The 60,948-nt window shown below is 38.5% G+C and overlaps 1 pseudogene; it reads left to right on the top strand.

Annotated features, from left to right (window-relative positions):
* The first annotated feature begins 49,518 nt into the window (after window positions 1–49,518).
* Window positions 49,519–51,960, top strand: LOC101873970 (60S ribosomal protein L6-like; annotated as a pseudogene).
* The last annotated feature ends 8,988 nt before the right edge of the window (window positions 51,961–60,948 follow it).

Raw genomic sequence — 60,948 nt, forward strand, 5'->3', positions numbered from 1 at the left:
AGAGTGGGTCAGTTAGGGCTTTTGGACTGTTTTCTATAGACCACTGAAGACTAAATGATCACTATATGGGTCCCTATCTCTCTAAGAACAGGAATTCACTCCCACTGACACAGGTTGTCTCATCAAGTCTTACATGCAAACATATGAGGAGGAAGATAAATAGAAAATTTTCAGCACTGACTTGCTCGGAGTAGTATGTGAAATAAAACCACTGAGACAGCCACAAACATCTGCTAGGTACCTTGTCTCTGACTGACTAGCATACACCATGCTTTTCCTTCACTGTTGTCCCTTCTTCCCATTCTTGATTTGACACCCAATTTTCTTACACCCTCTATGTGACACGAAAGTCCCTCTTCATGCTCACAAAATTTTATTATCCCTCAAATTTGCTACTTTTACTTAAATGCTGTTATCAGTGATCTCAGATGGTTTGGGGCTTTATCCTACTTTGTAGTAGTATTTCTAAGATCTAAATTTTAGTATTTCTAAGATCTAAACCCTACAAAACTGTGTTTAACTTTAGTTAAATGTGGGTACAAATCTCCCAGACCAGAGAAAATAGAACCCTGGTGTTCCAGAGTGTTTCTGCTACACTGGTGACAAACCCACTGACTGCTGGAATCGTACCATTGCGAATGAATGGACATTAAGATCACTTTTTGAGATTCTATGAATATTGCAACCATTTTTACAGGTCTTTTTCATACAATTCACATTCTTGAAAACATCAGAGTTCTTCCCCTTAGTACAAGACTGATTATATATAAGAAATAATAATGGGAGAAAAAGAATTGAAATAAATATAATGCTGATGATAATTGACAATATATTATGCTGGAGCATAACTATTTAAAATTAACAGAGCTGCAATTTAAGTACAGTCTTTGAAGAGGAGAGCCTTAGGCATTAAAATATCCTATTTTTTCACTACTGCAGAGTTTTCTGAGAACCACAGAAGGTTCCAGACATCTTTTGCTTCCTGTTTTCCTTTATACTCGAAGGAAAATGGTTGCTTAGAGCTAAATAACTGTATTTTTCTGTACTACTGTATGCTAGTGGATACAGAAGTAGATTTGCTGGGAAGTAGGAGTTGCTCACTAGGTGATTTACTGGAAGATACTGTGCTGTATAAAATAGTTTCAATCTGGTACAACTAATCACTTAGTAGCATTTCTGTTCAGGAAGAAGATCTGAATCTCTTTACTTTCACCCTGCCAGACTCCATGTAGCCACACAGAGTTTGCAAACAAGATAGTTTATTAGCTTGCAACCTTAAGACAACCATTGCAGAGCATGATTGTTTGGTAGCAATCAAGGGACCTAGCCATTCAAATGTATCTTTTGGTAAGGTTAGGATAGACAAGATGTGAAGATAAAGAATAGATTAACCAATCTCAGTTTGCTATAGAGCAAGTGAGGCACAGATCATTGATATGACTTCACATAAGAAAAACCAAGAAAGCGACTACAGAACTCTAAAAAGCCCCTAAGTCTTATTAATTTTCTTTCAACCCACCTTTACAGGTTTCAGACTGTGCTATTCCACCACAGCCAGTGTTTCCTCTCAGCCTGCAAGTTTCACAAGAAAGAAAAATATCCTAATGCACCTCATTTTCCAAAGCACTGCAAAATGTTGCTAGATAGTGGGTTTTTTGGTTGGTGGTGATGTTTTAAAAAGCTGCATTCTCCTTTTGAAATGAATTATTGATGCAAACAGGGTAATTTCTGAAGTACTGCCAGTTAAAGCCTAACTACATCAGATTTTATGCATGCGTTTCTATCATGCTGAACTAAGAGTTTAATAATACAGCTGTCAGAGTAGTTAAAGTTAGCAGAGCTTTAAAAGCTGTCTCTCAACAAAATGGTGTCCTAAATCTTATGAAGAATAAAGGGTGAAAACCAAATTCAATGGAAACTTATTCACAGATCTTTGACCCCAGCTATTTACCACCTTTTCCTCTAAATTGTATCAAATAAATAAACTGATGTATGAATGATGGGAAGAAGTACTTCTGTGGCTGCTACTCAGTTCTTAAAGAAACATTTCAATTCAATTCAATCATTGGCCTAAGATTCCAAGTCCCTTAACTGTGATGTTGTAGAGCTGCAGTTCCCTTGAAGATTTTTCTTTTCCCCTTCTCTTCTTATTTAGAAAAGCTTCCACTTCAAGGGAAGCCTGTCACATGCTTAAGTTTACTTACACAAGGACAGTAAATGATGTAGCATAAGTATTACTGTTGCACTAACTCACCATGATCAGTCAAATTCAAGAGACACAGTGAGAGCAATTATATGAAAATTATATAAAATTATGCAAAATTATATATATATAAAAAGATATAATCATAGAATTATTTAGGTAGGAAAAAACCTTTCAGATCATTGAATCCAAATTTTTCAGCTGCTTTTAAAAATAAAGCACATTCCATGCTTTTCCAGAAGATATTCTATAGGCAGGATAGGAAGATATAGCTTAGTTTATAATCTTGATTTCAATGAAAATGTTAACCTCATTTTGCTTTGTGCTCTGGTGCATCCAGTGGAGTTACCATGCAGACAACTCGTTCGCTGCTGAGGTCTGCAAGGAAACACAGTGATTTCTGGTCTGACTCAGCTCTGCTGTGAATCAAGAAAGTATTATGATTGCTGCTGCTTTACGTAGGCTGTATACACATAGACTTTGGTCTGTATAGCTTAATGACTGTAAAGTGTAATGTTTATTGGGCCTAGACCACAGTCCATCCCATGCAGCCAGAAGAGTTAAGATTCACTCTTGCTATTTGAACACTACTAGAGCTACTTAGAAGCTACATCTTTCCAGGTGGGTTAGTGCAAAGGGATATACAGTATGTGAAATCCTGGAACAGAATTTCTGTGCAGCTTTGTGTAGTATCATCTTTACTGGGACATGTGACATCCACATGGAGTTCACATAGAGTATACAGTCACAGACTGCATCTGCTGCAGCACATCCTGACTTACTTGAGTTCAATTACTTTGTTCATCATTCAATACCATTTCAGTGAGTACAGATGCCTAGAATTAACTAATGAAATAAATAAAACAATAGACTGTTACATCTGTTAGCTCACAGAACTAACCCTTCTGATTATACTAGATGTGCAAAAAGCTAGTATGGCATTTAGTTTTGTACAGGATTCATGCAGATAGGCTTTCTTGTATTGATTAATTATCTTAATAACTGTTAATTCTTTCCTCTTTATATTGTTTTTTGAGGCTGTAGTGTTTCTTAGAAACAGGTTTATTGCAGGAGTAATTTTTCTTTTTTTTACTTGGGTTTTTTTTTCTAAGATTGTATTTTGGTACAAAGAAAAGCATGAAAAAAATAATACTCTAACTGTAGCAAATTCTTAATGTTCAGTTTTAGCAGGTGAAGTCTTCCAGTTAGGTAATTGAAGTCACTATACCCCACTTCCTTATTAAAAGACATTTCTTAAAAAGGTGGAGTCTAGCAGTATTTTACCTGCTTTTTACTTCTCCTCAATCCAGAGGATAATATTCTCATCAAAAGTTATACTGAAATATATAGGACTTTCATTATTTTTTTCTCTCTGCTACTTTTTGCATATCCACTACCTTTGTCATTTACATTTTCTAAGTCTTTATAGAGATTAATTATTTTTTTAATAAAAGAGAATTATATCCCTCCAAAGCACCTCCCGTCAGTGGAGGAGAAATTTCTTCTATCTCCATGCACTGTAAATAAATTGTATGATTAGGACATCAGCTTTTTAAAATAATATCATGTCTATTTTATGTTATGCTTTTTCATCTTTCCAGTATCTATAAGCAAAGTGCTATGAGTCAGACTAGAAAGAGAAAAAGCAGACAAACGGAAATACAGGATTACCTATGTTTTCCAAGTTATTAAGTATTTTAAATTAAGATTGTGGCATTATGATTTTTCAGCTAATATTTAATTTTCCCTTACAAATTGCCACTGTGAGGTACATTTAATAAGGTCCATTTCTGGAGGGAATTTGTTCAAGATTATTTTAGTTCCTTAGTTTTTCTACAGAAAATCTTGCTATCCACATTTACCAGTCCTTAAAGTAGCAATTAATCTTCTGGCCAAGTTGTAAATCGATTCTGATTCTTAAATCACTATTGATTCTTGTATGATCATTTCACAGCAGTAATACTGAAATCACTGATCATAGAATCATAGGATGGTTTAGGTTGGAAGGGAACTTAAAGATCATCTAGCTCTTCAAGCATCCTTGTCCCCCGTAGAGTCTACAAAACTGCAGCCCCCAACCCAGACACAGATCTTAAAATCCCTGTCTACAGTGTCCCATAATCCCTCTCTTATCAGAAGCCCTGCTCCTTGGTCCCCACATCCTCTTCTTTCCACCCCCTATCTCCAAGCTGCTTTATGAGGTCCTTCACTATTCTCTCTTAAAGCAGCAGTCTCTTGGACCAAAGGCAGCAGACATGGAAAGGCAAAGAATACATACATGGAAAGGCAAAGAATACATACATGGAAAGGCAAAGAAGATGAACTTTTATTGCTCAGGAAAGGGAAACAAGAAAGTTAATCCAATTCCACCTGCTGAAGGATGTCTTACTGAACAGCAGACATTAGGCGAACCAGATGTCTCTTTGCTGGGATGTAAACCAATGCACTAGGGATAGATCAGAAAAGCTCTCCCGCAAAAAGAAACTTCTCATACCGTGGGATCCTGCTCTGGCAAAAATTCCATCTTTGAGGCTAGAACTGAGGAGCTGATAACCCAAATGCCTGTATAACACCGAGGAGCTCGAATAGAAGACCAATATGATACCAAAAAACCCAGTAACAAATCCTCATGGTAGCTCCAAGTGACGTTCATTTAATATAGGCCAAAAAGAGCTTTGGCACATAATAAAAGGCTTTGCAAAACCACAGGTAGTGCATCTGTCTCTGCAGAACAGTAAAAGATGAAGAGTAAAAAAGCAACTTCTTAAGGGCTGCTAGTCTACCAGAGTCTATTTGCTAGTTCTTACTTCCTCCCTTCCAGAGGCAAAGAAGTGAACAGATCCTTGACCCCTCTTTCCACAGCTATGTGGTTATTTTACATCCAGAGCTGACTGGCAATGAAGGATCATGCTGTGGTTCTGGTTCTTTGTCAGCAATATGATGTGTTGCTCTAGACCTGAGTCGTATGTGGCCATCCCATTAAAATGTTCTTCAAAAAGTACTGAATTAGAAAAAAAAAATGTTTCCCTCAATAAGACCTCCCAAGATGAGCATGTCAAGGCTACACTGGAGCCTGCCACAGTGTTCACCCTCCATTCCAGTATTTTCCAGTATTTAATTTTATTAGTGTTTTCCAGTTATGCTTCTCACTATTTGGTTTGCAACCATTTTTTTTATTCCCGCTTCCTTTATTTGTGTGTGTTATCCATCTATCAGTATTTTGTTTTATCACAATTAGTCAGTTTTTGCTTTTCTGATATTTGACCCGAGGTACATATTTCATTTTCTCTTCACATAAGCTTAATCTCCTTCCTTTCTAAATCTCTAAATTTCTATGTAGAAAAGAAAATACATCAAATACCTGCTGCTACAGAAGATGAGATAAATAATTTGACACCTGGCAGATGCTGAATTGCAAGTTAGCCCTCCAGATATCTGCAGTCTCGTTGTGAAAATACTACTAACATTCATCCTTTGCTCCCATACACCATAAATTTATAGAAAATAAACAGAAATCACACTAAATAGACAGTCTTGCAGTTTAAGAAGATGAGATGAGAAAATAAAATTCAACAGTAAACTTCTGGAATGATTTTGTGAGACCTTTGAACTTCCTGAATCATTTTCTTCACTGCTAGTGTCATTGAATAAATTCTCACCAGCTCTGCACTAACTCAGGGTAAAATTACCATACTCAATCTTTGCATTTGAATTTCTATACTTTCTCCTCCACCAATTTAAATTCTCTTTTTCAACTGTCCTTTTCTGTATTTCCTTCTTGTAATATGACATTTCTTCTATCTTTTCCATCTCTGTATCCTCTTCCTCTTACAGGTACTGCTATTAGTGGTACTTCTGTGTATTTGTCCTAAAGACAGGTAATCAAAATAATGACTTTAATGATACTTTTCTTAGATTCGTATTTCTGGGATGGTCAGAGGGATTGTACGAAGAATGAGAAAAAAAGATGTATAGAACTGAATAAAAGCACATTGTACTTGACTTCTCTTTCTGCCTCATTTATGGATTTATGCTTAATATTTTGTGTTATCTTTTCCACATCAAAATATGCTTTTCTTTCTGCCTATTCATAAAGAAACTAATAAATATATTTTAACCATTTAAACCCCATTTTGTCAAATTACATACATTCTTATGGCATATATTTGCTGAAATCAGTCCATTTGTGGTTGAAAATACATATCATGTTCCTTACCTGAGGTGAGTGAATATAACATCTGTAGTACAATTAACTAACACTTTTTAACTTCTTTTTAGTTCTCCCGAAGCCTCTTCTCATTTCACTCAGAAATGTATGTTTCAGAAATAACTTTTAACAGCAACACTCAAAAATCTGGGAATATTTCATATCTGAAGTTATTGCAATTTATCACTAAATAGCAGTAGCATTTTATCATTTGCTTTTCCACTAAAACTGTGCAGTCAGGGTGATTGTGACATAAATGGGAATGAGGATAGAGGTCGGAAATATTCAGAAAGCATAGGGAAAGATGTAATAGAAATACTACTGTTAGTCTTGCAAGAACTAGTTGTTTCTATGTTATTGTCTTGGGTAGGACGTGAAATTTGTATTTTACATTTGCTGTTTATCCCAAGCAACACTCTGAAACCTTGACGTCATTTGTCTTGATTGCTTAAATGAATAATGGCATTGATAATTCCTTTGGGGTTTTCCTGGACTGTTTTCTGTATGCATTTGCTTTGGTTTTGTTTGTTTAATTCTTGCTGTTCTTGTTTTATCTTTAATTAGTTCAGTGTTCCTCTTTCCATTCCAAATTGCACAATGCCTTTTGAAGTCGCAAAGAAATAAGTCAGGAGGGAATAATTCCATTCTTCAGGAAATGCTGAAATTTTGATCTTTTTTTCCACTATGAAATGGAATTAAAATGACCTATAAAACACTCTTTAAAAAACATCATTAAAAACATTTGGGGGAATCAGATTGCTTTGTTATAATAAAGTCTAAATATTTTACTATTAAAATGTTTTTAAGACATGGCCTGTATTAAAACAGAAGTTATTTTAAAAGTGAGTTTGGAAACAACTGAATAAAAATTTCCACAAATGTCAAAGCAGGATAATTCTCTATATGAAAAAAAGATGTGCCAAATTTTCCAGTACTTCACAATGCATTATTTTCCTTTTCTTATATAATTTCACAAAATTCAGTACTCTCCACTTTTGGGTAACCTTCAGGCAACACAGAGCATCCATTTAAAAAAGAGAAGCACTACAACTTCCTTCTCTTAGAGAAACTTTTCCCCTTTCCCTCAGCTTCCCACTCACCAACTGGGAGGACATTAAATATCTTTGTTTCTATTCTGTTTCCCTAATGTTTTCTTAACAGCACCATAAAACACTTCTCAGGTTTCCAGCAGCCCATCTCCTGGTATGTCCTGTTCATGTCTGACATCAGCCTTCAGAGCTCTGAATCCAGAGCTCAATAACTTCTCTGATGACTTTACTGCCCACCTTCAACAGGCAACACCTATTATGGCTTCCTCAGAGCCAAACTGCCAAATTGCCCAACACTACTGGCCATACTTTGCACTTCTCTTCTGGCATACATCTTCCCTGGCTCCAGCTGACCTCTTTCTGCCCTCCCTCTCCATAATTTCCATTTGTCCTCCTTCTGTCAGAACTACAATACACCAAAAGGTCTTTGGCACATTTTATTCCCCCCTTAGATCCATTCCTGTGAATACTAATTTAATTGCTATCCTGATAATGATTCACCCTGCATAGAATCCTTCTGTCCAAATAAAAATAAGGACAGGGAAGATAAAGGTGTAATTTATCAATGGGAAAAAACCAAATAATTTGTAACTGATAGCATGCATGCTTTCTGGGGCTTGATATGGAACCAATGATTCCTAATTGTCACTATTTTTTTGGCATTAAATACCAGTTTGTTCTTTTGGTAATAAACTACTATCATTACCAGTAACTTTAACTTCTCAAGTAGCAGAAATGTGTATGAATCTAAAGACTATTCCTCTGCTGATTAAATATGTGATGTTCAGACTTACCATAAAATGATGCTTTTATTTTTACAGTCTGCGTAGAAATCATCAGAAGTGATTTTATCTACACAGAAAATTTAAGCGAAGAGGCATATATCTCTTTATGAAAATAAAAATCCATCTGATTACAGCTGTAATCTCCAATTACAGCTGGATCCACATGTACAAAGACTTTGCAAAGCACCCTTTAAGAAAACAAATTAAAGGAAACCCATATAGCATTCTTTTATTCCATGTATGTGAAATACCTACTCTGGGCTTGAATCGGTGTTTTATAATTAAGGTGTCTGTCACATATCATATCGCAGATGCTGTGAGTGATCTATATATTGTACCTATCAGAAATGGAAAAATTGCACTTGCTCTGAAGTTCTTTTGCCTGGAGTCCGAATTGCAGAAGCAGTTAACATATATGACTTCCCATTCAAGACAATGGAAAACATGAATCATGTTTAAGAAATACGGATACTGCCTGCTTATTTAAAGGAATAATGCTTGAGTCAAGTATTGTTTCAACTTGAGCACACAAGTTAGTTTTGATCTCCATAGTTTATCTATATTCCATCTACATGTAGAACAGCAACAGCATGCTTCATCAGGATCTCGAGAAGATTAATTCACTAATACATATCTGATGGTGCCTAGAGGGAGAGAGGAGAGAGGAAAGGAGGGAATGAGGCCTAGCTGACAGCCTACAAATAAGATCCTATCAACTACTGATGTACTGACTTCAGCTAAAATGAGGGTCTTCAGAGCAGGCTCTAACCCCACAGCTCCCAGCTTTGAGCAACATGATCCCTAAGTTATGTTTTCCCAGGATAAACACAGTCAATTAAGAATTATGTCTTCAAAATTCAATTTTAAAATTAAGTAAGCTCTAGAAATGATGGGGTGAAAATAAAGATATGAAGTAACTGGTCCGTAAATGAGCTTTGCAGATTTTTTGCACTGAAGTAGGCAGATGTTCTATAGAAAAAACAGTCTGTGAAAATGCCCTAATGTATATGAAAAAGGAAATGAATTAGGGGTAATCAGACATCCTTAATTATGACACTTCTTAACTGGCAATTGTTTGGACCCTATAGTTATAGTAGTGTTATTCTAATGAAGGTATGTGTGTGTTATTGAACTAATGGATGTTCTGCGCATATTCTTTCAAACAGTTGCTTTCTGATTGGATCTCAGCTGTTGTCACTGGTTCACAGCATCTGATAATATTTTCTTCTGCAGTCATGTTGGTTGCTCAGCCTGGTTCTTAGTGAATAAAGCCTTATCATGGTTTAAGCCCAGCCTGTAATTCAGTACCATGCAGTCGTTCTCTCACTTCCTCCCCCTCCCCCCCCCCCTCCTCTTCCAGCTCCTGGAGGGATGGGGAGGAGAATGGAAAGAATGTAACTCCCACAGGTTGAGATAAGAACAGTCCAGTAATTAAGGTATAACACAAACCGTCACTGCTACCACCAATAATAATAATAATGATAAGGCAAAGAGCAAGGGAAGAGAATACAACTGCTCACCACCTGCCGACCGATACCCAGCCCAACCGAGCAGTGACCTAGCCCTTCCAGGTAGCTGTCCCCAGTTTATATAGTGTGCATGACATGCTGTGGTATGGAATACCTCTTTGGTTAGTTTGAGTCAAGTGACCTGTCTCTGCTTCCTCCTGGCTTCCCCTCCTCCCTGGCACAGCATGAGACTCAGAAAGTCCTTGATCAGAGTAAACTTTACTGGGCAGCAACTGAAAACATCGGTGTTATCAGCACTATTCCCGGGCTGAAAGTCAAAACCACAGCACTGCACCAGCTACTAAGAAGGAGAAAAATGACTGCTACTGCTGAACCCAGGACAAGCCTGTAATATAATCAGTGCAGAGGAAGTAGTGCACCTTGCAAGAAGTCAGCACAGTCTACTTAGATCAATTCTTCTGCGTTAGAAACAAACATTAAGCTCAAGAGCTGTGTTGCACCTCAGTTTCTGTGAGGCATGACACACCTTTCTCAGTGCTTTCTAGTGACACCTTTTGGTAATAAGTTCATGGTCTACCATCTGACTGAACTCACTGACTTGTTCCTCTCTCTTTTCTGGTGGCATGTTTTCCCAGTAATGTGTCTATTTATCTTTGATAGCTGCAGAAGAAAGTAGAACAGAAACTAGAAAAATCAATGTATACTTTAAATAAGAGTTGAAGAGAGTATGTGTAGCAATGCAAAGTGTAAATAATCTAGATAAACTCTGAAAGTAAACCCTGTTTGCAGATTAGGGTCAATGATCTTATATTCTAACTTTGCTTACTTGGTGCAGTCATGTTACTGGATATTACCAGAACTGTACACACCAGCACTGTGACTGGAGCACAGCTCCAGCAAGTATAATGGAGCCCTGAAAGATCAGAGAAAGAGAATGGTTGATCCCATCATCTTTTCATTTCCACTTTCTTTCTAAATAAAGCACCTATGGTAAAGGTCATTTTACTAACCTTTATAACCAGATCAATATAAAACACTAAGGAAAACAAAACTCCTTAATTGGCCACCTTAAGCACAGTATCCCTGTGCTGTTGTAAACAACATGGAGAAAGGAACACTCACATTTTCTTCCTCCTAACCTCTGGAATTTTTCTGCTCCTCTTCTCTTTTGATGGAAATAATTTCAAACAAGGCCCACAGTCTGCCTTTTTTCACCAAGGAAAAATTTATAGCACACATTAATGTATCACTTTCTCTTCTGTTACAGCCACCCAGCATCAGGCCAGTTCCATGGTGCAAGAATCTCTGAGCCCAGGGTAAAAACTGTGCTGCAGGACATACTCCCTACTTAGCATATGAACTATTTCTCATATTTTCCCAACATTTATGTTCTAGAGGAATGCTTGCAGCTATGGTTTCAATTTCTTTTGTATGCAAAATTGCTTCCAAAATGCAGCAGTATGTATGGTTAAACAGAAAGAGAGATCAGATAATGAATAGGCAAGTAGCATAAGGTTGAAAGCATAATGTGCTATTTACAACTGAAAAGGTAGAACAAGGAAAGTTATCTGTAATTTTCAAAGACTGGAAATTTCAAAAAATTTTGGCTCATGGTCTGCCAAAGTTCCACTGAAATATATGGCCCCAGGCGGTACACTGTGACAGTGATTATATCGAAAAGTGAGGTTTGAAGTTAAGTGGTCCAAAGTCAGTTTTCAAGAAAAATACTCAGTATAGGAATATTGCAGTAAAATCACTGCTGTGACAGATATCAATAAGTCTTATATATAACTTATAAGACATAGACTCATCTTTCCATTGTACTTTGATTGTGGTGTTTTAATTCTCTTAACTTTAGCAGATGAGACATAGTGATTTGGAAGAAGGAGCACTGGGTGAATGTTTTAGGATATATTATGCATTTTACCTATTTCTTATTTTTATGACATTTAATTCATTGTTTTTTAAACCTAGGAGGGACTATTGTGATTATTTAGGTGGATTTCTTGAAAAACATTGACTATGAAACCAGTAATTCATGTCTCAAATTAGTAAATTCTGCTGGAGCTGCAAGACATCTACCTTGCCTTATTCTTTCTTCTTCTCACTTTTACCTTATCCCTTTGCTTTCCTTTCTCTTTCTTCTGGAAAAAAAAAAAAAAAGTCAGTCTATTTTCATCCTGCAGCTCCTAGCAACACATTTCTTAAATCACATATAAAAGTCAAATACAGCTTATTGGATGCTGGATATGAAAGTCAAAGATACATTTCTTTTCTGAACCCCTGCTCTGTACCAACTCTGACCACTTACTGACATGACAGTGATAATCTTGTTCCTCTGTTAAACATAAAGACATTGACACAATTTGTCATTTGTACAGGAATAAAGCAGGCAGGAAAGCAGGTTTAGAGTTATCATGACCTGACTTGAATAGTTCTATGTACTCCTGTTACTGTCATAGCCACAGCAGTCTTGCTATAGGAGGGGACCCTGAGGAGATAAAGTTACAGATGATTTTATCCACTTTTCTGACTGAAACAGATGAACAGTCTTCATTTTTGTGTGCAGACATGCAGGGCTATGACCACAGAAGCAGGAAATGTGGCTGAGATAAGATCAGAACTTGATCAGAATAAAAAATGGACCTACCCCCACCTTTCCTTGTGTGTGAGCACCTACTAAGACATCAGCAGCACCCAACCTCTAAAGAGAGGTTTCATCAGGACACAGAAATAAAGATCTAGAAATGCATTTAACTTTAAATATAGAAGAATCATTTCTGGAGTTCTTTATCACCTTTTTAAATTTCTGAACTGTCCCCTGAAGTCTGCTGTTTCTCAAGGGACTGAAATCTTAATATTGCTTTTAATCGAGCAATACGACTTCATTATTCCACAGAATTATAATTGTTTTAACTAAGAAAGATTCTTTGCAGAATATTAAAATTCCATCTCCACAGTTTAAACCCTCAGCTTACTAACCATCAGGCAAAAAATTCTAAATGTGTTTCTATGGAGACCTGGTAGGAAGAAGACATAGTTTACAGTCTTGGTAGATGTAGACTTTTAGTTTTCAGGTCTACACAGAAATGTCAGTTTCGATAAGCATTTTCATTATTATATGTTCTTTTATTCTTATGTGACACACGAATTTTCATAGTCAAAGGAATTTTATGTTTGAAAAACTGCAGAGAAGAAGAGGACGACCCAGCCGAAGAGATAGTGTGTTTTTCAAAGTTACGTATTTAGAAAGAAGTGTAGAAACTGTCTAGGCTGTTCTGACTGCAGACAAAAAAAAAATAATAATTATAGTTTAACTTACATCATTTGTTCTGGCTATGCTGAACCAGTAATTCTTTTTCATTAACTTTTAAATCACCCTGAACTTACACAACTTATATTTATTTTTTATTTTATTTTTTTTTCCAAAGAGCTCTTCAAGTCATTTACATGGAAACAAGATCTGTCAGTAGCCAGTAGCATGATCTCTACTCAGCAGTTTTGCAAGAGAATCTGGCCTGTATGCATGAGCACCATCAGTGATAAAATTGTTTATACTACAGACCTTTTTGTCTTGAGTCTTCCATTAAAGTACATCCATTCTTTAGTGTCTATTTGAGTGGAAGAAACAGAAAAAAAAACCCCAAGCTCAAAATTTAATGTTCTCCATAAAAAAAAAAAAAACAACAACGTAAGGGCCTCTACCCTATCATTTGGTCCACTGCCAACCCCCTTGATTTCCTTTCTCTCTTGAGCTGATCCACCCAATCAATTCTATTTGGGACACAGCTCAACAAGCCCAAGTGGGGTTTGTTTCACTTCTACTTGAAGAGCTAACTATACCCTCAGATTGATTAAGCAAATGCTATACAGAGTACGCACTTACCAGTCTGCCTGTACCCGTATGTGAAATATTTTACTGGCTTATAGGCTAAAACATACATTTTTTTATTGTGGTATACAGCTGCTATAGATGTGAGATTTATGATTCAAGGTGCCTAGCATGTTGCAAAAGGGAAATTCCCACTGCAGGGCTGGATGACTGCATGTCCAAGTGTCTGACTCTCAGCCCTCCAGCTCTGCCCTGAGTCAAACCAGCAGATGTTTTATAAATGTTGTACTCCAATATGCATCAGAAGTGAAAAATATTTCTCTTTCTTTGTATTGGGCTAGTATGTATTTGCTGGCTGGAGGCTTGCTTGGGGAATTACAGCCTACAGGATCCCATCAGTTGTACTGCTACTGTGGACTGCAAAATGAGCTCTATAGGCTATCGAACTACAGTTCTCTCTTCATTTTCTTTTAAGTTCCTGAAATGACTTTCAGATGTGTTGGCAATCACAGGGCTTGTTGAAGGCAGTTGGAATTGTAAGTGTTCAGCTCAAAGCTGATTAAAGATTGGCTTTGTGTAAAATATAAATATTTCACAACGTAGCTTTCAGCCCATTTTGAAGCAAAATCAAATGTAAGTTCTGTCTAAAAGCTTCAGTTTGGTGTTTAGAAGAGAACAATTCCTACACTTTGATTAACATTTTTTATTTAACATATATTATTTTAACTATGTCTATTTGATAAATCTGTATGACATAATCAATACAAGTGCAGAACCAATTATTTGAGTGTTAGGTCAGGTGGAGTTCTTTTGCCACATTAGCAAGAGCTCCAAAGTAGACATCCTTCAGTTAGGAACTGTAATCAGCCTGATGAAGCAGCACTTTGCTAATGTGTTCTCATTAGCTTACCTGAGAAGCCACACAGGAATAGAACTGCTGTCTCCTCTCAGATGAAAATAAATTTGCTAGTATCTATCTCTGTAGCTGAAACTAGCCATTGAGTTACCCCTTGCCCACAGGTGAGGTAGGATAGTAATCCTACATATTGCTGCCAAATGGGTTTTTTTTTTAATCCTTTGCCACAGCAAAGGATGGTTGAGGCCCTCTTTGGCTGCTTTGAATAATGCCTTCCTAGGGAACCCCTATTATTCCAGATATGCTTCTTTCCAGATAGTTTCTTTCTTTTTAGATATCTACTTTGCTAGGCTTTTAAGTTCAACTAGTCAAAGCAGTTCAACCTTGACTAGTCTCTTTAGCCATTCCTAATGAGCATAAGTTACTTCGGTTTCTAGTAATGAGGTGAGTTCTGCTCTTCTATATTATCCCTTGAATTTCTAGAACCTAGATTTTAGTATCTAAAGAACCACTAAGGTTACTTATATACAGCATTTACTATCAAGTATACTTTTTATTTATATGAAGTAGACCACACATATAGTAAAATTTCCTGAAATATATGACTGAAAAAATTCAATGATTTCATAGCATCTAAAATTAGATTCACATTTGGAGGTTTCATCCTACCTTCATTTAATTAATTTCTGGTTTCTATTAAAGATATCTCCCCCTCAATCTTTTGCACTTTAAAGCTAAAGCAGATTGTTTCTTATCACTTATTGCTTATGTCTTTTTGCAATAAGTATTTCCAGGATTAAATGGTTCTCTAAATAGCATGTAATAAAAAGAAAACAATAAGATCAGAATTTATTAGCTTCTAGAAAATACATAATTTAATTTAATTTCAACTACTTATCCCTAGAAATTAATTGTACAAGTTTTATGGTATTTTCCATGGCATTTTTGCTTTTGTTCTGACTGAACGTGGCTGTGATGTAAATGGTCTCCCTCTGAATTTAAAAAAAACTAAAATGTTCTGCAAAGGAGCTAGATTAAGTGAGGGAGAGGACATATTTTACTGTCTCAGATAAGTATTTCAGGTGACTTAGAACTCCTTCAGCAAAACACCAAGCAAGTGGCAGGTAAGGGGAGTTTTACACACCATATTTAAGTAAAAGAAACCTTCAAATATAATATTTTATAAGGAAGATAGGCTCAAAAACAGGATTAGGAGGTCTTGAATTTAGTTAATTCTTGCTCCAAATATGGTTGTTTGTGTAATCTTAGGTAGTTTAGTTGCTCAGCTTCCTTTTACATCTGAGTGATTGTACTGGCTGATATAATCAGTACAAGAACCTTAAAATAGGCCAAAATATCTCTATTTTAGGCTGCTTTACCTATTGGACACCATGAGAAGGGGCTTAATACAAATGAAAATCAGATATCTCTGCTTCTATTTTCCCATGTCTAGATGAAATGGGGTGGGAAACAAGTAGAGATGGAGGTTTGGAAAATTAATTGCTTGGATCATCTCAGTAAAAATTTGATTGTCCTTCATAGTGCAGTCCTCAGAATATTACTTGTGCTATTTCTAGTTTCTTCACTCAAATCTGACTTTATTTTTTTGTTTTGGGCTTTTTGACAGGAAGGGACTGGAGGAGTTTTTAAGCCATGAAGTCAAAGATAATGATTCCTTAGCATTTCTGAGATTGCTGCTGCCCATTGGTTCATTTTCCTACCAGCAGCAAAAGTATTTATTTTTACAAAATCAATCTTTCACATTTGCTTTATTTATTTCCAGTTCAATAGCATACATAAAATGAAATGGTGTTTTTTTTTTTTGTGTAGGTTTCTTTTTTTTTTTGGCAGTGGAGATAGGGTGTGAGGAGGTGTTTCTTTTTCTGGTTGGTTGGTTTGGGGCTTTCTGTTGTTGGTCTTGGTTGGTTGGTTTGGTTTTTTTTTTTTTTGTCTTGGATCGGAACACTCCACTATTTTCTAGTGCTGTTCTCTTTCATTTAGCTCATAGAAATCACTGCCTTTTTTAGATGGCTAGAGTTCTCTTTCCTCATACTAAAATTCTCAGTTGCCTCAAACTCAACAGTAAATGCTCTGTATGTAAATGGACAGGAGATTCAAGAGAGCATGCAAGAAACCATGTCTTGTTTTAGTTTGCATCCATTTTTCCATAGCCAGGAATATCTAACTTTTGGAGAAGCTGAGCTGCAACCCATTGGTTAGGAAAAATCACAGCAAAAGGAGTAGATGTAAGAAAAACATGACAGACAGCCTTGACCATGGTCTTGCCTGCTTGGATATTAAAAGTAGAATAGTAGTAACCATTAAAATCTTTATGGGCTTGTATTTTCTAAACATAAGTTATTTAAAAATAATACAACTTTAAATAAAAGTGTTAGTTTTTAATTTTAACATGAATGCCCATCTTCTTTCAGACATTTATTGTAACTTTCAAGGAATACAATGTCAACTATATTCTTCAATTAGTAGTAACAGATTTCTGGACAAGAAAATTCTTGGTGTTTAAAATATCTGCCAAACATCTTTGCCTTACACTGACTATTTCTCATATTCTGCTATTGTGTATATGCATGTAAGCATCTCTGCCCATCCAGACACAGAGTACAATATATACCTTGGTATTTAAAATTTTATCAATCCATGTGTTTCATGTAAAATCCAAGAAATAGCATGCCTCAGGAAACTTCATGAAGAGGGATTTGACCTAAAGCTGTTGTTGAGTATGCTGAAAAAGTCACAGTTGATTACACTGCTTAACTTTTTCTGAGGTATTAATATTATATTTTATCTATTCCACATTATACCCATCCCTTTGATATCAGTAGACATTATACCTGTAAGTTTAGTGAGAGCAGAAGTAAGTCTATGGTACTTACAGATAAAGGCATAACTTGGCAACAGAATTTCCAACATGAAAACTAAGTAGCTTGTATCATTTATCACATGGAGCCTGTCATTTCCCTACACTACTGAGCCAAATGAGTTCTTTTTTGTTAGTTACAAGATCAATCTTCCTTTCTACAATATTTACAAGTTTATTCTCCTTCAAACTGTATACAGATTGTACTTTTCCTTCTGCCATTGGTAACTTACACCTTACATTCTAATATTCTAAACTAATGTATTTTAATACTATTTAGGATTTAGAGTTACTATAAAGATTATATACTTAATATACTTCATTATATGAGTATTATTTAGCATTATTAGCAGCCTTACAGTATATCTGAAGGGGGCCTATAGGGATGCTGGGGAGGGACTCTTCATTAGGGACTGTAGGGGCAGGGGGGTTGGAACTAGATGATCTTAAGGTCCTTTCCAACCCTAACTGTTCTATGATTCTCTTTTCCATTAGAATAATGTCCCATAGTCAGCTGAAGCTGGAGAATTTTCTTCTGTTGATTCAAATGGATTCTGGATCAAGACCTTAACTCTCGGATAAGAAGTAAGATAAGCAAGACTGCTGGCAAAACTGCATCATTAATTTATACCCGGAGCTCATAACATCCTGGCAAAGTCAAATTGAAAGGTCATAATTTGAAAGACCATTTTTATTGATGGTTACTTCACTGTGAGGTATGTGACAGAAGTTATTTCCTATTCCAGCATCTGCAAATGCTGTTTTTTTTCAGGCAAAGGGCAATAGTTAGTAAACATTGAAAGTTTAAAGGGAAACTGTGTGTCTGGTATCCTTTATGAAAATCAATTATGCTCAAGCAAGATCTTTCTTGTCCAAGCAAGGCTATTTATAGACACATCTACAAGGTTTTCTGCATACATTTAACTGCTTGAGCAGTGCCTCTCTCCAGTTAAAGTGGCAGAATTACACAGTATTGTTAAAATAAAGCATGTATGTATATCTTCTGCAGAATTCAGGTAAATGTGAATTCCTGTAATTCAGGAAATCTAAATTCAGATATGATGCTTAAGAAAGAAAAAGAACAGATTTCCAGTTGACTTGCTGGATTTCTTCTATTCTTCTTGTGCCTACTAACCCTCCGATGTAAAAAAAAAAAAAAAAGGATAAAACTCATTCTTTCCATTCAGTTTGTTTCGAATTCAGCTCTTTGTTCATATATTTGTAAATGAAAACATGGTAGTTGTCAGCATTAGCTAAATTCAACAACAACATTTTATTTCAATTTTGTAAGTTTTTTTAATGACCTGACTCTCCACTGGGGGAAGATTTCCCAAAGCCTAGCAGAAGCATACACAAGAGGTAAAAGATTTGAACACTGTAGTGAGACTCCAGTGAAAAACTCTCTCTGCAAGAATGGCTAATGAAATGCTTGTTCTGGTTTTCACACATCCATCTCATTTCTGCAGCTTATCCCATAAATGGATCAGCTGTCCCTGTTTCAGTCCCCTGGTAACTAGAAAGTTTAATGAACACAGAAGACACACAAGGAATTTAGAACATGGGTTGTGCATCCCAATTATGTTCTGTAAAAAGACACAAGTCAACTGAGCAGCTGAAAAATGTATTTTCCTTAAGCACACTTTCTCATGACATGTAGTCAGTGATTCTGAGGTAGCATATGCTTTGCCACAGTATGCGTTTTTTATAGATGTGCAGAACAGGATAAAACAAATACAGAAGAGACAGTTAACATAAGTAATGTTAATATGCCAATAGTCCCTCTATAGGAAGGACCATACAATCTGCATGAAGCTCAGGAGTTCATTCAAGTTAGTGAGTACTTAAGGACAAAGTTAATGAATTTCAGGGAAATCAATGTATTTCAAACTAAGACCATAAAACCTGCTGAATTCTGGGTTTTAGGTGCTGAGACCAAAATGGATGTCTCTGAAAAATAGGAGGTTTTTAATATGAAGGTGATAGAACTTAGGATAAATTTGGGAGGCTCTTTCATTCCCAGAGAGTAATGTAAATGACTGTCCTGGGTTCAGCAGTAGCAGACATTTTTCTTCTTTTTAGTAGCTGGTGCAGTGTTGTGGTTTTGACTTTCAGCCTAGGAACAGCTCTGATAACACTGATGTTTTAAGTTGCTGCTCAGTAATGTTTACTCTGACCTAGGACTTTCTCAGTCTCATGCTCTGCCAGGGAGGAGGGAAAGCCGGGAGGAAACAGAGACAGGACACCTGACCCAAACTAAGCAAAGATTCGAAAATCATATTGAAAGAGCATGGTAAAGAACGGAGGGAGCAATGGAATAACATCTCTCTTGACACTGTAAGCATCAAAGCAGCCAGATATCTTCCTGAATGGGGAATAAAAGTTTGAAGGTCACAAAATGGTTGGTATTAAATGTAACACAATTTATCCCCAGTATTTCTTTTTAGTACATTTTTATGCCTTTCCTTTAATGTGAGATTAAGAATTAGGGGGAAAGGAAGATATGTAGGACAAGAAAGGCACATACTGCTCACATACTGTTTTGGGTTTTGTGAAGTCTGCAGAATACTGTGAATTGAACATATCAAACTGTTACAGAGTAAACAGTTTCCTGCCACTTTTGCACAGACTGTATTGTTGACTCTTAAAAAAAAAAAAAACAGATTAAAAATAAACAGCAATATGATGAGGAATGTGCATCATCCTGGTCAAGCTTTACACTGTGAGAAAACTTATTCAGGCAAATCTCTGTTTAACAAAATGTTGGATTTAAAATAAGGCAAGTTTTTCCTTTTTTAAAAGAAGGGGGAAATAACAGTTCCTCTGAACTGATTCTTTCATTAGAAGTTCTGGTTCTTTCTGCTTCTGACAGATATATTTTCAACTTTCTGTTAAAGAAATTGGCACTTTGAACAAAACATACAACTGTATACTTGAATCAAAAATTTCAGAGATTTGTATGTACATAAAAGCTTTAAAAACAGGGAGAACATAGCAAAAGAAAAAGTCAATTCTCTTTTCCAAACAGATTTTAGCATACAGGGTAATTTAAAAGATCCATCACTTCTTTTAATAGTAAATTTCTTTTTCTAATAGCACTAATGGTCAGAAGTTTCATTCTGTATGGGAAATGGGGAATTGCTCACTTCTTCCTTGCTTGCTTAGGGTTGCACAGAATTTCTTGAAATATAAATATTGAAATCTCTAAGGTCATAACAAAAGTTGTCTGTAACTTCTCAAAAGGTGTGTTACTAGAGACCGCTATCCTTTTCCACACAGATAGCGCATAGATGAAGGACAGCAGCAGTCTTATCCTTTAAAATATCCTGGAACACTTCATGCTTGTAACAAGTGACATTAATCCTCTGTTAGTATAAGAAATACCACAACCTTGTGGGAAACATTTACTGGTCCAAGCAGCAAAGATTTTGAAAACAGCATACCCAGTGTGTCTGTGATGAGATTTATGTTAGCGGTAGGAAACACGGGTGTTAGATCAAGAGATATTTAGGCAAACTTCATTTTACTGTATATTTAGCCTTGTTATAAAGTTATTTATAGGTATAATTTACTTAATCAGTATTTCTGTGTCTGGCTTCTGTTTCAAAAATTCATCAAAAATTTACCATATCTGTTCAATAATATATACTTTGAAATGGAAAACAACAAACTATACATTATATAGAAGGGAAAAACCCACATGCTGCTATATATTCACTTTTGATTGATAAGAAGCATGAAAGTGAGTGCATGTAAACTAAAATGAGCACTGGCTTGCAAGAAAATGAACAGAAAGAGTTAAAAGATGTTTCTCTTTCACAATTTCCAAATTCACAATTACTGAAATTCAATAGAAGAGGATATTTCTATGACAGTCAACATTAGGAATCATAACAGAGGATCTGCTATGCTGCAAATTGTACTTGTTTGATCCTTGTTTGATGTAAAGAGACAAAGTCCAAAGAAATTACATAGAGCATCTGTGGAGGATCAGACCTTTGGATATCATTGCTTCTGTACTGGTAGATAAAGCTTTGCTGCAGAGGACCTTCCTTCATTTCCAACCTGGCCTAAGGCAGCAGCACAGAAATCGTGAATGGATTTGAATACACTATTTTTGTAGACCCTCACTACCTGAAAGAAAAGTATGCACTGAAATCAGCTCAAATACTGCTATGAGCAGTGGATGTGGTGGACTTTCAGACTTACAGTTTTGGGGTTTATATCTAGCAAGTCTCGGGTAAGAGGGGCCAGCACTGAGCAAATGGAGAAATAGGATTTTGAAAAAGCCTTCTTAGATAACCTCTGATTCATCTTTAATATAAAACTGTGTTCATGTCATTGTTCGTGACAGGAAGATGAATGTAATCCTTGTGGGATTTATCTGTTGGTGAGTCTTAATCACTTTTCCTGCAGGCTAGTGAAAGGTTCATGTCAGCAGCCAGAGTGCCGACAGTGATGCTGAAACAAAAACTTCTTTAAAGTATCCCTGGCAGGAGTCCTTATTTTTATTCCAGTTACTGTCAAAAGCACCAGTGAAAAATGAAAAAGTGCCCAGGCATTTTTTTAAAGTAATCAGGTGAGGTTTTCTCCCAGAGTAAGCTGGATGAAATTAGAGACACACATTACCTTCCACTAGGAGTGCCATGGTCTCAGGAGAGCCCTAGCAGAGCTTTCCAACCAGCCAACTGCAGCAAGTAACTCAGTGTCAGAGAGCCTTATAAAATGGTGAAATTCACAGAAAGGATCTTTGTGAAAGCAACCAACATTTGTGAACCTGGAGGAAATTAGGTTATTCTACTTTATCGATCCAGGTTCAAGACAACTGCAAAGGCAGCACATAAACCTTTCCCAAAACATTCAAGCCCAGCTGCAATGTAGAATTGAAAGCCACATATTTTGTAAACTAGTTGTCAAAGCTATGAAATAAGAAACTTAAACTTGAGCTGGGACATCTCTTGGTAAAATTCCAGGGTGCTTGTTAACCTTGTTGTTACATACCAGTGTGAAGCTGTGAGCTCTGTGGTCTGAAGAAGCTCTGAGCTAACATGTGAGCTTGGATTTCTCTTTGGTTTCTTTCTTGTTTCCAGAATCCAAGTCAAGATTTCTGCTGTTTCAAAGCCACGTCTTACATTTGTTCCAAATGAAAGAACTATAACCCTTCTCTCTTTTGTCTTTCCTCACAAATCTTTCTGAGGTGGTCACAGGCTCTGAGGAGCTGTGAAACCACACTTTAGCCAATTGGACAAATAGGTCTGATAGTTTTAGCAGCATTTCTAAGTCAGAAATCTGATAAAGGGATATGTATCCTAATCTCTGGACAATTTTGAGGGTTTATCATGGTCTTTTGACTCAGAAGGCTGGCATTTGCTGATTTAGAGAACAGAGGTGAAAATGGTCAGAAATGTCATCCTGTCATGGCTCAGTACAAAAGTTCAGTATGTTTTTTTTTACGGTCCCTTTGGTTATGTATGTGCATATAAAACTAGTTAACTAAAGATAAAGTAGGGGAAGTTACATGTCTTAGATAATGAAATATACCCAAGCGACATATACTGCTTGGTGAAAAATCAGTTCTGAAAGAGTTGTTTCTTCCCAGCATTATTTAGACTGACCTTCAGGAAAAGTTATGAATAAAGTACTAAACAAGACTTACTGGGAGCTTAAGAAAAAAGGAGTTTAAGATACCAGGAGTTAGTTATTGGGCTCAGGACTATGTTCCTTATCATCTGTAGTATTTCTGGGCAGCTGTTTTTGTTTTCTTTCTTTTCCTGGACCTTCTCTTGATGTTACTGGGGGAGCATGTGCAGCAGTTTCAAAGTTCAGGAAAAGAACTGTTCTTCAAGATTGAACCTTTTTGTTATGGAATAAAAAATGTAAAGCTGCTTCCCCAGCACTTTGACACTTCACACTTCCATGTATTTACCAATGTGGATATTGATAAGCAGCAATAGTAATGAGAGTCCATCAAATTCTTGGTTCCTGCATGAATCAGTCCTTTTCTCTGCTAAAAAGGGAAGAATCCTCTATCTTCTCTGGACCCCTGACAGTGATAGTCTTTGTGGTTCTAATCATTATAGCTATCTTATCATAGAATCATAGAATAGTTAGGATTGGAAAGGACCTCAAGATCATCTAGTTCCAACCCCCCTGCCACAGGCAGGGACACCTCACACTAAACCATATATTGTTCCTTATTGCTATTTAATATTCCTTTTCACCAATGGTTTTATTTTTAGTGGCTGTCCACAATGTAATATTTGCAATTAAATGCTGAATGTGTCAGTGTCTTAAGCAGCATGCAGTCAGGCATGTTTTCTTCTGATTTGAGTGATAGGTATTTTTATTAGAATTAAATTGAGACTCCTTCTCTCCCCATTTCCTTTAACATGCCAGAATAATTATGGGTGAAGAGAAGACAAATTATTTTTTATCTTCCCTCGTAAGCTAATTGTTCACAATGATAAAAAGATGATTTATGTATTCCTGTAATGGTGGACTTGCTAGGCTAAGTCAGAAAGAAATGCAAATATTAGAAAACCAGTGAGAGGTTTCTGCCTGCAGCCCCCATGAGTCAAACTCCAGCTCTGTTTCTATGAGTGATTATGTTTACAGTTTTAGATGCATTTATTGGAGTATAAAAATGTAAATACCTGCAGACTGGCTGTACACAATTCATTGTAGGGGGGGACAAAAATCCCTTTGCTTGGCTTTGTGTGTTTAATAGGAATAATTAATGAGCCTGACAATTTAATTCTGCATAATCATATTCCTATAAGCAGCTCTACAACTCCTCATCTATCAAATTCTGCAGGACAAGCAGAAATGGTACAAAATAGGCATGAAACAAACCCTGGGCTCCTCTGAGTGCTGCCTACACACAAACTTTCAAGAAAAAGCATGAAAATTAGACTCTTCCATCATAAAGCTAAAGATTTTGTGCTGCACATATTAAAGACTAGGTAGTAGATTGGACCCTTCACACGTTTCAAATTAGTGGTGAATGAAAGTGAAGAAGAGTAACAGGAGTTAGGGGATGTAAATGGATAATATAGCCAGTACCAGCCCTTAGGATAAGTGTTATCTCTTTAATGACACCATTCGCTTTCCTGCTGACATTTTTCCTGTTGAGATAGACCAAACATTGCTCAGTCACAAAGTCTGGAGATTCTCTCTTACCATCAGCCGGATGCAGTTTTCTAATTATTGTTGTTAGATTTTTACAAGTAAGTCACTTAAGCACTTTGAAGGTTAATTGTGAATGGAAGACTCTGGGATATGTAGCCTAATAGGAACTGATGAATGAGTATTTATTATATCAGGGTTTAAGAGAAAGTTGCTTTATATTGTATTTAAAAATCCATAAAAACAAATGCTGCATCACATGGTATACAAGCTGTTTATATAGTACAAATTCTGATGCTATGCATTTTCTGCCAAGGCACAATATTAAAACTCAAACCCCAAATTTGTCAATTACATATAAATAATTTTCATTCTTACCAAAATTATCTACAGTATTTGGTTATCTTCTGAGGGACTATGTATTAAGCATGCAGAGTTTATGAAAGATACTTGGTCTGCTGTTTTTTTCCACCTATTTCTACTCAGGTCTGGTGTCTCTGCCTGTTATTAGCAGTGACTCTCTTGAGCAAAGTGACAGACTCTATTCACTTTATGGTGTGTCAGATTTGAGGAATATGTCACCTATTTCTGGTAGCATTGTTTGTTTGAAGTGACAACCCTACAGACCCTGGGGCAACCTATTCCAGCTCACTCCTGTTCACAGTTGTGGGGTTTGGGTTTTTTGTTTGGTTTGGTTTGTTTTCCAAAAGAAGCATAGCAGTTTCATGATTCTAGGACATCAGATCATATCAAATGGTCTTTGTCTTGCCTTTTCTGTATTTTTATTCTCTTTTATCCATACTAACCAGGATCACAAGTATTTTAACAGTCCAGGGGTTCTTGTTGCAGATTTCTTTTAAACAGAAACAGTAAGTGCTGTTTTGTGATAAAATCATACTCAATACAGATCAGACTCTGACTCTGCATTCTATATAAGATTCTTTTTAGAATTAGGTATGATTTAGAATTATGTATGATTAAAGAATCTTAAGATTCTAGTCTTCTGTTATTTTAATTTCTTACCAGAACACTGCACACACATTATAGAGAGTTGCTTATCCAAGCTTCTATGCATGTTTTGCACTGAGATTCTAGGACCCAGGTTGTCCACTCAACAGATATTAATGCATACCTACACTTCACGTAACGATGAGCTAAGTAGCTCCTTTTCTGAAGAAGCCTGGACAGCAAGTCCAGCAGTCCTTCTTGATACTGTAGCAGTATTGAACTTTACAGGTTTGTATGCACCTCAGTGATTGCAGTCCTCCCTCCTTTATAATGTAAGTTATCCTCTCCACAGATCCATACATCACTGCACAAATTGTTGTAGTCTTGGAAGGACAGTGCTCAAACTGATATATTCCTGCACCAGGCTTGTACTTACATCTATTGTTGAAGGAAGATTTATTGCTGGAATTTGAGGAGAGAGTTAACAAGGTGGGTACAGGGTGGTTTATAGGAACCAGCATGTCATGCTGGATCAAATTTAAAAAACTGATAAGGATGAATGTCTGATGTTTCGGACAAAAGCTTTTATTCAGACACAAGTGCATATCACTTCCAGAATCTGAGACAATAAACACCAAGTGTCTGGCTTTATTTTTCCACCTTCCTCAAATAAACACATAAGACTTGCTCCATCATTGTGTCACTAATGTCAGAGCACCAAGTGCATCTGCCTTCCCCTGGGGTTTGGCTGCCTGGGCTCAGTATGCACATAGATAATGGTGCCTGGTGTCCAGCCTTGAACTCTTTGAAAGTGGTCTGCCAAGGAGCCTCCATAAGCATTTTTCCTCCCTGCTTTCATTCTGCTCAGGAATTGCTTTTAAGCTGTATTGCAGCTTTATCTGTGGTTGTTTTCTTATCTCACTTGCTCTGACCTGATTCACTGACTTGACTTTCTGGTTTGACCTCACACCTGCCATATCATTGTGGGCTTGCTGGATGACAACTGGACTCTTGATGACCTTTGTTAACATCTCAAGCCAGTTCTCTGCGCTCAGGCACTGCGGGGCCATTCCTTGATCACTGCTTCCTCCACTCATGGAGCAGCACCTGCCCTTGATGCTCCTTGGCAATTAGAAAGAAAGACTGTCTGTGTGTACCCGTGTGGACAGCTGGGTTGTGAACATTCAGGCATAATTTATTGGTCTTTGTTGCTCATCATACTTAATCATCTCCAGCAACTGGCTGTGACCTGTAGGATCAGGTTTTCTCATTCATGTAACTGAGGATTTGATGTAGCATGTAGCATATGGGGAAGGATATTACACAGTAGTAAAATGCCTGTGAAGCAGACTCTGAAAGCCACATGGATGTTAGTAATAAATAGCATGAAAACATGGACAGTCTGTAAGATAGCATCATCTGCCTTCTCTATGAGAAATCCAGCAGCAGATTTGTAACTCTGCTGGTTCCATAGAGTTAGGGGAGCCAGTGTTCATGCTCCTGTCCTGGAGGACGAAACTGTAAGCACATTGTGGGAGAGCTCATGCTATAGCACAGATACCAGGATCTCTAATGCAGCCTTTTTTTTTTTTTTTTAATCTTGAAATAATTATGCTTCCTGCTAAATATTCTGTCTGCTGTGAGCAGTATCCAGACTGGAAGAGCTTCAGTCTTGCTGCAGGTTTAAAACCTAGGGAGAGGACCATGATAGAAAACTGCTTTTTTTAGAGATTTTTCTGGCCATATCTAGTAGGGCATGGATAATGACCTTGAAGTCATTGTCTGTGATTTGCACTTTGCCAACCCAGCCAGTAGCAAGAGGTAGCACAGCTGTGCAGCAAGTGGGAAGAAGATAAGTGGAAATGTATCGTACAGTCCTTTTAATGAATTTTGCTGCTGGGGTCATGACATGTGCAGGGAGCACACACATGAAGTCAGAATGCTACAGGGCAAGTATTGTTGAGTTACTTCACAGAGGGTAGCTGTGTTGCCATACACTTCTGCCAATGTGAATAATGTCCATGACCTCCCTGATTCGAAGAATCCTGAGGTTTTAACAATACAGAGGAATACCTGTAAATGTTATTTGTTCCATAGGAGTGTGAAAAACTCTCCAATAGAGCTATCAAAGAACATACCCAGATTTATTCTAAACAAGGCAGTTTCTCTGCCTCAGAAATTATCATTGCTCTTACTGTTATTTCTATAATTACTCCAAATTCACTTAATTGTGTATTATCTCCAGACTAAACCCTTTTTTTCCTTTTTCTCAACCCAGAATTTGAAGCTGTTGGTTTTGGTTCTGGTTCAGACCACTTGCAAACTCTTTTCTAGCTCCATTTTCTCACTATAAAAGCTAATTAAGAGAACATAAAGATGATATTTATCTACGAAAACACTGTTCCCTTCAGATACCATACTGCAGTTTCAGCATTAATCTTTCAAGACTGAGTTAATGCAAAAACAGTTGAATATTAGTTCTCATGTCAGAATCATCTATTATTTACATTTGGAAGGCAGTGTCCTTATTTTCTTCCCTGTTCCTGTGGCAAATGCCCTTGCATGTCAAATGAAACACTGCTTGAAATTTCTCCAGTTTTTGTTTTCACTGCCTAAGTCCTAAGGCTGTGTGGCTTGCAATAGTTCTGTTCATCTGCTTTCTCATATATAGTTTTTTGGCTTACTTTCAGTTCTGGCCTATGGTCACTTAAGACTTGTAAGAGATGCTTCATTGTGTTTCAATCCCAAGTCATGCATAAGAACAAGTTGTTGTTACTGCTACTTTGATCTGCATTTCATTCCCTTCTCTCACCTCCCAGTTCTTCAGAAAAGTCTACAATTAAAGCTCTGCCTGAGATGAAATAGACTAGGATGAAAAAAAAGAAATGTATTGTGTACATATACCTGTCACAAACATCTTTAAAATCTACTACCTGGGAACATAACCAATTTACCTTTTCAGAGAAAGTGGGTTGGCTTTATTAGCAAAGAAAGTAAAAAGCTATCAGCAGTAAGTTTATTTCTTGGGGTGTTATGGTTCTTACCACAAGTCTATTCATCCTGTAACACATGGGTCCTATTTCCCAAACTGTTTTTATCCTTCCTAGACTGGGTAGATATAGTGAAAAGCTCTCTGCAGCAAGTCATCAGAATCTGTTACTCCTTCCCTAACAGGACCTGTATATGCTAAAAGGAAGCATTTCTAGGAAAATATTACAGTTTGTTATGGTTTGGAAGAACTACTGTGTACTGTCTTTTTTGGGATATCTGCCAGTTAGAGGGTAATGGCTTCGAGAATGGGAATTGGGAATGTTGTTGTGGAAACAGTTGGCACTAAAAGGGGAGCAATCAGTGAAATGGGGAACTAACGGCATACTGAAGGGTCCATAGGTGGTCATGAATCAAGAGCTGATGATAGATCTCAGTTCACATATTACTGAAGTTCTGTAATTACATTGAAACTGTTGAGCTGTACCAACATCAAACTAGATCAGAAAATACTATATCTTGTTTCCCTTGCAAGTATCCTAAATTAAATTCAGAACATTAAAACATTTTTCAAAGATTAGCAGAATCTTTGGAAAACCCTCATAATGATTTTAAATAATTAACCACGAAGGCACATTTAGTCAAAGCGCTATCTCAGGTAGACGAGAAATACATCCATCAGGAGAACACAATGTGTTCCATTTCCATAAAAATTTACTCAAAGGAAAAAGGAAGATAAGCACTTGTTCCATATATAAGGCAGTAAAATACTCTTAAAAAAAAAAAAACATCGTAAAGTCACATGGTCTGCTATAAGAAATAAAAAAAAAGTAAAATACAATAGCAATTTTCACATTCTGCACCTATAAAGATAAGCAGTGTAAATTTCTAGAGGCAAAGAAAGCAAGGGAAGAGTTTAAAGCTATACCTGTTAATAAGTTTGCATAACAGGAACAGTCTGCTGAGGGATTTAAAGTTGTCTTTGCCGAAGTCCTATTTTTAGAATGATCACTGTATTCTGCAAGCTCATTTATAATTTCAGTGGTTAAGCCAAAACATCATCTAGCCTGACAAAAGCCAAAGCCAGATGATTATTTTTATGACCACATCTACAAATGTGAATGATGCTTTAATGATCTTTTTTTTTCATCTGTTATTTCATACCAGTGATACTTGTTTTTCTTAAAAAAAAAATGCAAACACCCTGTTCAAAAGTAGAAACAAAACATCCTTAGTAAAGAATGCAACTACCGCTTGCAAAATACAAATGAGGTTTTCACTGTTCTCTTGCAATCAGTGATATATTTGTTGCTCATATACTTGATCTCAATATTCATTTATTGGTTTGTTTTGACTGTGTATTCATGCTTTTATATCATTTATGATGCCATTTTTGTCACCTGCCTGGAGTCTGAAATACCCTGAGGGAGTTAGAATGAAATCTACAAACAAGGTCTGCATCAGCTTAGTTATTGGTCAGAAACATTCAGAAATACAAATATATTTTTAATAGTCACTATTGCAAATGCTAAATTCTATAAACAAGTGGTGTAGGAGGTGATTAGTAAAACAGCTTCAATGAGTCATAGTCCTTCTGATGTCACCTCTGTTACATTAAATTTGCATTTATTAGAAAACTGATAGTATTTTTCTGAGACATTGTCACATTCTAAAGATAAATTCATCTTATGTACCTTGTTGAATGAAGGCCTCATCATGAGATTTTGTGAGAAATGACCCTTCTCTCACATCTTTGTTTACGAAGCAAACAGGTAATTTCTGGTGATCTCATATCCATGGCAACATCAGTGTAAGCCTTCCTTCATCCCTTCTTTACATTAATGAAGTAAAGCAATTGTTTATGCTCTATTTTCATATCAGTCTACTTTTTGGCAACAAGGGTCAAATATGATAAATGCCATAATTTCAGCCATAAATGTTTAAACATACTGCTTCAGCAGCTAAAGGTTTATTTGCCTCTCATTTTCCATGATATAGATGGTGAGTTTTTCATATGGAGCTATGCTAACATGAAACCACAGTAAATAATTTGATCCATAATCTTCCTGTAGAGATCTTTCCATTTCAGTTAGCTACACTGGGAGTATATGAGATCCTAAGATTTATGTAGTAATTATCTTTTGCTGTTAGGGTCTGATCCAGCCTCCACTGAAGTTAATGTATGTTTTATCATGCCTATAGCAACTGACTTAAAGCTTTTGTGGGTGAACTTATTAAAAATAATAATAATAATACTACTTAAAACTAAAGCATCATCTTGCTTTTGGATTAAAATGAGAGATAATTATACTTGATGAAAAGGCAATAATGATGGGTTTGGCAGTCAAATATGAGAACCATTTTGGAATAAGAATTCTATCTGAAAAAAACCCGACAACATTGTTAGTCAAAGAAAAATTATGTAAGGTCAAAAGACCAAGTTGAGAGTTTTGCTAACTTAAGTTTTTGTTAGCTTTTGGAAGGCATTGGAATTTGTGCTGAAACAGAGCTGTATCTACCTGAAAAAAACTTTTATACAAATTTTTGTAGTCACACTTTGTGACCGGACCTTTTCTTTTAGTTGTGCAGCACTGCCACTATATTAAGTAGATATAAACAATGAATATAATATGTTAACATGCACATTGTGTAGTTGATCTGGTGAAAGCATGGAGTATCCCTAGTGCAGTGACAAAAAACATTTTATTTCATATCTTCCTCAATGCTGAAATAAACTGCTGTGCAATTTCATGGCATTTGGCAAGCAAAAGTATAATCCTTACAATGCTGAGGATGCCTTAGTTATGATGTTCCCATTTTAGATTATCCAGAATGTCTGTGGCATTTTTATTCCTCTGAATAGCTGACCTCCTGTTTTAATTACCTGATGCAATGCTTCCCCAACCAAAACAAAACCAAATTAACTTCTCAGATGCAGATAATGAGAACAAATCAATAACACCATTGTAAAATAGTATTAGCTCCAGGAGACAGCTGGAAGAGTAAATAGGTTCATTTGTTTTGAAATCCTTCCTGAACATCATGACTCATCTTCTGGATCTATTTTGGGCTCTGTGTATGTGTGTGTGGCTGAGGTCACACAAGCAAGCAATCCAAGCAGCTGAAGCAATGCGAGCTGTCTAAAGGAATAGTTTATTACGTGGATTTGCTGTATAGAAATGTCTTTTCATGGTCTGCCTGTTCATAAAAGGACCTGAGCAATAATCTGCCTCAGCTGCAATGACTTAAATCTTCTTATTCAGAATCAGAGAGAGCATCAAATTCCTTCTCTAGATAATGTCAAATCTAATTCCCTGGAATTACTAGGGAAATAAGGCAAAAGTAGTTAGGATGTCTTTTTGTTTTATCTGGAAATCGGGTTTAGGAGAGGTCAGAGAAACAATATATATTTAGAATAGAAATATATTTCTAGGTTTAAATATTAGCTTTTTCTGTAGCAATGCTTCCAGAGATTAAAAAGATCACTATTTGATCTCTAACTATTCATCCTCTAATGAGGAATATTCAGTATGTATGTACTTGCTGATAAGTATGATCATGAGTGGGTTTTTTTAGCTTTGAGGGTTGCAAAGACTGCAAAACACTGATGCTCACTTGCTGGGGCATATGAATGGAGGTGTCAAGCTGGAGCTTGTTCCGAGTACATGAGGTGAGTCAGCTCTGGCTGGCAGAGAGGGCTGCTCAGCTGGGTGAGCAAACCTCTCTAGTAGGAGTGTTACCTGCTTGGGGGGAAGCAGATGTGTTGGGAAAGAAGAAAAAGGAGATGCCCACAATTTATTCATGAAGAAAATGTGTTTTTTTCCCATTTTAAGCTTTGCATTTGTCCTTTTGAGAGCCAAGAACAGTGGTGTACTTTCGTACAGGCAGCTGAATGAAATTATGATAGGTCTTGGAGTCAGAAGAATAAAAATCCACTAATTTCAATAGAATACTGAGAGTGTGCCCTGGTCACTTCGGAGAAATTCTTGCTTTTAGGTCTGACAGTTTTGGAATTCCAGGCACAGCACTGTGTTACAAATAAATGTGAAGAAAATAAAACTGGTGACCTGCACTATTAAAAAAAATTCTGAGGCAGTCTAACTCAGACTCCAATTTACAAAGAAAGTTGGCAGTGTGGTTTGGGGGTTTTGTTGCTGATGATTGCCTATTTTATTTTATTTTTTACTTTTTACTTTTTTATTTTCCCCAAAGCACCTTAGCCCTTCACGATATTAAGAACTAATGAAATTTCTAATCAGATTAGGATGGGTGTTTCTTGAAATCCTGAGATTTTGGGATCCGCATGGGGCAGTTTGTTGGACTGACCAAAATCTCATCTCTAGGTTTAATTCTATTCACTAGTGTTCTGGCAATAAAGTATGATGGGAAGGAAGTCATCTTATGGCCAGGATCAGCAGGCCAAGTATCCCATCTGCTCTCTGACATGTTAGACACTCTCATCATTGCTTCCATGTCTTGCTACAACAGATATCCTGATCCTATCACAGCAAAGTTTTGAAAAAGCAGAAATTAATGGCAATCAACAGTGAAATAGCCATCATAAGCTTATTATAAGTCCTGATGACAGGGGCATCTGGACACCTTGGAGCCAATAGCTAATGTAGACAATAAGGTATTTATCAAACAGTAGCATAAAGTCCCTGATGTTGCTTATTCTCTTACTGCACATGAGCAGTATGCTTCACGGGGGATGGCTTTAAAAATCTTTCCATACCTTTTCAGAATAACTGCTAAAGCAAGTGAAGAAACAGTGGTTATATTTTTCTAACAACCTATGCAAAGAAGAGGTCCTTCCAGTTCATGAAAGAAAACTGATGTTTACAAAAGATTTATGCCCCATGTAATTTCCCGTCTTTGCTACATGCAAGTGAATATATTGGTGCTCTCTTCCAGATTTTGAATATTTGGCTCTTACACTACTCTTTTAAAAGACTCACATCTAGAATAGTTCTGGAAAGAAACTGATCAGGAAGTCTGAACAAACACCAAAAACCTAGTAAATAATTAGAATAACATATGCTATTATCAAACTAGAGACACTAAAACATACTCATGCTCATTCATCTGGAACAAAATGACATCTGCAGCATACCCAGCAACATTCTAACAAGAGAAATGTGCAAAGTATCCAAATGGTTACTAACTTATCTTACTTTTGTGGGAGCAGTACAAGTTTACCTGTTCTGAGATGTACAGACCAACCTGAAGAATCATCTCTGCTGTCTATGGCACATACATAAAAAGCCAGTAGGAGCTTTTGCTTTGGCATTTAATGTTTTTGAAGCCAAACCACAGTGCTTGCCTACCTCCATTGCAAATATCTGGCATTTTAATTAATCAAAATCATAGACAAATTGCACTAGAAAACAAGGTGCAATGGAAACAAACTTGTTATTTGCTCTGCTACAGAAATCTGGGAGTTGCAATACAAAGGAATCTTCTGTATGCTATATGAAAACTAAAAGTACAGAGTTTTTGCTGTAGTATTACCTGTCAGTTAATAGGTTAATTTTTCTCTCAAGGGAAAATAGATTTTCCTTCTGCAAAGATATTTTTTCTGTTTCCTCACAGTGTGCAGTACTATAAATTGCATATGATGGACTTGGTTAGAATTTACAAATGACAGTAGTCTTTTATTGTGTTTTATGCACTTGTAAAACTAGAATGGCTACTGTAACTGAGGTAATATAGTAGTCATTTTCTATGCAATTTGATTTAGGGAAATCTAATGTCTGATGAGAACTTACTGCATAATTGAGCATTAATATTCTTTTATGCTCTTCTCTGGTTTAGTACCTCAATTCTAACACAGAGTTCATTGGCATTCTCCCAGTCACACTCAAGGTTATTCATTCTGGGATCATTACTGCCTACCTTCACATCATTTTTGGGGAATTTCCAGTCTCAAACAGTTACAGTGTTTAAAAAGCCCTTCAACAAAAGTTTGCAAAAATCAAGATAATTGCTCTTCTGCAGTATAAAAACCTTCTAGATACTAGCAAAGACACCCTGTCCATCCCACTGTTGCCCTACCTGAGGAGCTGCACGGCGCAGCTGTAGCTTTGTTCCATGCTGCTACCCAAGACTGATGGTGAGTGAAGTTTCTAAGTTTACCACAGGCTTTTAAGGGTTCCTCTATACCACTTTTATGCTTTTGATGTGCGACTTTTATCCCAGTACACTTAAAGCTATTTCTTGAAATGGATTTGTGCTAAAAATAGGGACCATTGAACCCAAATGTGCCTGAACTCTATAGGTTTGATTTGCAGAGAACATGTCTTTCTGCACTGCTAACTTTGTGATTTTAAGCTGAAGTCTCCTGACATTTGCTGTTTAAGTTAATGACCTGTCTGCTGAAGAGTGGTGATTGTAAGACTGCTTTCATTTAGGTGAAATCTCTAGGCCTGTAACTGTCTGGCAAAGTTTGAAAACTTACTCTGAGTTCACTTTATGTTTTCAGAAACAAAGACAGAAGCCTTCCAATTAAAAAATAATGTAGGGTTTCTTTTTTGTTGTTTGTTTTGGGGGATTTTGTTGGGTTTTTGTTGTTGTTTTCAGGGGTCTCTTCTTTTGAGGTTATGGACTTCTTATCATTTTGGATTGTGGCACATTTTCTAAATTCAAATCCTTTGCACTTGACAAAACAGCATGTTGCCTCTACTGTCACTTTTGGCACTGTTTTCAAAGTTACCAGCTCTTGAAAATTGCTTTGAAAATCTTTCATATTACTACTTTTTAAGTCAGGCTGTAAATGGTCAGAGTTATCATTGGATATTGATTAGCCAGTTGACTGAAGGACCTTTATGCAAGCATCAATAACATTAGATTTTCCAGAGATTGAATGAAATGAATATGCATTGGGTTTGTCAGATTAACTCTGCTCTTGACCAAAGATACCCTACCTAAATAAGTAATTTTAAGCATAAAGAAACTAGGGTACAGATGTCTGACAGGAAAAAAGAACACAGAAAGCTGTTGAAAAGAAAGGAAAAATCTGAGCAGTTTTCTTCAAGCAGTATCAATTTCAGAGGGCCGATCAGCACCAAGACGCCAGAACTCTTGGCACTGGCACCCTACTCCAATACAAAGAGAGGCTTCCACGTTGTAATAAAACAATTTTCTGCTCCAAGGAAAACTGATTTTTTTTTTTTTTTAGCTGGATATTTCAATGCTTCACAGAAATGAAGCAGTGGGATGTGCTGGATGCTTCACTATATATGTACCCTCTGGCTATACTAACTTGTGACAGATTCCCTGTAATAATTTCCTACATCTTCCCTCTTCCTAAACACTAAAATTTGAATACCACAAGTAAGGAGCAGCTGCCTTCTGGATGAATAAAAGGGCTGAAAGGGCTTTGACCTGCTCTAAAGAGATCAAAGAGTCCAAGCTTGGAGGGAAACTCCCCTATCACAGTTTTGGATCAGCTTGAAGTTAGTGTTGGAGAGTGTCAGTGTGCTTGACTAACCCTTAGGGCACTTAACTGGCAGAGAAAAGACCTTGTTTAAGGTGTATGCTCCATGGGGATAGATGCATGTATGATGCCATCACTGAATTTGAAAAATAATAATTTATTTTTTAAAACACCAGCACAGATACAAGTTAGTTTTACCCTCTTATATGAGTTTCTCACTCCCTAGGCGATAAGATTGGGATATTACTTCTCTGACGTCCTTCTAGCCCTATGACCATTGCATTTCTAGACTATAGCTCAGATTTTCTTGTGTAACCTTACATTTGCATTAATAGTATTCTTTCTGTTTAAAACCAAAGCTGAGGCTTTAGCTCCTGTCTTGTCCCTGTTCCAGCCAGACTGTTATGGCAAAGTTTACCCTGCATTGGCAACAGGTCCGCACTACTAAAGGGTAGCAAGGGGACTATTCTATTTCAGCTGCTGTCATTCTAAGCTTCTGAATTTCTGTGCCTTCTTGCAGGCACTGGGAACATCAAGGTTTCTCAGTCTCACCAGTAGCTGGCTGCCACTTCACAATACCAAGAGGATGTTCAAACAGTATATTCAGCAAGTACAAACAGCCTCATTTGAGTATTGAATTACTCCTAACTGGTAGCTGAACACCAACCAAGCCACGGCAATAAAGAAGAGACAGTGAGATAATGCTTCATGGCTTGCTCTTTCATCTTGCCAGACTTGATCATTGGAAGTAAAAAAAAGTAATTAAGGAAGTACATGATGCAATGAAATGTAATCTAAACATTTCTTCCCCATGAAGCTTCAGTCTTCACTGACTGCCCAATCACCACTCTTGAGCTCTGTTTGTAGCCTGTTTGTCAAAGCAGAAGAAGTACATGCAAAGTGATCTTGTAGCACAAAACTGCAACAGGATTTGTCATGTACTCGCAAATCGCTTACTTAGAAAAAGGTTTTCCCATGTTTCCTGTCTTGGAGTGCAGAGAGTCTAGCATTTTGATAGGGTGTGTCAGTAGGCTTTGTAGGTCACACCTATATTATTCCATTAAAAATCAAAATGTATCAGAGGTTTTCATCTTTCCATTTCCTACTTATTTTCAGCTTTTAATTTTGTATCTTTTCTTTCCTGATATTTTCTGTGGGTCTCCCCCCCCCCTCTTTTTTACCTCCTTTTTTTCAGTACAGTTCAATCTTTGATATTTAATAACACTTGCCCTCAAAGTGGAGTTAAGCTGGGATTGAATTAAAATATTTGCTCCCTGCTCTGAAATTCAAAATGGCCAGGAAACATGTGCACTATCTGTGACCAGAAAATAATTAAAATGGTAGCAGGCATAAATCTGAAGATCGGACACTAAAGAGTGTATTTGCAGGGGGTGCTAAAAGACCACATCTAAGGAAATCTCTCATTACACAGCTAAAAAGATAATGAAACATGAACTTTCAAGAACCACTGTCATAAGAAAGGAAATATTTGTGAATCAAAAAGCAAATTGAAAGGTTGTATTAGTGCAAATGTAAGGAGGGGAAGAAGAGGGAGAATGGAGTCATATTTCAGGAAAAAATTTCATGACAGTCACATCTGTGACTCTTCTAACTGACTGGAGTCAGTACTCACAGGAAGTATGATGACAGTCACTCACATGAAGTAGCATCATACCAGCACTGCATTTTCATCTTCTTCCCCTGGTCATGATTTTCTTGCTCAGACTGGGTGGCAGTCAGTGCAGTATTGTGGAGAAATAAGAAGAAAATTGTGATTATCATGCCAGAACAGGTTGACCAGAAATTTGAGGGAAAATTATGAGGGAGAAAAAGAAAGAAGGAGCTGGTGATACAAAAAGAACTGAAATACAAAGGGGCAAGGGGAATAGGAATATCAGCATTTCTTATTATTAATGAGAGGTGAGCAACAGGCTGATTTAAGGCAACTATTTCTAAGAGTCACTTTTACAGCTACAAATTGAATAACAGGTATGAATCTACATCTATCTTTAAAATATGCTGCTAATCCTGCAACACATACCATGAAGTTGTTTCACCATTTGAATAAAAAAGAGGATGACTTTGGTAAATGGAGTAAGTGTCCCAGTTTCTGTGCCTCAGCTGATCCCAGTGGTATAACCAGAAAGGAGTATCTTTCTCAGTGTATTATAAATGTTTGGCTTATTTACTTATTACATTTTTAAAAGAGATCTTAGTATGCTCTGCATGAACAGATATGAGGGCTATAGGAAAATGAAGTGCTTTTCCAACAGAAGTCATAAATAATAAATTCTGCAGTGAGCAGCCTTAATATTTGCAAAAAAGCATTGGTACCAGGAGGTGCTATTTTCTTTCACAAAGGCAGATACATGCTACTGAAAGACCTGATCCTGATTCTGTGTAAAACTTCATTGTGAGATCATTTTTAAAACTCTTAGAGGAACTGAGGATGTCTGAAACACAAAGTGTTCACAAGGACTGGAAAAGAAAACAGCCTACAGAAGACCCTGCAGCAATGCTGGTGTTGCCTTTGTAACCTGTGAGAGACACTGGCACTAGGGTGATCATTATGCAGGGGCTGGTATCCAAGAGCATTGCATCACACCATAAAGAAGCAGCAAAACAAAGCTATGGCCTGGACAAAACTCTAGGACCTCAGCATGGCCTGCATTGCCTCAGAAATAGAAAATCCCTGCTTTCTCAAACCCCTAAGAGATCAATTATGGAATTCATTTGAATAATAAAACATAAGTGAAATTTCAGCCTCAGCTGTTACCTTATCTTGCATTTAAACTGAGTCCTTAAAAGGCCTAGCTTATGGCAGAGGTAGTGACATGGGAAGGATGGGGAAGTTTACAGCCTATAGTTTATAATGCTCTAGCTTAGCATAAATAAAGTAGATATCTTGCACAGAAATGTTTCAAAAGTCTTCTAGTTACAGTAACTATTTTATTATGAGTTTTAATCCTTTCAATTTTAGATTGTCTAACTATGCTGCTGCAGAAGCAATAACTCTGGAAGATGGTTTGGTTTCTTCTATAGGACTTCCAGGTTCCTCCTCCTCCCTACAGACTTTTTTTTCTTCATGCTGGAGCACTCTGGTTGTTCATTTAACAGTAATATTGTGCCTGAGAGATAGGGCAGCATCTTCTGCTTCTCCTGACTTACAGAGCCTTCCCCTTAGTATCCTATGCTAAGGTATTAACAGAGGATGCAACTATCTTTGAACTAATATTTGTGATCAGTGCTTGTAAGAACAGGTCTTGTGCAATGAAGCAGATTTGGAGCAGGAAAGTTGCAATAAGAATACACTTCTTGTTTTCCAAAACTTACCTCCTCCTTGTAGTGAAATTCCTCTGTAGAATGGCCAGGCTTGCACTTAGTAACAGAATTAAAATGTGTACCATTGCATGCTTGCATTTTCTTTTTTTTAAAGAGGGTTTATGTTAACCTTGACAGAACAGGGCCAACAATATGGGCCTCAAGCCCCGTGACCCACAGGCAGGTGCAATGTCAAAGCAAGAGCTCCTTGCCCCAGCTCCATAGGTGCTTGGACCCCAGCTCATGCCCAGGCACCTGGCAGTCTCACAGTAATCCTTCAGAGCCAAAGTGCAAAATTAGATTTATTTTTGTAACTCCGAAAATCAAAATTGCAGCTCCTGAAGTTAATCACCATAAATTTCATAACAGTTCACAGAAATTTTCTACGTGAAGCACTGATGTCTATGGAGGTGTCACATTAAAAAACAAAGAAATTACTATTTAGACCTCCTTGATTAATAATGCTCAACCAAAACACTTTGGAGAGCAAGATAATTAAAGCAAGTCAGACCTTACAGAATACAGTGACAGTATGTGAAAGGTTAACGTCAGGTAGTGAGACTGCTTCAGAAATATCTCAGCCAGAACTGACAGTTTTATAGCCTCCTAGAAAATATACCTTTACTTTGCTCAGCAGCATTTCAGAGCCTTCATATATCAATTGGCACAGAGGAAAATGTGAACACTATTGTTTTCTCTAAACTAAGTCTGTTCCAATTAATTTTGTGGCCAAAATTATAACATGTCAAAATCAATGTGTGCTTAATATCAATGTGATGTTCACATGTTTTACTTGGGGGTCTACACATTGGCAAACAGTTTAGTCCTTGTGAAGTTCCATGGTTTTGGAGCCTATAGAAAAACTCAGTAATATAAAAGTACAAATGATTAATGACCAGTACTTGAAAGAATGCTTCAGAAGCATGATTAAAGGTCAAATTCTTATATGCCCCTATTCCATCTTGTTTTCTATGGAAGATGTTGGTGTATGTTGCTGAAGTCCCAGTGTGGAATACATGGGTCCACTTACGTCACTGCATATATCTATCAAACTTTTCAGTGACAAAATCGTTTTTCTGGAGGTAATTGTGGTTTCTGAAGAAGCTGTGCCAATTCCAATGAACAGTTCAGCAGAGTGCAAAGGATTTTCTTTTGTGTTATGCCTAAAATCGTATAACCACCTCTAGCCAAAAGAAATAAAGCTTTTAATAGCTTTGAGGTGAAACTCATAATAGTAACTTTTTTATGTAGCATTTTTCATTTCAGGATTGCACAAAGCACTTTGATGTAATTGCTTTTAAGCCAGGAGAAATCATGATTTTGGTCTCCTGCAGAGCACAGAACTCTGGTTCTTCTACAGTCCCTTGTAACCTGTGGTCACTGTAGTAACCTTGGGAGACCCCATTAAGCAGGTTATATCAGATTTATTTTGCAAATAGGGAAATTGGATAGTCAGTTAAGTGGCTCTCAGAACACACAGCAAGAAATACAATGCTCAAAATAAATAGCAATTAATCTAAGAATTGTTTTACCAGTTGCAAAACGTCTAGCTATTTTCAGCCATACATTTGATGGAGGAAAACCAAGCTCTGAGTATCATCCCTTCTTAAGTTTCAAGGAGTTGTATGAACTGTCTTTAACTGATATTTTAAGAACAGTGATACAATTGCTCTTAATAATTTTGGGGTTTCATTATAGTATTTGGAGTCACATCGAGGAGGAGAAAGCTTAGTTTCTCTTCTTCACATGCAGTTAACAAGCTGGTGGTAATAAAAACAAGTCATAAGGAGGGCTTTGGAGACATTTTATTATGTTTCATTGCCATGATAAAATAATGAAATAGTAATAAAAGAGAGGCAAATCTAAGAGCAGCAACAGAATATGGAGCTTCAATGTTGTTTATATTCCACATCAATAAAGTGCAGCTTGTTTTCAGTTCATGATGCACTAATGAGCAGAGTTGCGTGGATAGGTTTAGACAGAACTGCAGGTACAAACAAGCTTTCCCTTTAAAACATTTTTTTTATAGAAATTATAAAGTTATAAGGTTTATTTTCATCTACAATGGTGACTTTTTGGGATGCAGTGCAAGATATGCTGTTCAATGTTGGGGTCAATGAAACACATTTAGTGGATCCAACTTATGGATAAACTAAGCAGTTATTGTACTGTTCACTAGCTATAGGAAAAAATCATTAACATCAACTCAATTGCTTTTAAGTTTTCAGACTTGGTTTTAGAGGCTATCACTAATAACTATATAAAATATGTAAGCACCCGAACTTTGCCAAATTCTTATCATAAGGCTTCATTCACAAGTTTCCTTACAGTCTTTCTAAAAGGGTTGCATGAGTGGGTGAGTTTTTCTCATCTATATTTCTTTAGTGAAGTTTATTTTTGCTGCTGCTATTTTATAAGTCAGGGGATTCAAAATGCACAAATGTAGAAAGAAGTTTAGAGTTTGTAAGGAACATCGTTCCCTACAGAAAAGTTTCCACTCTTGGGAGAACTGTTGTTTTATTAATGTGTTTGGGTTTGTTTCTTCAAATCAGTACCAAAATTATCCACTTCATTATGCAATAATTTCTTCCTCTAGGAGTGCAATGTAGCCTTATATATGTTTAAACTTCTGAGAAGGGTTTGTTATGCTTTTAGTCAGATCCTGAGTATTGACAAAATGACTCCAATCCTCTTAAAGGTTGTCTTTTATTGTAGCACTAAATGGATGAATGGAACATTCATAGAGGGTCACCTCATTGTTCATCTTGTTTCTCATCATTCCTGAAGAGAGAGATTTTTCCAGCTTTGATGAAAAAGTGAAGGAAACAAAATGAGGAAATAAAATTACCTGTTTCTTCACCTTGCACACTTAACAGCCACTTGACATCAGTCTGCTGTCTTTTATTGTGGCAATATATATTGCTTCATCCTCCACCACAGGAACTGCTAGGGTTGTTTCACCTGAATGTTAGAAATAATTAATAACTTTCTCTTCTTATTACTGATATTTCTTTCCAGATGGTTTTATGCTATTGTTCAAGATACAGTATCACACGATTGATTTTTAAGCACGAAGGGGTTCCTATTTTCCCATGGATTCAATGATTTTAGGCTGCTTGGGAAAACCGTAGTTTGTTCTGATTTGTTGTTCAGAGTTTAGGTGTTTAAACTTTGCTCAGTTAGGACTGTATTGATTCTGGCTGCTAACTGAACTATGATTATAGGCTTATGTTCTAACATTTGAAGGTAGAGGGAAAAGGGGGGATTACTTTTTCTGTATTAATTTTCTTTTTTTGATCTAGTGGCTAGGAAGCCATGAAACTTTGAGATAAGCTGTGTCAATGTGATTTCAGGTGTAAAATGTTGGCTACAAAGCATTCAGCATATTTCTGAGCATGAGATGCAACACTGAAACATGACTTTGAACTACTGAAGTCTTTCATCTAGAATCTGCATTCATCACTAGTACTCTCAGAAACCAAACTACATGCTAAAACCAATAAAGGCTTTAATTTCAGCATAGCAGGAGCTACACTGGCAGCAGCTTACTCATACTAACATGGTAAATTGTACATCAAGCACCTGAAAGAAAGAAAATAATTTGAAGTATGCTTTTGTCATTTACTGCAGTTGTAAAATGACAAATTTAACAAAGTAGAGCACAGGTAGAGAATAACCTCTGTACGCAATTGAAGAGCTGTCATTAATGTGCTGCAGTATCTGTGAAAATAATGCATTGCTTTAAGCAGTGTCTCTGGTAAAGTAAGTGGAAATAAAAAATAGACAGCAATCTTGAACAACAAGATGAATTTGGCATTTTGCACAAAAATGCAGAATTGTTGTTATGCGGTATGCCAAAGGCCATAAATTGGTCTGTGTGGGACTGCCAATAAGTAACTTATGCACGTATAATTGAGACTAGCTCAACATCTTCCAGTTCAAGAAGTGAACTAGTTGATCAGAAATAGTATGAGGTTACATATATAAGAAAACTTACATGAAAGCAAAACATCAGTAAAGAATGTTATAGAGATTTTAAAGTTCATTTTGCTTGTCTGTCCACACCAGTTCTAGTCACAGTCCATACCACAACTGTATCATGCCATGCCATGATATCACTGCTAATGGAGTTAACACTGCATAAAGATTATCTGATCTACAATAAGATGAAGAAAGATGTGTAATACAATGATCCAAGAAACTAAAGATGAAAATTATGCAAAGATTAGGAAACTTGTTTGAAATGTGCAAACTTCACGTAGTTATCAGCTGCATAACTGAAGAACTAGTCTTCCTTGCCAGTCAATATATTTTACAGATTCATATATCAAGAAATCATAGGATTATGTTTAAAACAGTGGATTGGAAGAGATGTGAAAAGGTCATCTACACAATTCCTCTGGGGGGACCAGCCAGGTTTGTGGCATTTTAGAAGTGGAGACTGCACATCCTCCTCGGCACTGTATTCACACTTATTCACAGAATCACAGAATCCCAAGGGTTGGAAGGGACCTCGAAAGATCATCTAGTCCCACCCCCCTGCAAGAGCAGGGTAACCTAGAGTACATCACACAGGAACTTGTCCAGGCGGGCCTTGAAAATCTCCAATGTAGGAGACTTCACAACCCTCCTGGGCAACCTGTTCCAGTGCTCTGTCACTCTTACAGTAAAGAAGTTCCTCCTGATGTTCACATGGAACCTCCTATGCTCCAGTTTACACCCATTGCTGCTTGTCCTATCACTGGATATCACTGAAAAAAACCTAGCTCCATCATTCTGACACTCACCCTTACATATTTGTAAACATTGATGAGGTCACCCCTCAGTCTCCTCTTCTCCAAGCTCAAGAGACCCAGCTCCCTCAGCCTCTCCTCATAAGGGAGATGTTCCACTCCCTTCATCATCTTTGTGGCTCTGCACTGGACTCTTTCAAGAAATTCCCTGTACTTCTTGAACTGAGGGGTCCAGAACTGGACGCAATATTCCAGATGCGGCCTCACCAAGGCAGAGTAGAGGGGGAGGAGAACCTCTCTTGACCTACTAACCACACCCTTTCTAATGCACCCTAGGATGCCATTGGCCTTCTTGGCCACAAGGGCACATTGCTGGCTCATGGTCATCCTCCTATCCACCAGGACCCCCAGGTCCCTTTCACTCCTTTCTAGCAGGTCAACCCCCAACCTGTACTGGTACATGGGGTTGTTCTTCCCCAGATGCAAGACTCTACACTTGCTCTTGTTGAATTTCATCAAGTTTCTCCCTGCCCAACTCTCCAGTCTGTCCAGGTCTCGCTGAATGGCAACACAGCCTTCTGGTCTGTCAGCCACTCCTCCCAGTTTAGTGTCATCAGCAAACTTGCTGAGGGTACACTCGGTTTCCTCATCCAAGTTGTTGATGAAAATATTAAACAGCACTGGTCCCAGCACCGACCCCTGAGGGACTCCACTAGTCACAGAGCTCCAGCTAGATTCTGCTCCATTGACCACAACTCTCTGCCTTCTTCCTTTCAACCAGTTCTTGATCCACCTCACTACCTTCATCAAGCCCACACTTCCTTAGCTTATCTATGAGAATGCTGTGGGAGACAGTATCAAATGCCTTACTGAAATCAAGGAAAACCACATCTAGCGCTCTACCATCATCCCTCCACCTAGTTACTTCCTCACAGAAGCCTGTAAGGTTGGTCAAACATGACTTGTCCCTGGTAAAACCATGTTGGCTGTTCTTAATGACCCCCTCATCCTTGATATGTCTAGAGATGAAGTCAAGAATAAGTTGTTCCATCACCTTTCCAGGGATGGAGGTAAGGCTGACTGGTCTATAATTACCTGGATCCTCCTTCTTGCCCTTCTTATAGACTGGTGTGACGTTTGCCATCCTCCAATCCTCAGGCACCTCTCCCATTTCCCACGACTTGCCAAAGATGATGGAGAGTGGCCTAGCATTGACCTCTGCCAGCTCCCTCAGCACCTGTGGGTGCATTCCATCTGGATCCATCGATTTATAGATGTCCAGATTGCATAGCTGATCCCTAACCCAATCCAAAGCAAACTCCTCCTTTGTCCTGACTCCTTCTGGGGCTACAGGAATCTGGGGCCCCCAGGGAGAGTCTGCAGGAGTAAAGACAGAGGCAAAGAAGGCATTCAGCACCTCTGCCTTCTTTATATCCTCTGTCTTCAGGGCACCAACCTCGTTCAGCAGTGGGCCTATATTGCCTCTTGTGTTAGTTTTATTTGCTATGTATTTGAAGAAGCCCTTTCAATTGTCCTTCACCCGACTAGCAAGATTAAGTTCCAAGGAGGCCTTAGCTGTCCTAATTGCCTCCCTACATCCTCTAACAACTGTCCTATATTCCTCCCAGGCAGCCAGCCCCTCCTTCCATAATCCATAGATTCTCTTTTTCCACATGAGTTTGCCCAGCATTTCCTTGTTTAACCACGCTCGTCTCCTAGCTCCCTTACTTGATTTCCTACCCACTGGGACATGAGCTTGGAAGAAGTGGTCCTTGAATGCTGACCAACTATCCTGAGCCCGTTTACCACCTAGTACCCTTTCCCATGAGACTTCCCTTAGCAGTTGATTGAAGAGGCCAGAGTTGGCCCTTCGGAAATCCAGAACTGTGGCCTTGCTAGGTATTCTATTCCTCCCACACAGCATCCTAAACTCCACCATCTCATGGTCACTGCAGCCAAGGCTGCCATTGACCATCACCACTTCAACCAGACCCTCCTTGTTGGTGAGTACTAAATCTAGTAGCGCTCCTCTCCTAGTTGGTTTGTCCACCATTTGCATTAAGAAGTTATCATTAATGCACTGGAGGAACCTCCTAGACTGTGAATGATTGGCTGTGTGAGTCTTCCAGCAAATATCGGGGTAGTTAAAATCTCCCATGAGGACCAAGGCATGTAGTCGTGAGGCTACTTTCAGTTGCCTGTAGAAAGCCTCATTGACTCCTTCATCCTGATCAGGAGGTCTATAATAGACCCCCACAACTGTATCACCCATACCAGCATGTCCCTTAATTCATACCCACAGACATTCCACTTTCTCCTCACCTGCCCCTGGACAGAACTCAATACATTCTAGTTGCTCTCTCAGATAAAGAGCAACTCCACCACCTCGCTTTGCTGACCTGTCTTTCCTAAAAAGGACATAGCCATCCGTGACCACATTCCAGTCATGTGTGCTGTCCCACCATATCTAACTGCCACCAGATCATAACCTTTAGACCACACACAGACTTCTAACTCCTCCTGTTTATTCCCCATGCTGCGTGCATTGGTGTACAGGCATTTCAGGGAGTGAGCAGAGCACGCTTGGAAGGCAGGAGGCCTTCTGGTCTTCATTAATGCTAGAACAATGCCCCGCTAGTTCAAACCCCCTCGCACTCTGAATCTAACCTGAAGCTCTGTGAGTGAGCTCTGCTAACTCTTGTCCTAGTACCCTTTTTCCCCTGCAGGATAGGGTCTAAACAGCAATCCTTTCCCACAAATGAAACAATAGATTGATAGTCCTCCCTAGTCCACCATCCTTCAATACCTAGCATGTTTCTCTTGGGCTTGTCCCTATCAGGCCCAGTTAAATCCCTTCCCTGCTTCATATTTAGTTTAAAGCCCTGTCAATAAGCCCTGCTAACTCCTGCCCCAAAAACCTTTTCCCCCTCTGGGACTGGTGTATCCCACCTGCCATCAGCAAACCAGGTGTCTCATATAGCAGCCCATGATTGAAAAACCCAAAACCCTACCTTTGGCACCAGTCACGTAGCCATACATTAATCTGCAAACTTCCTATTTATCTCTTCACCCTTGCTTGTAACAGGTATGGAGGCAAACACCACTTGCACTCCAGACCCTTTAACCAGCCATCCCAGGGCCCTGAAGTCTCTCTTCATTGCTCTTGCTCTCCTTGTAATAATTTCATCACTGCCAACCTGAAAAACCAGCAGCGGATAGTAGTCAGAGGGCTGCACCAGATCAGAGAGTTTCTTTTTAACATCTCTAATCTGAGCTCCAGGTAGGCAGCAGACTTCCCTGTGGGATGGATCTGGTTGACAAATGGGCCCTTCTGTTCCTCTCAGAAGGGAGTAATCCACCACAATTACTCTTCTTTTCTTCTTGGTTGGGGAAGTTCTAAGGCATGGGGGTGAGTGACAAGCCCTAGGGGACTCACCAGATAGATTTACCTCTCCATCTCCATTTACCTGGCCCTATAGTTCAAGACCTCACACCTGTTATTCAAGGGCAACTTGGAGGGAGGAAGGGATTGCGAGGGTTTTCGCTTACCTCTCTGAGGAGGGACCTCCCTCCATACATCCTTATGTATCCTTAAGTTCACTCCTTCCTGTCTGATGGTAGGAGGGAAGGGGATCTATCACTTGTTCAACCACTTTCCTCTGTCCTTGCCTTAGGGTGTGGCTCCACCATCTATTTCACTTTCGCGTTATCTGATGGCTCTCAACCTTTCTACCTCCTCCTTCAGTTCAAGCACCTGCCTGAGCAGATCATTTACTTGCTCACAGCGAACACAAGCAGTGTCACTGGCTCCCTGCAATACAATGTCAGGCTCAGGCATCCGCTGCAGCCAGAGACCTGCACAGCTGCATGTGTGCAGGAAGGCTCAGTCTGGATACCCACATTATTCCTCACTACAGCTTTTGATCGTGTTGTGACCATGATCTATCTGGTCGATCGATCCGTCTACGTCTCTCCACACAAACAAGCAGTCCTTCCTCCTCCTGCGCTCTAGGTGAGTCCTCTTGAAGAGGCGGTTATCCCACTCGCCTGCCCATGTGAACTGCCGCGTGAACTGCCTCAACCCACTCTGTTCGCCACGCTCCTGGTCGCCGCGCTCCCTGGGTAAGTTTTTAACCACTCACAGTTGGTGCCACTCCTCTTGGCTCCGCCCCCAGCTCCTCGCATGAGCTGAGCTGCCAGCTCCTGGGCAAGTCCTGTTGAGGACTTGAGGCTCCCTCCTCAGTGGCTCTTGTCACTCTGAGGTGAGGTTCCTGGATGCTGATCTCCCCCCCCCTCTGCTCCGGTGTTGCAGGCGTCCTCTCTCAAGCTACTCACGTTGCTCCTGATAACAGTCCCACACGTTTTCCTGCAAGTCAAGTTCACCCAGGTGTTCTAACTGCTTCTGCTATAGTAATATAGTCCAACACACTCTATTATAATAAAACTGAATAATTATCAGTAGAACACACATCAACTTTTTAATTATGTTCTCTTTTAACACAGTTGAGTATTTTGCTGGTAGGAACACTGATGTAAGTAGAAAGTGAGGAGACTAACAGTTTCCTTTAAATTAACATTTTTTTTAATTCAGGTGAACTGAAAAATATGTCAGGGAAAAAAATGTAGAACTTAATGGTTTCTACTGCTACGGTGATGCTTAAGATAATTGCAGTACTCTAATTGTATTCTTTTGAAGTAATCAATCAGAAATAGTTTTCTAAAATAATTGTTGTTGGCAATAGTCATATCTTCCCTAAAAACAGTAACTTCAATATCTACTTATTCAGCTGGAGTCACATGAAACCAAGCTAGACAGAATCTATCTAATATACATTTTCACAAACACTCTACAAAATTTTGTGTAGAGTGAGGATTAAAAAGCTTAATGGAACACACTAGTGATTTTTATAATGCAAAATGGTTTTTATACAATGCCCAAATATTTTATTTGTAATTTTTTTCTAAACTCAATATAAATGCATCTGCAAGTATAAATTATTTACATGTTCATTTTCGTGTTACAACCTATTTTTATTTTAACTAATACAGTTAAATATTTATATATATATTAAAAATTTCTACTTAGAAATGTGACATTTTAATATACAGTACTATATAAATACTTCACTGTAGTGAATACTATAAATATGATGGTAAAGGTTCAATTTAGCAAAACATTTTAAGCATGAGCATAAATCTTTGATTTCAGTGGAAGTTAAGTTTCATTGTACTCTGAATCTTCTTATTACACTTGTAATTTCATTAATACCCATTTTGCAGTGAGGAAAATAAACCTACCATTTAACTCAACTGATGGTGTTTGTTAAAAGTAAATCGTTTTTCTCCTACATCTTTTTACCATTACTATGCTACTTCTCTAGAAGAAAAGAAAAAAACTGTTGAAAGGAAAAATAATCCACTAAACCCTAACTGTCAAACACTAGGTATCAACTCTGGATGCCTGGTAATGGCTAAAATAATGAAACAGACAGTACCTTTCCCTTTCCAGTACTAAAAGTGCAGAACAGGAAAACGAAGGCTTTAGGCTGACAGAAAAAATGGGAGAGACAACTTTAGTGCATTTCTCTCCTCCAAGCTTCCTATTTGGCCTCAGTAAATCAGTCATTTTCCAGTTGTAAAATAAGGAATGGGGAGTTAGATTTATGCTTGAAGTATTGTGAAAAGACGTATTATGTATCAGATGTTGAAAAATGAGGATACCAGTGATCTGAAAGGTTTCAAAAAGATGGTCAGTATGATGCCTTCTAGAGACTTAATACTGGTTGATAATTTAACCCACCTGAAAACATTCTTGAAAATCTTTTTTGGTTAGGTGTTAAAGGGCAGGAATATTTTAAAACTTGAAAGATCAGTAGTTAGATTTTCATTGTAGCTTAAGCCACTGAAGAACAGTAAATTACTTCATGTCACCAATACGGTGTTAGCAGAATGGCCCAAAACAGTAACCCAGATCAAGCTTTTTAACACACTATATATTTAAATTGCCCAAATTGAAAATAATATTTTCTGAAATACAGTCCTTCTTTAGATTTGCCTCAAATTGGTGATCCAAAACCAGCTAGTTCAAGTCATTAGCCCATCTTGAAAATCTTGGTCTTCAGTTTAGAATGAATTGCCATATTTTGATGAATCCATTGCATTCCAAGAGCTTTTCATAAACTCTCTTTCACAAATATGGCCCATGACAGTTAATATAAGCAATTTCTACAGCATAAGTCATAAGGACAGGTTTCAGCTTAAATGGAAATTCTGGTACAGTTAAAGATCTGAAAAAATGTATACAGAGCAAAAGGGCTGGCTCAGTGTTAAACTTGTGCAGTTAAATCAATACTGTAATACAGACCCTCCAGCTGAGACAGCACCCTGATCACCCCTACTTACTGCTTCTGCAGTGCATTGTGTAAATTCTCCCTTTACAGAAAAGGATTTAAAAATAGAAATGAGGTGCTGTGGTTACCTTGGGGTTGGCTTCTGGAAAGGGAAGATGTTACAGACATTAGAGAAAAATCTTATCCTTTCCTTCCAAATGCATTGGGTGAGAGAGAGATCTTGCATTAACTATACAAACTGTATTGTAGTGTTGCACTTGTAAAACTCTCACTTCTGGCAAGTGTAAAAGCCCCAAAGTAGGACCAGAGCAGCATACTTAATGTAGAATGCACTAGACTGCCTTCTGGCTCAGGGATCCCAGAAGCAAAGCTGTATGAATAATTCTGTGGTTCGTTTATTGTGGTTCAGTGACTGATCAAATAGAATTATCAGGTTGACTGAAAATACTTTTTTCTTTTCCTAGATAAAATTAGTAACTTTAAAGAAGAAAAAAAAGAGCTAAATCTGCATTTCATCTGCACTTATTTTTCAGTTTTGTAAGTTATGTTTCTCTAATGAATGTCTAAAATAGACAGGGTTTATTTTCTGTTTAGAAAATGTCAAAAAATATTCTAATACTTCAGGAATTTCCTTCTCTCTCATTGTTTTTCACAACTTTGTCCTCAATTTGTCTTAATTTTATTCTAAAATTCTGTATAACTTGGAGAGGGAAAGATTTCTCTGCAAATGAGGTTTTATTAAATAAATCGTCAGTCTTAAAGTTCTGCCTAGCTCTGTTCAGTGGTCTATTTAAAATGCTTGTGCGTGCTCAGTCCAGTCTTTAGCGTTATAACCAGCTTCCCATCACTGTTAAGCAAAAAATCACTGTAAAGACTGATTCCATCATTGGTGGTCTTGCTGGGCAGCTCAAAGACTGAATGGACTGTGGGACTAATTAGGCATCTGGAGTGGGTTCAGTTCTCATCTGTAAGGCTTGGCTCATTGAAAGGAGACTGGGGAAGATGAAGGATGACAAAGAGCTTTTTCTTTTGTCACATAAGCCTACTGTGTTATTTTTCATTTCCTTAAAACACAGAAATATATTGCATGGCAACCTGATTATTTTAATTGTCATAATTGTCATAGGCCAGGAAAGCAGCGTACAAGCGCAAGTACACTGCTCCAGTAACAAGGATAGAAGAGAGAAGCCCCACATGACCATCACCAAGCCACTGGGTGGGGACAAGAGTGGAGGCAGCTGCGTGGTAAAAATCCACAAAATGCCCAGGTATTATCCCACTGAGGATGTTCCTCACAAGCTTTCCAGTCATGGCAAGAAGCACTTCAGCCAGCACAAGAGGCAGCTGAGGGCCTCCATCACTCCATGGACTGTTCTAATTCTGCCGACCAGTCATCACAGAGGCAAGCTTGTCATCTTCTTGAAACAGCTTGATATAGGCCTTTAGCTTCTTACAGGACCCAGGTTTGACAGTCACATGTCCCTCTGAGTAGGGCCCATCAGAAATGTGTTATTGCTACATCTACAAAAGTGGATATCTCTAGAGTGAAAATTCCCAAGCATCTCACTGATGCATGCTTCTAGAAGAGGCTGTGGAAGCCCAGGCACCAGGAAGGTGATATCTTTGACACTAAGAAGGAAAAATACAAGGTAACAGAGCAGCGCAAGTTGGATCAGAAAGTGGTGGATTCCCAGATCCTGGCAGGAATCAAGGAGGTGCCTCAGCTCCGTGAGTACCTGTGTTCTACATTCTGTCTCTCCAATGGAGTCTATCCTCAGAATTGATGTTCTAACTGCCCTGAAAGCACCAGGAAGGAAAAACTGAAAGGAAAAAACGGGGTAGGGGAGTCTTTTTTTTTTTTAACTACACCTGGGTGGGAGCAATCCCAGGCACACCTACAGGTTGGGCAAAAAGGAAATTCATGGTAGTCCTGCAGAGAAGGACTTGGGCATGTTGGTTGATGAGAAACTTGACACAAGCCAGCAGTGTGCACTTGCAGCCCAGAAAGCCAACCGTGTCCTGGGCTGCATCAAAAGGAGTGTGACCAGCAGGTCAAAGGAGGTGATCCTGCCCTTCTACTCTGCTCTCGTGAGACCTCACTTGGAGTACTGTGTTCAGTTCTGGTGTCCTCAACATAAAAAGGACATGGTACTGTTAGAACAAGTCCAGAGGAGGGCCATGAGGATGATCCGGGGACTGGAGCACCTCCCATATGAAGACAGGCTGAGAAAGTTGGGGCTGTTCAAACTGGAGAAGAGAAGCTGCATGGAGACCTCCTAGCAGCCTCCCAGTATCTGAAGGGGGCCTATAAGGATGCTGGTGAGGGACTCTTTACTAAGGACTGTATTGATAGGACAAGGTGTGACTGGTTAAAACTGAAACAGAAGTTTAGATTGGATATAAGGAAGAAATTCTTTACTGTTAGGGTGGTGAGGTACTGGAATGGGTTGCCCAGGGAAGTTGTGATTGCTCCATCCCTGGTGGTGTTCAAGACCAGCCTAGACAGAGCCTTGGATGACATGGTTTAATGTGAGGTGACCCTTCCAATGGCAGGGGGTTGGAACTAGATGAACTTAAGGTCCTTTCCAACTCTAACCTATGATTCTATGATTCTATAATGAAACTATTACAATATGATCCATAATTTCAAAGACTAAAGTCAAAACTCTTGAGAACTATGGAAATCATTATACTGATTTCCAATTTTTCCAGTCAGAAATATTTCTCTAAAGGTACCTGAAAGCTTAATATAATTTAATAATAATAATAAAGATATCATATTAAAAAAAAAAACAACTTCAGTACCTTTTTTGGGGGTTGGGGTTTCTTTTGTTTGTTTGTTTGTGTGTGTGTGTGTGTGTCACTTTTGAGAATTCCATCCATGGGCATCTTTAACATAGAGTTAGGTTTCTAAAATTAAGTTTCTATTTTTGCCCATATGTATGATCCTCTTTGTGTGTTTAATTTTATTAAGGGTGCCTGTTATTATAACGATTAGTTTATTAAATCGCTTCATCTCTGCTTACACATTCACTTCTGCTGCTTGAACTGATACGGTCCAGTAATTGCATGTCTTTCTTCAGTGTCTCTCTTCAGTGTCTCTCTTCAGAAACAGAAATGTAGCAGATGGAGGAGATGGCAAAAGACATCACACTGGTTAGTATGTTCAAGAGCCCCTGTTAGTCTGATACTGCTTGCAGTGTAAGATAAAGGAGGACCTTAGGTCCCATATTTCCATAGCAGCCTGGGGGCAAGGATACTCCAAAGCCATAGATTCTTTGTTGAGAGCTACTGGAAAAGCTTAGCACCTTCTTAAGGAAAGAAAAGAAAAACCCTGTGAGATTTACTCCTCACTTCTTGAGAGTCAACATAGCTTCCTGTAAATCAGAAGGTTTGATTCATAGTTTGTAGCTGCATTATAACAACCTTCAAGTCTGTCTTTTGGTAAGAACTTAGGCCACTTGTGTCTTACACACTGCGAATATCTCTCTTTCATTTGCCTTTGTTATAGAAAGTACTTCTCCATGCCTTAAGAAGCAGGTTGTTGTTGTGGAAGCACATGAGCTGTTTTTCTGGTGGTGGTCCCAATGATCTGATCCAAGCTATAGGCACTTTTTCAATACCTGGATTTGAATTATTCAACAACATTTAACTTTTATATGCACATATACACATATATATGTACACTGAATATGAGTCATTGATTAGTCCTCTAAAAAATCATATTCATCATCCAGACTTCTCAATCATAAAGAATGGTGCAAGCTGTATTGAAACAGATACATATAAAGCTTTCAAAGGTGTTTCCTTTGAAGCACTGTCTTATTTGAAATTACAGATTTTTCTTATCAAAAGCAAAAGATTCTGAAGCAAATCTGACCATGTAGAAGGGTATATGAGATATACAGTGTTAAATGTCTAATTCATTGCAGAAGCTGAATTTATTAATTTCTAATTTATTTCCTCTGAAATAAGAACCTGATGAGGATAGCAGCACAAAATGGACACACTGAGCAGCAGGACTGGGCTTTTTGTCTTTGATGGTGCTAGAAGTGTATGCCTTCATTTCAACATGAACAGATAAAATATATTCTCCAATGTCTCTTTTTCAAGAGGTCCCATAAAACGTCTGTGATTTAGTGCACTTACAAGGATATGACTGTAGTCTGAATATATTTTATACCACAAAAAGAAGGCAAGGCTTCTTGCACTTGAGCTAGGCTTTCCTTTCAGATGCAGCAAAATATCATGGCTAGTACCAAATTTGTGTTCTTACTTAACATGCTAATACCAGCTCTTCAGTTTGTCTGACAAAGTGCCTACTAGCTCTTCAGTTTGTCTGACAAAGTGCCATACACATATAAATCAGCTCTACTTAGCTTTTGTAGGACCCTACCTGGAGTACTACATTCAGCTTTGGGGCCTCCAGCATAAGAAAGATGTGGACCTGTTCAAGCAAATCCAGAGAAGGCCACAGTGAGGGCTGCAGCACCTCTGCTATGGAGACAGGCTGAGACAGCTGGGCTTGCTCAGCAGGCAGAAGAGAAAGTTCCAGGAAGGACCTTAATGGTGAGACATTGGCACAAGCTGCTGAGAAAAAGCTGTGGTTGCCCCATCGCTGGCAGAGTTCAAGGCCACGTTGGACAGGGCTTGGAGCAACCTGGTCTTAATGGAAGGTGTCCCTGCCCATGGCAGGTGGGTTGGAACTCAGTCGTCTTCAAGATCCCTTCCAACCCAGACCATCAGTTTTGTGATGCTTCTCAGCTCTGCTCCAATATTTTTCAAATGAGGAAGTTCATAAAGAGACTTACTTTTCTATTTCTGTTTTGTGACTGACAGATTTAAAAGCTATCTAACTACAAAAGTGAGAATAAAGGAACAATTAAACCTTTATTTCAATTACAGTGTAGATGCAATGACTCTTAACTAGTATTATTGTATTAACACCTTTCACATTATTGCATTTTGTGACGTTTCATTTGCTAGAGTAATGAAAAAGAGACAGCTGTATATTGTTGATAAGGATCCTTATAGTCATCTTATTAAACTAGTATAACAGAGGATGCACAACAGAAAATTTTCCATCATAATTCCATTGTGGTTGTCATTGAAAGAAGAAAACAGTTACTTGCTCAAAAGAGTAAAAATCATTGCAGATATGAAGAGTGAAAACTCTAGTGAGGTCCTTTGGCTTAGTTACAACATAAAATAACATAGCCTCCAGTGCTTAGAAGTTTCTGATGTGTGTCTAAACAATTTTACAAACTATTTAGGATAAAGAATATACAAACAATATGTTTTCTCTTGTTTTCCATTTGAATTACGCTGGAAAGTCTGACCAGGGCATATGGTATACACACAGTTAGGCATCCCTCAATTGACTAGAGAATGAACAACTCTTACTGTTATGGTCTATAAAACTAAACTATCATTTAAAATCCACAAAGGGGTAGATTATACCATTTCCTAAACCAGAATATTAAAATTATGCCAACTTCAAACAACAATCTCTGAAAATATTTCCTAAAGGTTTTCTCTCTCTACAAAGGCACCTGTCTGAAGAGAGAGAGAAGCATTTCTTCCTTTTTTTGTTTGGCAAATGACATCACAAAGATTGAATTAAACATCTAAAGACAGTGAGCATGCAACATAAAGCCCAGCTTTCAGCAAAAGGCTCCAAGGCCCAGGTGTCAGAGCAGCAAGTGGTACCAATAGTTTTTGCTCACACTAGACTTTGTTTTATCACTCATGAGAACTATACCTGTCGTGGTTTAAAACCCCACCTCAGTCTCCCGCAGTGTACCACACACTTCTTTGTTTCCGCCCCCCCCCCACCTTCCCACTCCCGGAGGGATGGGGAGGAGAGCCGGAGGAATACAACTCCCACGGATTGAGGTAAAAACAGTCCAGCAATTAAGGTATAACACAAATCACTACTGCTACCACTAACAAATCAATGTTAGAGGAAATAAACAAGGAGAGAGAATACAATACCACCCGCCAAAACGAGCCCAGCCCGGAAGAGAGCTAACCCCTCCCTTTCCAACCAGCTTCCAGTCCCCTCCCCAAGCAGGACGTGCTGTGGTATGGAATACCTCCCCGACTAGCCCAGACCAGGCGTCCTATCTCTCCCACCTCCCTGGCAGAGCATGAGCTACTGCTGAACCCATGACAATACCATACTCACTTCCGGCAACTGTGTAAACACTAATATTTTTTCATTACTATTTTAAACATTTTCAGTTAATTTTACAATATAAGAAGAGTGAAATGATCCCAGTGAATATTTTAGAAATAGAAGAGCTGACCATCAAACAAATAAGAGTGTAGCTAAAAAATAATTAGTGTGCTTTGCCTTCAGGTGCATTGCTTTTAAATCTTATCAAGTTTACCCTGCTCTTGGCATTCTCCTGCCATCAAATGGACATTTTGCAGTTACTTACCTAGGCTGTGTCATACATGTATGTGTCCCAGAAGAAGCTAACCGTGTAAAAGCAGCTTCGCAAAACCAGCAAGCCATTTATAGTGTGTCTCTATATACCTGCTGGCTTTTGCATTGAAATTTCCATGGCAATTGCCACAGCTTCCAGAGTGCTGCAGAGCCTTCTTCTGTTTTGGATGGTGAAAGGATGGCAAACTTTTTTTTGTCACTGATGTAAAATTAAAGCACACTTGCAACAAGACTGTAAAAAAAATTTCAAAAGTGAGGGGTGCAAGGGGAGCTGAGGGTATGCTATGCCATTTGTATATATTTATTATCCCTTTAAAAACTTTGGATTTGTGTCTTAGTGTATCAGTGATTCTGGGCTGGTATACACAGATGCTGTGCATCTGACCTGTAATTGTTTATCATGTGAGCTTGATAAACAAGCTTTTATATGCAATTTTAGAGGCCGAAAGTTTAAGAACTGGAATTTCTTTAAGGTAGCCTTCGGTATTGAATGAGTCAGCCACAGATTTATGGTGCTGTCCTAAGAGGGTTTTGGCTCCTTCTTTAACCTTCTTAATTCAGTTAAATTCAGTGTTCTCATTTTGTGTATTGCAATGGTGAGATGCCGTGGTGGGTTGACCCTGGCTAGATGCCAGGTACCCAACAGAACCACTCTATCATTCCATGTCCTGAACTGGACAGGGAAGAGAAGATTTAACAAAAGACTCATGTTGAATAAGGACAGGGAGAGATCTCTCAGCAGTTACTGTCACAGGCAAAACAGACTCAACTTGGGGAAATTAATTTAACTTACTACTAAAAAATCACAGAATCATAGAATAGCTAGGATTGGAAAGGACCTCAAGATCATCTAGTTCCAACCCCCCTGCCATGGGCAGGGACACCTCACACTAAACCATATCACCCAAGGCTTCATCCAACCTGGTCTTGAACACTGCCAGGGATGGAGCATTCACTACCTCCCTGTGCAACCCATTCCAGTACCTCACCACCTGTACAGTAAAGAATTTCTTCCTTATATCAAGTCTAAACCTCTGCTGTTTAAGTTTCAACCCGTTACCCCTTGTCCTATCACTACAGTCCCTAATGAATAGTCCCTCCCCAGCATCCCTGTAGGCCCCCTTCAGATACTGGAAGGCTGCTATGAGGTCTCCATGCAGCCTTCTCTTCTCCAGTTTGAACAGCCCCAACTTTCTCAGCCTGTCTTCATATGGGAGGTGCTCCAGTCCCCTGATCATCCTCGTGGCCCTCCCCTGGACTTGTTCCAACAGGACCATGTCCTTTTTATGTTGAGGACACCAGGACTGAACCCAATACTCCAAGTGAGGTCTCATGAGAGCAGAGTAGAGGGGCAGGATCACCTCCTTTGACCTCAGAATAGGATAACAAGAAATAAAACCAAATATTAAAAAAACCTTCCCCATACTTCACTTTTCTTCCTGATTTTCCCTACCTCTTCCTCCCCAGTGGCACAGGGGGATGGGGAATAGGGGTTGCAGTCAACTGATCGCATGTTATCTTTGATGCTCCTTCTCTCTATTCTAGCATGTGCTGTGCCATCCTTAAAAGAAATACATTGTTGATCAGCATAGCCCTTTTTCTTTTTCTCCTTTCCCTTGTAATTTTATCTAAGAAAATGACACCATGCTTATTTTTAATTCAGAATGGCCAAGCATCTCCTTGCCAAGAAAGATTCAAGGTGGGATTTCACAAGAGAGCTGAGCTGTGCTCTGGCAATGAAGACAACCAGTTAAACTCAATCAGTATAGAAGTAGGAAAACAAGGGATTTGTTTTCTTTCAGATTAGTAAAATTTTTATTTTTGTCACAAAATTGCAAAAGAGTGAGAAGGGCCATCATACACCTGTGAGCGCTGACACTTTAAGGGGCAGTGACTCATTTACCTAGTCAGCTGGAAATCCCCTCCTAAGTTTATAAAATAAACTTAAATTTATCCAAACCCCTTAAAGGTGTTGAAAAAGAAATTGGAAATAAAAGTCAACATACCCCACTGACACAAGCAATTTCTGATATATTTAATGAACAACTCTCTAACAGTTGGAAGTTGGGGCATACCTCACTTTGGTAAGATATGACAGACCAGTTTTATAAGGGGTATAAAAACAGAGACATTTCTGATTTATTAAGTATGTTAAGCACACTAAGATTTCTTAGTTTAGGGCTTTTTTATTTGCAGCTGTCCGGTATAAATAAGTGCAACTGTGCTGCCTACTGTAAATTTACATGAATCATGGAATCATAGAAACATAGAATAGTTAGGGTTGGAAAGGACCTCAAGATCATCTAGTTCTAACCCCCCTGCCATGGGCAGGGACACCTCAGACCAAACCATATATCCAAGGCTTTCTCCAACCTGGCCTTGAACACTGCCAGGGATGGAGCATTCACAACCTCCCTGGGAAACCCATTCCAGTACCTCACCACCCTCACGGTAAAGAAGTATCCTCCGTATATCCAATCCAATCCTAACCTGTTTAAGTTTTAAGCCATTACCCCTTGTCCTGTAAATACAGTCCCTAATGAAGAGACCATCCCCAGCATTCTTGTAGACCCCCTTCAGATACTGGAAGGCTGCTAGGAGGTCTTCACACAGCCTTCTCTTCTCCAGGTTGAGCAGCCCCAACTTTCTCAGCCTGTCTTCATATGGGAGGTGCTCCAGTCCCCTGATCATCCTTGTGGCCCTCCTCTGGACTTGTTCCAACAGTTCCATGTCTTTTTATGTTGAGGACACCAGAACTGCACACAATACTCCAAGTGAGGTCTCACGAGAGCAGAGTAGAGGGGCAGGATCACCTCCTTTGACCTGCTGGTCATGCTCCTTTTGATGCAGCCCAGAATACGGTTGGCTTTCTGGGCTGCAAGTGCACACTGCTGGCTCATGTTCATTTTCTCATCGACCAACACCCCCAAGTCCTTCTTTGCAGGGCTGCACTGAATCTCTTCTCTGCCCAAGCTGTAGCTGTGCCTGGGATTGCTCCGACCCAGGTGTAGGACCTTGCACTTGTCATGGTTAAACTTCAAGAGTTTGGCTTCAGCCCACCTCCCAAGCGTGTCAAGGTCCCTCTGGATGGCATTCCTTCCCTCTGGCGTATCAACTGAACCACACAGATTGGTGTCATTGGCAAACTTGCTGAGGGTGCACTCAATCCCACTGTCCTTGTCACCAACAAAGATATTGAACAAGACCGATCCCAAAACTGATCCCTGAGGGACACCACTTGTTACTAGTCTCCAGCTGGACATTGAGCCATTGACCACACTTTGTGTGTGGCCTTCCAGCTAGTTCTTTATCCACTGAGTGATCCATCTATCAAATTGATGTCTCTCCAATTTAGAGACAAGGATGTCATGTGGGACAGTGTAAAATGTTTTGCACAAGTCCAGGTAAATGTCATCAACTGCTCTGCCCCTCTCCATCAGTTCTGTAGCCCCATCACAGAAGGCAGGTCAGGCAGGATTTCCCCCTAGTGAAGCCATGCTGGCTGTCACCAAGCACATTTCTCTTTTTCATGTGCCCTAGCATGCCTTCCAGGAGAATCTGCTCCAAGATTTTGCCAGGCACAGAGGTGAGACTGACTGGTCTGTAATTCCCTGGATCATCCATTTTCCCCTTCTTGAAAATGGGGGTTATATTTCCCTTTTTCCAGTCATAGGGAACTTCACCTGTCTGCCATGATTTTTCAAATATGATGGCCAGTGGCTTTGCAACTTCATTCGCCAGCTCCTTCAGGACCCACGGATGGATCTCATCAGGTCCAATAAACTTGTGTACGTTCAGGTTCCTAAGATGGTCTCAAACCAGATCCTCTCCTACAGTGGGCCCAAGGTCTAGATTTTCACAGTCCCTGTGTCTGCCTTCCAAGACGTGAGTAGTGTGGCCAGAGCCTTTGCCAGTGAAGACCGAGGCAAAGAAGTCATTCAGAACCTCAGTCTTCTCAAATTCCTGTGTAGCCAGTTGTTCAGAAAGCTTCTAGAGGGGGCCTATGTTGTCCCTAGTCTGTTTTTTAGCCACTACATACCAATAAAATCCCTTCCTGTTATCTTTAACATCCCTTGCCAAGTCTAGCTCTAACTGAGCCCTAGCTTTCCTAACCTGGTCCATAACTTCCCAGACAACATCCCTGTATTCATCCCAGGCCACCTGTCCTTGCTTCCATCTTTTATAAGCCTCTTTATTCCTGTGAATTTTTCTCAGCAGGTCCTTATCCATCCAAAGGGAGTTCTCCTGGCCCTCCGGCTGCACTTCCTTCTAGTTGGGAAGCAACACTCCTGAGCTTGTAGTAGGTGATCCTTGAATATCA

Source organism: Melopsittacus undulatus, chromosome 1, assembly GCF_012275295.1.
Source record: "Melopsittacus undulatus isolate bMelUnd1 chromosome 1, bMelUnd1.mat.Z, whole genome shotgun sequence".
Lineage (NCBI taxonomy): Eukaryota > Metazoa > Chordata > Aves > Psittaciformes > Psittaculidae > Melopsittacus > Melopsittacus undulatus.